This window comes from Bombus pyrosoma, linkage group LG11, assembly GCF_014825855.1.
Source record: "Bombus pyrosoma isolate SC7728 linkage group LG11, ASM1482585v1, whole genome shotgun sequence".
NCBI classification, from domain to species: Eukaryota; Metazoa; Arthropoda; class Insecta; order Hymenoptera; family Apidae; genus Bombus; species Bombus pyrosoma.
In genome coordinates this window covers 10,253,441-10,325,529 of record NC_057780.1, presented here as the reverse complement: position 1 = coordinate 10,325,529, position 72,089 = coordinate 10,253,441, and the positions used below count along the sequence as shown (strand labels likewise).

General features: G+C 40.5%; 1 protein-coding gene across 1 annotated transcript; it reads left to right on the top strand.

Annotated features, from left to right (window-relative positions):
• The first annotated feature begins 23,081 nt into the window (after positions 1-23,081).
• LOC122572278 (transcription factor Sox-19b-like) lies at positions 23,082-58,640 on the top strand. The gene is made up of 5 exons (XM_043737067.1): positions 23,082-23,525; positions 27,262-27,527; positions 42,617-42,811; positions 50,153-50,310; positions 55,109-58,640. The coding sequence occupies exons 1-5, from the start codon at positions 23,521-23,523 to the stop codon at positions 55,652-55,654; spliced, it is 1,170 nt and encodes a 389-aa protein (XP_043593002.1). The 5' UTR covers positions 23,082-23,520; the 3' UTR covers positions 55,655-58,640.
• Positions 58,641-72,089: the final 13,449 nt, after the last annotated feature.

The window sequence follows — 72,089 nt, the reverse complement described above, 5'->3', positions numbered from 1 at the left end:
AGTTTATTTTCTATGCTTAGTTTGGATTTTCGACTTGTTAGCCAGTGCATTTGTCTCCTTGTTGTCTGTATTTTGTCTGTTATTGATTTGATATGCTGTTTCCATATGAGTTGTGTATCTATGTGGAGTCCTAGGTATTTGACTTGTCTTGTTTGTGTTATGTGCGTGCCGTTCAGTAGGATGTTTGGTGGCGTCTGTTTTCGCAATGTGAATGTAATAAGGTTGCATTTGTTGGGGTTTGCTTTTCTTTGTTTAGCTTGCAGCCACTTTTCTATTTTTGTGGTGTGTTCTTGTAGTAATGTGACTGCTGTTTCAGTGAGTAAGGTCTCACATGTTTCTAAAGTTACACATCAACTTTGTAGAATTCCTGTATACTCTACACTAGAAAATATTACATATTAACGCGGTAAAAAGTATCTGATACTAATATGCTCTTAAATACCAATCTTAAACCTTCCTTTGTCGGTCCCTTCTCTTATCAAGCGTTCGTATAACGCTTGCTCGTCATTCGAGCCACGCGATAAATCTCAATCTCTGAAACCGCCCTAAACAAATTCTTGTTTCCACCATTCGTATTACCACCATAATCACGGTGTGATGATAGAAAATCGAACCCCCACTCTAATTCTCCCTATCTTTGTCGATTGTTCAAGGACAGAGGGTATCGTCGAATCGAATCTTGGAGAAGCAGCAATCTCGATCCAATCCGGTAATCGGTGTCGCGCTCGAGGACACCTCGAAGGTAAATTAAACGTCGAATTTAGGCGATTTACGTCGCGGCAGTCCTCTCGTCGCGTTAAAAAGAAGCGGAAGGAGGCGCCATCAACGAAAGAAGACGAAGAAGAAGCTCGATCCCAATCCTCTTCTTCTTTCTTCGCGCAGGGTTCAATCAATTCGCTATGCAAATTCGCGGTGGCAACGAGCACGTCGAACAATCACGGAAGATGGCGCGAGGGAAAATAAACCGGCATATCGAGGGTGGATAGGACGACGAAGTCGAGCCACGAATATCTTAATCAATGCCACGGAGTTTTCCCTTATCCGGTGATCGTTGGTCGATCCAATCCCCCGTCGAATAAAAGTGATCCAAGAGAAAGAGGGTGTAGAGAAGTGGCCGACAAACAGATCACGGGCTGGAAAAACGGATAATTATCCGAGCCGGTTTAGTCGTCTATTTACATATCAGTGGTGTCGACAATGGCGGACGCGGATCGGCCACCGAGCGGGGATTCTAAATTAAAATGTTGTTTGCGCCGATACTTAAATCGCGCGCACACTTTGTCTTTGCTCCATCGCGTTGCTTTCGTTCCATCTCGTTCGCGACGATCGGCGCCGATTCGACGGGACGCTGGAAAGAAACGCGCGGCGGGAAAGATTAAAGAGGATCGGTGGACGTTGAGCAGCCAGGAACGACGAGAGATTTCGAGGTTGGTCGATACGATCGGCTGGATGAATTGTATCGGACCGTAGTTGCGAGTGGTTGTTTCGTAACTTTTATTTCATTAAGAACGTTTGGTGATTAGGAAATGTAACAAGTTGAAACGTTTCGCAACTTCTATTTAGATTTTAATTCTTCCAGCGTATTCGTAAAGGTAGGAATTTACGCGAAAGAATGCGCAGTCTGCTTAGAACGAATATTTCTATAATGTGTTAATTTTTAATTGTACGTAGCAAAGTGTAGCTACGTACGACGTTCGTTAAAAGCCGTGATGGTCACGCGGTCGAATGTTTCGCGTTAAATTTAACAAACGAATTATAATTCCTAGTTATCGCGTACGACAAAACGAGGTTGACAAACGGGCCGAACAGCCGGGGGAATTTATGATAAAACTCGGTCGAACAGGCATGCAGGGGTGCATAAAACGGGCCGCGGCGAATCCGTCGGGCAAAAGTGCGCGCGATGCGAGCGCTAATTGAAACGTTTGTTTGCCTCGTTTGACGAGCCGCGCTTTTCAGAGAAATTTAATGGCCAGTGACAAAAACAACGTCGCACCGACGCTCGATACACGCCACAATGGCCGCGTCGTCCATGTGCAATTGCATTTTGAAAATTGGAGTTCGGTAACACGCCACAGGTTCCGCCGAGTTAAGGCAGATTGCGCGGGATCGAACAATGAAAGAACCCGGCTACGTTCTGTCCGTTGATGAAGTTAAATAATAAAAAGTATAACGAGCTGTTTTGTCCCTGTGCATAGATGGTACAGCTATATTGTTGCACCATAGAGCGGAACAAAATATGCATTTGATAATTGACGCGTGAACACGGATTTGGATAAATGCCATAAAAATATTTTGTAAAAAAGAATCTTTTTAGCTTGGGGATCAACTGAATTATAGCAAGTAAAATATCAGGAAAATTATTTATTCTTTTTTACGTATTCTGATAATAAGAAAATACATTTCGTTTCTAATGTAGATACAAGATAATACAGTCTTCTATCTTTTAAAAAAAACAGATATCTTATCTTTGACACGTTTCTACTGTCTTTTGCTAATAACATTACGTTTCGATAAAATATTTGCAATATTTATGTTGCTTAATATCAGAATTATCCATCTGTCATATACTATAATAAAGATATGCTCATTTTACCAGAAACATTTGCATATTTTTCTTCAGAACAAAGTCTCGAAACCTGTTATTTTGGCAATTTTAATAACTTCGAGGCTTAACCAAAAGTATACATATTGCAACGAAAGTATTTTCAAACAGCAGTTCACTGAAATTTAAATTCGAGAATTCGAGTCGAGCCGTGCTCGCATCTATTGACACGAAGATTTCGGGAAAATGTGGAAGAAAAATTTGCATGTCGTCGAGCCGTGCGCGTGTTAGAAACGAGGTTGGACGAAGGTGCGGTGCTTGGTCATCCTTCGAAGGGACGAAAAGCTGGTCCCTCCCATGGGGACGTGTCCTTTAATAAGCTGTCCGCCATTCATCGGCGATCTCCCTTTTTCAATTTTCATTGATGCCCGCGTGGTACGTGTCACGGACCATTAGCATCGTAAATCCATTGATAGATTTTCCGTCTTGAAGAAAGAAAAGGGTCAGTGACAATGATCGCACAGCACCTGCGCTTTTCGCATACTCTTTATTCGCTTGATCTGAAATTACAACATTTTCAAGCAGTGATAGTGATCATTATAAATTTTTAGATATAAAAAATTAATTATATGGTCTGTCATCGACGCATTGTTCTAATTAAAAAAAAAAATAGGGAGATTTAGAGATTTAGATATTTAGATCAATAGCTTTTGGACGATCGCTATCTTCACTGCAAAATAACTGTTCTATCTCGTATAGCGATTCATAACACACGCGAATTATTCTCCCTTTTTAAATATTTTCTTAACTAGATGGCTGAAATTACTATATTTTCTGTGTAACATATTCTCGCAAACGAGGAATTTTAAAAGAAACAATATGACATTCAAGACGATGCAATAGCTTTGAAGAATCTTTCGCTCTTTCACGCGTCTCAAAATTCTGAAGAAATTTCTCAGATTACTCTCATCTCCTTCAATTTCTATTAACATTATTTACAAAAAATAAAAACTCGATAACGAATTTTCGCTTCCCTGCCCTCCTATAATTCCGAAACTTTTGAACTTTATAAACTCGCTAACCTACACAATCCCTCATTCTCTCGATTCCATTTCCAACGTGAGACAACCAGTATATATCTTCGACCGATTTGCCCATTCAATTCTCGCCATTCCATAATCCGTGCGCCCTTCGCCCGAATCTCAAGTATTCATAAATTCCCAGCTAAGAGACAAACCCTCCGTAGAATCCGAGAAAGATCTCTGGCCCCTCTGTTCCTCCCTAAGAAGGCAATCTCTTCGTGGCTTCCTGACAAAAACCATATTAAGGAGCTTGCCTCGAAAGGACTAAGCAACAGTTCGAAAACGACGAACGGTGAAAAATACGAAATTATTAGCGGTGTCCTGTTCCGATTCTGCCTTTTTCCATTCACCATTTCCCGCCTGTGGCTTCATGAATGGAACAACCAGAACGATTTTGTCGCCGATGGCCTCTCGTTCTGCCCATTCTTGTCTATTTCGTTCATCTTCCTGCTCGTTCCTTTTTGTCATTCTCTCTCTCTCTCTCTCACACACACACACACACACGCATATTAGAAACGAAGTTACACAACTCTCCTTCTTTTCCCATCGTGCTCTCGTGACTGTTTAAGGTCGTCGTGGACTTTTCTTCCGGTATTGTTGCAACAAGACGCGCGACGATCTCGTCGCTTCTTCAGGCACAATGAGCTTTCGTTTTCGGGAATTCGTCTCGGCCTCCATGGTGCCGCGCAATGGTACAATGTGTTGAATGACCGACCCGGAGAAACAGCGTTTTGTCACGTGTATACCTCGTTATCCAAGCGAAAAGGGACCGTCAGGGTTTTGGTGGAACGATGGACCTTGGTCGGTTGCCGGAAAATTTCGAAAGTCAAGTGGTAGGCGAAGTTTTAGGGGTTGAGAAAATGGGAGAAAGTTGTAAGAAAGACGGGTGTATGGCCGTTAGAATGATTTGGAAACCGGATTTGGAAGAGAATACTGTTATTTACGATACTGCTGTTGAGCAAAGGACGTTTTTAAATAATTGTAGAATTTTGTCCGTGAAGTATAAACGATAATTGCAGGGTTGATATCTATTCAGATATTTCATTCTCGAATTTTATCTCATATATAACGTTAATATCGTCTCAACTGAAGACTTCTAGCCGTTTCTTCTTACTATATAATAAGTTTCCAATCACCGTAGGGCTCTAGTCTCATCTCAACCGATTCAAATTAAATTTTATTCCCTCTTAATCTAACCGTTCAAGGAAAGGAGAAAAGGAAAACGATCGTCTGTATAACGCATTCGCCTCTCTACCCAAAGTCCCAAACATCAAACTATATCACATTTTACCATTCTCTAACGCCATTCGTACAACGATACGAATTTTGCGTCACATTGCTCTTCTAACGTTACAAAGGCCAATTCACAACTGCGAAGATAACCGTTCGTTCGTAAGGAAAATTGCTTTCTATTGAGATTCAAAATTCGTTCGCCGTTTGCGCGACTTATTATTGGTGACGAGGCTCGCGCCGTTGGTAAAGGAGAAAGGAAAAAAAGAGGAATTACCATCCGAATTCAGTGGGGCAACGGTAGTAGCTTAGCTCGATGGGCGGCGATCCGACCAAGCGATTTATTAACCGGCGAACGAATGCGAAATCAATCCCCGGCGTCTCGTCGCATCGCGTGTACCACCGATATGTCGGGTTTTTGTGCTGCTTCGCGATCGAGGCGTGGCCCGTAAAACCCGCCTGAGAAACGACCGATCTCTCGAGTCGCCGACGAGGTAATAAACGATTATTTATCGGTAGGCGTGTTTCGCGGCTCGACCGAGGGAGATCGATTGAGTCGTTGCCTTTCGTATCGTTTAACGAACCCTATCCGCGCCTCGACATTCCCCGCGAACCAGATCCCGAGGTTATGAATTTTATATCGCGCTGCTTTATACCCGCGTACGCATCGTCGATCGAGAGAACAGATGTCGCCGGGACTTCTTTTTCACTGTGCGAAAGATATTACGATCGTTCGATTTATCGAGGGGTTGATTCGTTATTATATTTCGTTTGGATGGAATTAATTCATGGGGTGCGATTGGATTTGATAGGAGTGTGATGATTTGGCTGGCAGGTTTTCGTTAATTGTAAGCATCTAGTAATTTCGTTTCGTTCGATATATATGTAGATGTTCGAGGAAGGATTTTTATAAATTTTAACGTAGAAGAAATATTAATCTTCAAGTTGACAGTTTTATGTATTTCAGAACGTAAAGAAGAAACATGGGTATGTTGAGTAAAAGTTATGTTTGATAATAGAGTGCCGATCGAGTCTTTCCTAAGTCAGAAATTCTTTTGTTTCTCGATGTAAAAGTCCAGAGAGACGAATTTAAACGACGCACAATTTCAATAGTGAATATAGAAACAAAATACAGGAGTAAATATGTATGTAATTATGCCATGGAATGAAATATTATGAAATGATCTCAGTCAAATAGACAGAAATTCTTTCATCTATTTATATTTCCATCGTTATATCAATTCGAATACCAAACTTCTTAACAAGCTAACAAATGTCCAGAGATAAATACAATTTAAATTTAAATTTCAATCAAGACAATAAAATAATCGTATCATACAGTGACGCTACACGGTATGTAACGTAGTCGAACAGATCTTCAAATGCATCTTTCACAACGATTAACCATATGTCCATAACCAGAGGCGGCTAATCGCTAATCCGGGCAGGCGAAAACCAGCAAAGCTCCGCGGCGGCGAACAGTGGCGAACAATGATCCCTGGCCGGGAGTGTAAAATCAGCGCGAAATTGGCGCGGTTCGAGCGATTTGACATCGTCTATTCTAACGATTGGCGCAGCGTGTGCCATTTCGATGTGGCTTACACGGGGCCTGGTCCACTGTCATGCAAAACCGCGACACAAATCTCGAATCCCCGATTCGATTGCCATTCATCGAGAAATGGGGATGGTGACTGTGGCCTGGCGGGACGCGAAATCGAATCGAGTCGAATCGATGTTTCCAGCCGCACTCCTCCGATGCAAATGCATCGATCCAGCCTTTTCTTTCTCTTTTCTTCCTTCCCTTTTCTATTCTCCATGCCTTCTCACTCGCGCTTTACCTCTTTCTCTGTCGATCATTCGGTTTTTTCTTTTCTAACTACCTTCTCTGTCGGTGAATCCTATCCGTGTCTGTCTACCCATACGCCACTTAGCCTATCCACGGCACAGAAGGTCGTGAAAAGGAAAAAAAAAGGGAGGTCGATGTTCGAGCAGGTAACGCGCACGCTTACGACCGATGCCGTACGAGGATCCTGCTGACGGTATGAATAATTTCTAATCGGCCGTTAACGTTCTCCCCCGACGGTAATTCGACACGTATTTTCTGCGTACCGGGGCTGGATCGAACGGTTGTTCGATTCCATTCGGTGACATTTTACCTTTCTACACCACCGTTGCTCTTTTGTGGATCGACTGGTGAATTTTGATTATTCGTCGAGTTATCGAGTCTAGACGAAGTTGGAACTATGTTCGGTCGAGGTTGGAAGAGCGACGTGTTGCGGAAATAAAATCTACTGGTAGCGTTTGACATTTTATGGATGTTGTTCGATAAAATAGTTGTTACGTGTTGCGAATAATTCTATGGACCCGATAGATGTAGAATTATAAATATAGTTGATAGACAATGTAGGAGACGAAATTAAAAACGTTATTAATACAAGCATATTATATTCTTTTCTGATTTGAGAAAAGTATGTACGTGAACGTGAAATTATAGAACACAAATTAAGATTACGCGTGTAGAATTTTACTAGCAGATTTACGTATAGATTCGTTAGGCGTACGATATTATGCTTGTACTTATGTATCGTAACATGTTTATGTATTTTTTAATAATTGAATATCTTTACTAGGAATACTAGACGTTTTTACGGTTAATCGATACTCGCTAAAGTCTTTCTATTCTATTCTATTAGAAGAAATATCCCAATATTTCGCTTAGTTTCATTAAGATTGATGGTAATACTTTTATTACTTATAACTAATACTTATATAGATAATAGCCTTTTAAAATTATTACAATTACTTACAGTAGCAAAAATATAAATAGGAAACGTTCGTGTACTAAATTCAATTAAATTAATCAATTTCGGTAAAAGTACACAGAATGCATATAATATAAAAAATATGAAAAGTAAAATACCTGTCATCGAAAGGATAAAACAAATCTCTATCTAGATATTTTCGTAATTCTATTCACGAAAACTCATACACATATCCTGTAAGTATAAAGAAACTCCAACTTCTCTTTCAACAACCCCTATCCATAGACCAATGCTCGATATACGTTATGTACAATGTACGTTACACCTGCTCTACATTTATCCACAAACAGATCGAGTCCACGTTCACGCAATTAAAATCCGGTTTACCGGACAAAGAGGGTGACGAAAGGAGGAAGGTGTTCCCCATTCGGTTAACAACGAGGCAACGGGGGCGATAAAAACGGGGAACGAAGAAGGAGGACGAAGCTCCGGCAATCGCCTTGGCCGCGCACGAATGGGGCAAGGACGGAGATTTAGTTTCGTCTAACAGGGCAACAATAAATTCGTCGTGCTGTTAATAAATCCCATTGCCGGTGAGACGAGAGATCCCGAAGCCGGTGTACAAAAGCGCGGATGAACGAGAGGATACAGAGGGCGGCCCCTTTGCAGCATTTATTGTAGGAAGCCAGCTTAAGCATTGTTACCTGCTGCTACTGGCATTGTCACTCCCTCTACTGTTCCACGCTTTCCTCCTCTAGCGTCTGCACCCTCTGTGTCTCTTTCCTCTTCCTTCACCATTTTTTCGATTTCGAAAAAGTCTGCTCCATTGTCGACGAACCATGTCGAGAAATTTGCTAGGAATAAAGTCACAGGCCGGTTTCGATGGATGCGAGTGCTTGATGTCGCGTGAGAATGTTTAAGATGTTGACTGAGTCGATGTATATCGAAGGGTGCTGTCGAACGAAAAGCAGTATGGATGATTCTTTGACTTTTCAAGCGTCAGTCATTGATCGTGATTGATTGAAAGTTTTTAGGATTCTTGCAGGAGATTCTTATTTAGGAGTTTCAAGATGTTTGATGGTTTCGGTGGAAATTAATTAACCGTGAAAGATTTGATTTCTATTTCATATGATGATAATTTCAGCGAGAAATCACGATTTATGTATTCTGTTTCTATAAAGTTTTTTTTTTATTTGGAAGAATTTTACAATCAATTCTCATTGAGAATTATAAGTAAATTATTCTGTCGTGGTACTATATCGTGTATAATAGGTGATCATCGTATGCTTGATTTTAGCTGAATCTAATGTGTTTCTATAAAGTAGCATTTAAAAACACGTTTGGTACATTTCAAGCCATTATAAATATAGAAATTATGCAGAATATTTCAACGTTTGAATTTGAGTATGGAGATTGGAAATATAAAACAAAAAGAATTATACAAAAATTTACAGTTAAAACATTCGCAGCTAAGAAGTCTACCATAATTATATAAACTATTTATCCCTCGATGCGTTCAAATATACCAAGTTCTTTCGTACTAGAAGGTTCCAACGAAACCTATGACGGTGTCTAAGAATTCCATATCGAGCAAATTTTTTTTCAAAATCGAACCAGAAACACCAAGAATTAATCGTTGGAACGCGTTCGGGCGTGGTTTCCATGCGAGGGCGCCGTTTCATGGACTGACACCTGCCCTCTCGACGTGACACGAATCGCCTTTTCACTCTGTTCAATTTCTCTGAACTACCTGCGTGCGTAGTCTCACCTTCTTCTCGTCCTTTCTTTCTCGAACATCCCCGAGCCACATGTTTTCCACGCGTTTTCATTCGAGCAACAAAGAGAGCATAGAAGGCGTCAGGTTTCATTGAGAGTTGTTGGTCGAACGAAACGAGTCTACGGGTAGAAACAGCCTAATGGCCTGAAAATCCAGGTCCACGTGCATTCCGGATGCCATCGGTCAGACCGCTGGGCGCCTTTAAGCTTCCCTTACGTTTTTGGCGGGAACCAACGCCATTCAGTCGACCGAGTCGATTATTAACCTCTCGATGGAGCAGAGGTATTTCTATACTCCATAGAAACGTTAAAAGATTGTAGAAACGAGAATATTTTTCAGTTCTCTCAGGCATTGATATTTATATTAGTTACATAAAATTATATAAATTAGTTATGTATTATATTGTCCGAAAAGTGTCTTTCTTTTACAACGACGCATCTTTATACAAACATGAAACCTAATCTGTCGAACGTTGTGATTTTTATCTTGATAAAACAAAATGGATCATACGTAATTCGATGAAATAATGTAAAACGGAAAATATTGTGCATCCATTATTTCCTTGTAAAGCGAAAGAAACTTTTCGGACGACCTAATATTATATTTGTCGGGTTAGCATTAGAATTTTGGACGTTTGACGAATCTTCACTCGGATTGGCCATCGTGGATATGTATTCTAGCTCATCTTTATTGGTACAGATGTGATTATTACAAGAGTTAACAAGTAATAGCGGCGATCGGACAGACGAGATGTCAATAAATGAATTTAGGTTCGATAACAAATCTACGGCCAACGGGATGACGAATGCGATATGATACACGATCCTGGTGTGACTCAACGTACAAGTAAAACTTATCTGAATGAATTGAATCGGAGTCCAAGTGGAACTGCCCTTATATACTCCTCTCCGTACCTCTCAGGTCAATCTTTGTTTTCAAGGAGAGTTACATAATTATTCCATACCTCTGTTAGGTACACGTCCTTCCCGTGACCGTGGCTACGTTCAGTGACTCATTATGTCACTTCGAGTCCAAGCTTACTGTCATAAACCTCGAGCACCCGTACTCGGATTAGAACAATACAACTATTTCTCAGTTTTATTATTTAATTGTTGCTATAATAAAAGTCTAGACTAAACTATTGGGGACGTTGCCAAACATTCCAAAAGGGAGCCCCCGATGTCCTTTCATCTCTGACATATTTATATAAAGTTACAACAGACTGAAAAAAATTACTAAATCGTTGAATTGAATTTTCGATATTTATCGATCGAACATAATTTATATTGAAAATAATTCACCTGATATATAACGAAAGTTAGAGATACACGAAAAAAGTATGAGTCTCTGATTATTACGATAGTAGAGATAGTCAAAGTTTACAGAACTTTTTAAAATATCGAAAGAACGAAATACCGACAATCTTTTCTATATTTACCCTATCACAAGAAGAAAGGAAACTTAGATGTCTGTAACGTTAATTTACAATATCTCTATATCAATCTCGTAAAGTACACGCAACTTCAAATCGACCCATGTGACGAGTAAAATTAGCAATCCCACGAGCGAACGAGTCGACCGATCCTCCCAGCAAATAAGATTAGAAAAGCGAAAAAATAGGAGGAAGAGAAAAAAAGATCGACGCAGGGGTCGAGGCGGGGAGCCACAAAGAGCCGCTGCAAAAGAGAAGACTTTACCGGGTCGTTGCACGCTTTTCCGCAAGGATCGAAGCAGATAAGAGATCTACGAGAATATAACCTACCCTTTGTGGCGAGTCGAGCGACCGTGCTCCTGCTTATGCTCCCGTCCCACGATTTAAAGTTACACGTACGCGCGAAACGTATGTACGCGCCGGATAATCCGATCGCGAGCCCATTGTTGCGGATCGGCTCGACGCCCACCGTTCTCCGCGCAAAACTTTACCGAGCACGTCTCGCTTTCTCTCTGTCCCAACCTTCTTTTTTCTCTTCTCTTCCTCGCGGTTTAATCGGTAGCCATCCGCTCCCGGGGTTAACATTCAAAGTTTTTCGATCGTAATCCCGTTATTTCCGCGGATGTGAGCTCGGTCGATTCGCGATACGTCGTTTCGAACGTTATTCTCGAGGGTAAATTAAGCGTGAATGGTATTTCTCTGCGATGGAATCGACCGGCGAAGATTCTGTCCTTTCTTAAAGTTAAAATATCCTATCTATCATTGTAGCTATCATTGAAACTGAAGAAACTGAAATGTTACTTTATTTATGCCATCTTTGCTTTCCCTCGTTTACAATTTTACGTAAAAGATAGAAGAGTACGAGGAAGTTTAGATATTTTAACATATCTTAAAACATATGAAAAAGTACTAGACATTTTAATGCGGGCAGAGTTTATGATATAAATATAAAAAATATAGAATATAGTATAAAGTATAACTGGATAGAAAGATATAGCAATTATTACGCGATACAATAACCACCCTCTTTTACCAAGCTACTCACGTTCAAACCGAAATAGCTCTCAAAAACCAATCTCCATTTCATCCCAACTACCACAAGAACCTCTCTCAATCTACCCTCTCTTCGGAACACTTCACGAAAAACTTCTTACCAGGACTCTCCTTCAACCAGCCTCCCCATAGCTTCGAATTACTAGAAGAACCAATACATATCCCTATTCCGAAAGAATAATGGATCAGAGTATACTATGCCCGTATAGAACGTTCCTTCTCCTAAGCGATCTTCCTAATCTGGAAGATGGGCTGATAACGTCAGTCAATTGGCGATCGACTGACTCGGTTTGACTCTCACCCCGCCCTTCTTTCTCGCTCGTGCACAACCCTCCCCGCTTCCTCTTTTGTGGGAAAAAATGTAGCCAAACAATCGGATAGCAGACGGCCTGTTCATTGTGCCGGGACTAAATGACAGTAGAGAAGATCCTTCAGAGCGTAGAGCGCCGCGATGCGGATCTCTCGGTGGCTTCGACTTCCTTTCTTCGGGCGTAATGAGATGTCCCGAGATGCGTCGTGCAACACACACGTATACGTGGTGCAGTATATACGTAAATGCGTTGTACTGCACACACGTCCAAACACACGCATACAACGCACCACATATATATAGTATGGTGTATATGTAAATGCGTGTTGCACTCACGTTCAAACACACACGCGTACGACGCACCACGTATACGTAGCTGTATTTATGTGCGTGTCTACGTGTGTATAGGCGCGTACGCGCGTATAGAATACAGAGAAACGTTACATAGGTGGGATAGAAATACAGAAGCACCCTCTGAATCGGATTTTCCTCCGATGCAGGGGAAAAAATAGGAGATGTACGTGGACGGTAAACGCGGTGAAAGCGCCGCCGGGACGTTTTGTTGTCGTGCACCGGTTCGCGTTCTACGGTTTTCCGCGTTCGGCGTCGCATCGACTAGGATAGGCCGGGGAAAGCGCGGAGAAGCAGCCTTGGTCCGAAACACCATTTGCTGCCTGCCATTTGCATTTTCGTTCGCTTCGCCGTACAGGCGAAATAAGAGGAAGGGAGGGAGAGATATAGTGTACTGGGCTTGGATATTTTCGGAATCGGCATTGTGCGTGGAAAAAAAATTGGCATTTTCAATTCGGAGCGCAGCCACTCTTGTTGTATTTATTTTTAGCGTTTCCCGCTGAAACGCAACTGATTCGTTGCAGCAGATTTTCAGAGCATGTTTTAGGAAGATCGTCCTGTTCCGCCGATCGTTCAGAAATCTCGTGGGATCTGCTTGATTGCTGGAATTTTTACGAATTCGGATAGATTAATGAGAACGTGGAAGATTGGCTGGTTAAAGTATTTAGAACGTTATTTGTGCAAAGAAAACGAAGTTTTTATTTATCGAAAGTAAGAAGAGGGTAGAAAATGGTAATTTCTAATGTTTAATGGCTCGAAGTTATTATTATTTATTCCTACGAACATATATATAAATATAAATCACACAATGAAGATACAATACTTTGTCAATCTATGATCGATCGAGTGGAACAGGAAGATGCGAAATATAATTACGATATAATAAAAGACAATCATAAATGGTTATAATATAATGGACTATAATTACAATTACATTGCTGTACGTCTGTTGGATCATTTCTTAAGCAAATTATAATTTCATCCGTTTAAATCTCTACGAGATCAGCATCGCTTAAATTTACACTGATAAAACACCATCGCCGTACTGTATCTAATTTTTCTATAAAACTTACAATCTCTCAAACAAATTTCTTAAATCGTTTTAAGGAATATCGGTCGCTACATTCGAATACAAAAGAAATTCGCGCTTGAATTTTTCTGTCATTTTCATCTTGTCGCAAAATGAGCATTATCACGATTCTCGAGAGATATCCTCTTCGACTGTAGCAGCTGGACAAAGAATACGCGAACAGGAGCAAGGAGCCGCGAGAAACCAGAACGAAAAGGTGGCTAGAAATAGCCGCGACGATTCGATAATATCGTAAGCGGATCTTGTCGGATACGAGCTTAATTTCGCTCGAGAATCCGGATCGTCGAAAGTCTGTAGCCGCACAAAAAGGACGGACACACCACGACCGACGTTTTACGTATTACGTAGCCGAGTGACCGACGAAGAGAAGCCATCCCACGAGTCCCGAATTCGGCTTATCCGGGATTTCTTTCTTGGTTCGCGCGTGTTCGCCTTTCGACGATAATCTGCACACGAACAGATGTGAATTTCCCTATCTTCCAGAGCTAACGACGCATAGAGTGCTATTATTTGAGAAAGTTATATCTTTTCTCCTCGGTTGTTTGACAATCAGTTCGAAAACATGGAGAGCAACCGCAAAAAAGTATTTGCACATGCAGTGATAAGGGAAAGTTACAAATTGACACACTATGGATTTTACGAATTTTGTACTAAAAATTGTTTACTATACCTTTATTTATTTATTCTATGGTATATACGTATTATATTTGTCGGAGATGAAAGGACATCGGGGGCTGCCTTTTGGAATGTTTGGCAACGTCCCCAATACTTTAGTCTAGACTTTTATTATAGCAACAATTAAATAATAAAACTGAGAAATAGTTGTATTGTTCTAATCCGAGTACGGGTGCTCGAGGTTTATGACAGTAAGCTTGGGCTCGAAGTGACATAATGAGTCACTGAACGTAGCCACGGTCACGGGAGGGACGTGTACCTAACAGAAGTATGGAATAATTATGTAACTCTCCTTGAAAACGAAGATTGACCTGAGAGGTACGGAGAGGAGTATATAAGGGCAGTTCCACTTGGACTCCGATTCAATTCATTCAGATAAGTTTTACTTGTACGTTGAGTCACACCAGGATCGTGTATCATATCGCATTCGTCATTTCGTTGACCGTGGATTCGTTATCGAACCTAAATTCATTGTCATCGACATCTCGACTATCCGATCGCCGTTGTTACTTGACACACTCTGTAATAATTACATTTGTATCAGTAACTATCATCTCTAGTACATCACCACGATGGCCAATTCACGTGAGGATTCATTATATGCCCCCAACTCTAATGATAACTCGACATATTTATTCATTGATTTTATTAAAATAATCATCTGCTTCGTAAAACGAAGACGTCCTCTTATATTTCTTATTTTATAATCTTCCTTTCGGCCGCCGCTATATCCTTATTTTCCGGTGAAGCATTTCTTTTGTCGGATTTTACATTTCGACCTGCTCCAACTAACCATTCGATACAACGGTACAAGTGTATTTCAGCGCACACAGTGAGATTTTTCGACCGAAAATTCGATGGACTGGGAACTGGATGGATGCCGTATAACGCGGCATACACAAATGTGGAATTCTTCTCGAGTAGGCAGCACACGTCAGCGCCGTAAGGTGTCACAACTCGTGGGGGTGGGCGCGAAGGGAGTCGAAAGAAAGGAAGCTCGACGACAACATGAAAAGAGAGAGCGAGAAAGGAGGTTATAAGGAAGGGATGGTGGAAGAATCGAAGAGAAGAGAGACGAGAATTTATCCACGAACGTCGTCTCCGTGCAACCCGCGATTTATTTGCCTGGGCTAAAAGCTTGAGAGCCGTCGTGTATTCCGCGCTGGGAATACCAACCGGCGGTGTATTCTGTATTCGTGTCGTCGTATTCTCATCCATCAATTCCACGTATCACGAAAGAGTGCGGCCGACGACGAGGAAGAAGAGAGGCTACGCTGGCTGGTGCGCGGCTCCAGGGGCGGGAGAGTCGAAGATTTTTTTCCTCATTGTTGGCGTGGTTGTCGTCGTCGTCGCCGCCATTCGTCTGGTTTATTCGCCGCTGCATTGTGTTTCTCGCGGATGCAAGCACGGCCCTTTTCTTCGCGCACCGTGCCGCGAAAATAGGTGAACTTGCCTCCCTCTCTCTCTCTTCTTTCTTCGTCTTCCCACCCCTCGGCAACCTCTTCCTCGACCGCCTCCTGCTTTCACCAAGCTCGTCGAAACGCGACATCGAGGAAAATGGAACCGATAAGGGGAAAGATCCTTGCTTAGACCCAAGCTGTGCTCGTTAACCCGTTGAAAATCAGATTTTTATTTGGCTCTCTGATAAATGGAAGTGGTAATGCGTTATTGGCTTGTTGGACTGAATTAAAAAAATGCGTGAATTTTTGCGAACTTGTAGGTTCTTGAAGATTCGTATTTCGACTTCAAAATGTAATGTAGCATTGAAATAATCTGCACATCATAGATCTCCGTAGATCACAGAAACCTTTAAATAAACGTCTTTGATACATAATCCATCAGACTAAGCAAACTATAACCGTGCGTTTTCATTGGAAACGGATGAGACCACACAGTAGCAACCATTGTATCGAACACAAAGTAATCGGACAATAAACAGAAGCAAAAATATACATTGAATCCGCAATGGTCTCGGTAAACAACGATCTCGTTCACCGAAACCACGGAATATTCTCATAACCCTTCGAATTCTTTTCAATACTCCTCCAAACCGGCCAGCTAAATCTCTCTTACCAATTCAACATTCAACATTTTACCTAAACATAACAACGTACTTCTAAACTCTGAAAAGACAGGGTATCATCCCTATCATCCACCCATTTTCAATTCTGTCGCGAAAAAGAAGAGAAAAAGAACCAAAAACGAACCGATGCTCGTTCGTTGGAAAACCAGCAACCATTATGCGGAATTAATCGAACAGACTGCGAAGAATGGCGACAGCTTCTCTTCCGGTTGATCGAGTCGCTTTAACGACGCCTCTTGTCCGATATAATGGCGAAGAAAAACACGCGAACCTCCGTCCCTTGGCTACCGGAAAGCGGATAGAACCTTTTGTAGGTGCAAATTCGTATGTAAGTAGGTGACAGAACGATCCCAACGGATCTGGGGCTACCGTCGGACGCTTTTAAAGGGCTTAAGCGCAAGCATTAGCTGGTCATTAGCCCTCCTGTTCGCCTTTGTTCCAGCTTAATGCGTACATGCCACCGCTTCCGGGATTTGTCGCTTGACTGTTATTAATTATTTGAAGCGGGTCATGATCCCTGGAACACCTGTAGGCCACGAACGAACCGGGCCACACAATCGCCTTTGAAGGGACAATCGAGTGATTTTAGACGAACAATATGACGCGGATGTTCGGACTTTCGTGTTACATTGCGTCAATGTCCGAGGCCCGTGGCTGGAGACGATCCTGAATGACGTACAGTGAAACTGAGGAAGGTTCCATCATTCAGACTTTAGTCACGTTCCAGGATGAGGTTACTTGAAACTTAAGAGTGGAACTCATAATTTTCCTTAAGAATTTCATGGATTTATAGAAATATCTGTTCAGTTTTGGAAACTCAAATGATATTTTTGTAAAATGTACGGATAATGACATTATTTTTCATTCTGATCGTTTCGATACAAGCTTTACCTATGATTTATTTGTCGGTAGTTCTAATCTTGAATGACTCGAAAATCAAACTCGTTAGTCCAAGTTTTCCACTGGATCATCACTTTAACCTGTAACTAGTAAAATTTAGTATTCCTAAAAGGAAAGAAAGTGTGAGAATCTCAAGCATCACACAGTAGCCAAAGCCACAATACTTAAACATTAACCTCCAATCCTTCACTATCCTGTTAAATCAATATTTTCATCCTAATTCCCAAACGACAAGATTCCTCTAACCTCGATCATCATTCTCCTCTTCCTACTGTGCTGTCTGTAAAAGGCAGAGAAGCGACACATTTTTATTAAATCGTCAGAGGCAAGTTATTCATTGGTCGGAAAGAAACAAAAGAAGGAAACAAACCAGCCACCGGGCGAGCAATCCGGCAAAAAGGACGGCACGCTGCGCGTCGACAATCCACCCTGGCCTTTTGGACGAGCTAAGTTTTACCAGCGGCCGTCTATTGTCACCATTGTGCTTATTTCTCACGTCACCTGCTGTTCTGCCAAAGAGAAAGACAATATCGTAAAAGGCAAGGTCAACGTCACAGTACCAGCGCCGATCCTAAGATCAGCCAGCGACGAAACCAAAGCTGGAATCTCGTTCCGCGAGTAGTTACTTTCGGTTAGGCAGGCTTAGCAGTCCGTTTCATCTTCTTAACGTCGGTGTTCGAAGGTTCCCTAATGAAATTTCTCTCGTTTTCGTTAAACATTGCTTCTCTCTCCAACGATCAGTTCTGCTTAAAGAGATGACAAAAGGGATCGGTGCCGTGCCTGCTGCAAGGCCTGGTGGTCGTCTTTCGTCCTCGCAGTAGGCTATCGTTTACAATTCGACTTATCACCGCAAAACTGCAGGATTCGCTGGAGACAATGTGACAGTTGTTCCCACCTACGGACCGTTTCGACAATTGATGGAACTTTCGAGGGACGCGCTCAATGATCCTCGGCCTGGACACGACTGGTGGTTCAAAGATGTTGGAGGTATTTTGGCTGGTGGCCTATTGCTTATTTCATGTTCGGAATAAAAATGCTTGGCAGTTGTATTGTTGAATGTTCTTGTCCCCGTTCTTAATAAATGGAGTTGACATTGTAGGAAGAAGAGAAAGTTTTACTCGAGTAAACGAGATACAGATGAGCTATGGTATTCTTGGTATTTCTGGGTCTAGTTTTAAGGAAACTGACGCGTTCTAAGTGGGAATAATAGGGGATAATTGATATGTTTGCTCGGAGCAGACAGGTTGCGATTTGTAACGGGTTTGACATCGAACGTAACTTCCTGTGGCTTATACTGTGAAACGTGTATCTAACGGTTCTTCCATATTTAATAATTACGGTTCGTTTAACGTGTATTTATTGAATAATTTTTGTACTATCCTTCCTATAGGTCTAAATTTACTTTCTACAATATTCTAAATTAGATATATCCAATACCATTCATCAATCTTAAAGCGAGGAAAATACGTTCCCTTATCCAATCTTCGTCAACGATCTCTTCTCTCCACTAAGAAAAATCTATCTATTTACACATATAATAACATAGAACCTGTCTATAATTTATTAGGTCGTCCGAAAAGTTTCTTTCCTTTCATAAGGAAGTAATGGATATACAACATTTTCTGTTTTATATTATTTTATCGAATTACGTATGATCCATGTTGTTCTATCAAAATAAAGATCACAACGTTCGATAGATTAGGTTTCATGTTTGTATAAAGATGCATCGTTGTAAAGGACGTGTCTGTAAAAGAAAGACACTTTTCGCACAACCTAATAATTATAGTATATTTGTAATATACGATCGTTATGTACAATATAATATACAAATTCATCTCTCGCAAATTTCACATATATATCTATTTTTAAAGTTGTTCGTCGACCTTAAGACAACGAAATCACGTCGATTTTTATCAATTTCCATCGAACACTTTCTCACCAAGAGTCCTTATCCTGATTAAATTACGTTCTTTAACCGTACTCAACCGTACCATTAATAAGATCCATCCTCTGCAATGATCACGAACGATCATCCGTCGACAAGTCGAATTTCAGTGGAGCGCGGACAATTTGGAGAGGCTGCGGTCTGGCGCGATTTGCCCGAAAGTTATTATCGCCTCTCGTCGTATCGGCGTGTACAGCGTGAGATTTACACTTGGGGCGTTATTCAACGATGGTGGATCCCGAAGGGAAAGGTCCCTGATTCACAGCCGAGACCCCTCCGGTTTCTCGAGGGTGGTGGCCCCTCTCGAAACAAAACATATTGTCCGAATTTAATTGTGGATGGGGTGCATTAGATATTCATACGTTACATGTTCCACGACGCGTACAACAATATCGGCGCGACCCTGAACCGTGCACGGGGAGTCAGCACGTGCTACGCCGCAGAGGGGAAATAAATCTTCCTCGTGATAAACACTGGCGCGAATCACGAGTCTCTTCATCCTCGTGATTTTGCCTCGATTTAGCAAGATATTAAGATTTTTTCAATTGATTCCATCCTAAGAGCGGGTAATAGGATGCTTGTTAAAAGGTTTTAGAAGGCTGGTATGTCGTGGAAGAATCCTTAATAGCTTTCCGTTAATTTTGTAGGAAAATAGTAGGATTTTTTGGATCGGTCTGAAATTCGTGATGTGTTGGATAGTAGAGTTGGATTTGAGAAATGTTTATCGAAGTTATTTATACAAAAAGGGATGTAACGAGAATGGGATGTTCATTGCTCTCTTTCGAAATACAAAGGTAAGTATCTTTGAAACATTTTCTTGCATCTTTAAATATTAATATGTAACTTTAGTAGCATTTTGCAAATCGACGAAGAACTATCTTTAAACATAAAAGGATTCTATTTTGTGTTTTCCAACGAAAGAAACATTAGTTCGAAGCAGATACGGTTTAGAAGTTTTTCCAAGAAATTTAGTTTTTCCATAAATTTTCCAAGAAATTTATCGAACGTTTTCTATACTTGACTCGATCGTTTCTAAAGAAGGAAAAAGCAGAAATGAAATTCGCTTTGTCACCGGGCTCAATTATATTCTCGCGCGGATAAATCGATGGCTACCGCTAATGTTGTTCCTAACAACGAACCGTGCAACAATTTTCCACGGAAATTACGGGCAAATTATATTTTACACGCGAAAAGAGTCGAACGAGCACGCTGTTGCTCCTACAAAACTGTTCATTGGCTGAGTCACGCGACTCATCGCGTTTAATGCGGCGAAATCCGCGATGAACTCGTTCCCGGATCGAATATAATTTCTGTTTACGAGATCGCTCGGATCATCGAGTTGAACGAACGTCGATCGTACAGAAAATGACCAGTGTCGATGAAATTATCAGATTAGCGAGCAGAATGGGGTCTCGAAACACGTTGGTCCCCTCTTTTCGTCGCTTCTCACCCTCTCGCGCCACTTGGGAATAAACAAGAGGCGATCGATGGACGCGAGGGATGGCGGAATCGAGTGTCTATAGAGAAAACGGACGGTCTATAAATTCTTTTGTAATCGACGCCACTTCGCGCCGTCAGTTAGGAACCTTTTCACCGCTATGTGGAAACGATGAAATCGCTTGATTGTACCTGCCTGTCACGAGGACGATCTGGTCATTCGTTACTCCATTGCGGATCTCGTTTGAGATCCTTGAATTGACCAGCTTTTATTCGAAACGTTCTGTGCTTGTTAAAAATATTGTCTTAAATAGCGACCATGGAATAATTAAATGTATATCGCAAATTATTAATCGTGTCAATTAATCAATTTTCTTTCTATATCTCAACTGAATGTAAAATCTCGAAACAAACAACCATCCTACATATCATTTCGACGTGGAATCGCGCAAAATATGTGACGTAATAGCAATCTCGGCAAAATTAAACGCACAGGTTTCATTGGCAAGGATGTCGTGTCGATGTAAGTAATTTCCCATATTTCACCTAAAAGTTATACACTCTCGAAGAAACCACCCCGAATTTACCCATTTACGCGCGGAAGCACGTATCTACCCTTTATCACGCGGGCCAAATATTCCCCTGCGACAGAAATAACAGCCACGGAAGAATTAATCGCACGTCGCAGATTCTCGATTCGTAAAGATGTCATACAGGTAATTTTCTGTTGGTATTTCACTTACGAGCTACAGACTCTGAAAACAATCACCCTAAATGCTATTTCCCCTCGAAACCACGAGCTCATTCTTCCTAACACGTGCCAAATACCAGAGATTCCGCGAACTATCGCTACTCGTGGCTCACCTATCGACATCGTCCCGGTGCGCACCGGGGGTGAAGTGCGTGGAAACCCCCCGCTATCCAGCCGTTTAAAAGAGCAAAACGCCGTAAGCTACCATTTTGTAGGAGAGTGGGCCGCCTCGTAGATCGAAGTATAATGTCCTCCCCTTTAGTCGAAGCGAGAGAAACACAGCTAAGAGAGGAAAGAGCCACTTATATACAGGGCTGCCGCCAGAACGAGGTCTACAGGGCCAACCAAGGGGGTGGTGGGGCTGGTGTTGCTAAGAGAGGGAGAGGAACACGGTGAGTGGTATCGAAGAGAGAAGTCACCTTCTTATTTCTATTCTCAGCAGCGTTCTTTCGAATTCGACTTGGCAATACCAACGGCCACCATCTCGAAATCGTCCCACCTTCTTCCACGATGTCCCCACCACGCATGGGCTGGATCGGTTGGTACCCGTGGTCGGTGCTCGTGGAGGTGGTGGCGGTAGCTACTTTACCTGACTCCACGTTCTAACTCGCCCCTCGATTTCTCCTCCCTCTCACTCTTTCTCTCTCTCCCTCTCTTTTCCAACGTGTCTCGATCTTCCTACGAGTTTCTTTCTCTGTTTTTTGCAAAGGTTTGACCCACCCATCCCTTAAGACGCTACACGGAGCATTACGCGGTCGTAAACAGGTCCGACTCCATTATTACGTAGATCAAAAATTATTGTCGAAACGTTTAGTGCGTGATACTTACAGGTGAGATTTGGTCGAATATGGAGAAAGATTTTATGCGTTAGATAGTTTAAACCTCCTTGATACGCGAGTGGCTCCACATCTTGATGTTTACGTCTATTTTCTTTGATTTGCTTCATTTTTACGAGGAAAGTTAGATAAGTGCGTAACATTATTTCCTGGGCTGTGGCGAAATCGAATACAAAGTACATATCGGCCTACTCCGAATGTCGTTGTATTCTCTAATAACCCATTAATACAAATGGAACAAATCTCTGTTTCCTTCTCCTCGTTCCTATGGCTCTAATCGCGAAAGCTAATTCCTTGAACTCCGCTCGTAGAAAAATATGAACTCTCTTAAACATTCGTGCTCTCCTAACAACCCTATCACCTCTAAGCGCCGCAGAAAAGCATCAACTTCCCAAACCCCAATTCCCCGGCCTTACCACAAACTTCACCCCTACAAAAAAACATTTACTCCATAGTAGCCAAAATTTTTGTAGAAAAAGACGGGTGACCAGCGGTTTGCGAAAGAAATTTCGCGTGGCTGTTGCGAGGTCCTGGAAAGAAAGGCGAGAAACAAGGAGAAGGCGACAGGGTGAGTCGCCGAGGTAAACGAGGAGAGAAAATTGAAGTCACGGAAGAGGAGCGCGAAGTGGCTAATGGAGGGGACGATGGATGAACGCAGGACGGTTCGTTATCGACGACCTCGAAGGTTTCGACCAATCGAAGGGCTCAGCGATACGACGATCATCCTTTTTGGACCGCCCATAGTCTCGTGCCATTGGTGACTGCACTGTTTCCCGTTTGAATCTGGATGGTGGGGAAAGACTGGCGCGCGGAGTTCGTGGATCGTCGGCAAGAGTCGAGACGTGCCTGCACATTCCCAAAACTATCGTCCGCGGAGGCAGATTGAGCGTCGTGCACGTCGTGATCGTCCTCGTGCGTCGCTACCGAACGCGACTAGCCGCCTCGAACACGTTTCCCGTGTATTTTACGCGACCGACGCTTGCTCACGGTTGTTTTGTTCGCGAATGATGTCGTTGGACCGTGTCCAGTGTCGCGACGCGGATATCTGATCGGTAAACGGGAAGGAAAAGTGTTGAACCGTGTAGCATAGTGATATTGAGACTCGAGTGGATGGCCTGACATGACAGTGTAGTGACTTACTTTTGCTTGTTTGTTGTTGATTTCCGTTGCTGATATATTTCCTTTGGAAACTAGACGAGACGAGAGTCTCAACCACGGCAGCAAAATTGAGCTGGACTTGCACCAACGGGCCGCCGGCCACTTTATGAGGTGAGTTTCTTCTTACCAAGTGATTATATCGTACGCTTGGCGAGAGTGTAAAAATGATCGAAGTTTTTAAGTTCGTTTGAATTTGAATATTGTGACATATCGACAGTGATATCGGTTTCAGTCGGAATTACGATTGAAGTGCAGATTGAAAACTTCGTTAGCTGTCTGCGAATAGAAGGAATTTATTAATTACGAGGATTAATGTATAGATGGTTTCTTCTATCGTAACGAATTAATTAGTTTTCAATAGGTACTTATTACCAACTGAAATCCGTCTTCTAAACTCTTATCAAAGATTATTATCAAATCAGATTACAGAGCTATTTTAATATCGCAATTACAAAACGAATCTTCCATAATCTTCGTTTAAATATAATTTCCATTGCGTTGACTCGGAACGTTTACTCAAAGTAACATACAAAGCAAACAACATTGATGATCAATATTCGAACACGTAAATACGAGCTGTATCTTTTAACACGCGTGACGAGCTTGAAAAATATCTCCAGCCAAGTGAACGATAAGAACGAACCGAACAAACTGCGCCATGTAAACAATCTGTTTGTCAATAGAATAACCTTTGCTTGCCACATATTCAAATATCCGACGGCTGTCGTGGCTCTCGATACGTTCGAAACCACTTTACCCTTCATTAGAATTTAAATCGACTTTTCCACGATAATTTTCACCCGTTTCTATTCCGAGTATCCGCGAGAGGCCACTTCATAAACGCACTTCCGTTTTTACGCGATGAAGACGGAGCCGGCTCGAGGCAATAAATCGCCGCGTGCACACTATCGTTGTCCGTTGCCTAAACATTCAATTAGCACTTCCTAATCCCCCGTCGCAGCTTGTCAACAGCCATTACTTCCAGCATCTTCTCTCTCTTCGTTGAACCACCCCGGAGTACCCTTGGGGCCTCTCTACAGCAGCCACGCTGCTTCGTTTCACCCCCGTTTCTCGCCACACCCCCCTACCGCTGAACGTCTCTCTAACCAACGTATCTATTAATCCGGCCTGAATGACACTCGAGGGTGGCCCCGGACCCGAGGGTGATTCTAACCCTACAAAATCGTAACTACCGCCCCCGGGGTTAACTCCCTCAACCACTACAAGTTTTTTTTTTTTTTCTTAATGAATGCTCAAGGAGATCCGCGTAATTGTGTTAGTTCGAGAGGAGAGAACACGTTAAGGGAAAATGAGAGAGAGAAAGAGAGATTTTGATGCCGACTGTAAGAGGGTTTTGGTAAGGAAAGAGAGAAAAGGATAAGAGGGAGAACACACACCCTGAACGAAGGGTGACATTTAGGGTAAAAAGACGGCAGGAGAGGCAACAACGCGGCGAGATTGGTTAATGGCTTTGATACGAGAAAAGGATAAGATTAATTTGCTTATGAATCAAAGAGCAAACGAATAAGCAATTACCGGGACCGTGAGGAGTGGCTGCACGAGTGCCCTCGCTTGCTTCTTCTGCGTGTCGCTGGCGCACAATTAAAATCCACGAATACCGTTGGAATCCGTGTACGTAGGGCTTCATGTGCGCATGTGTTTGTCTTTGGTGCGGTTGGTTTTACTTCCTCAAGTTGTTATACCTGTAACGAGTGCAAATTCTATTGTCTTTAGGTAATTGTATTAGCTAGCAGTTTTTCGGTTTGACCGATCGTACACTCGTACAATGTAATAGGAAGAATATAGAAAATTACGAATAGAAGCGTATATCCAGTGGAATGATTGATGATACCAGTGAATACTTTTAATAACCTTGATTTGATATGGACGTAATTATTATTGAGATGTTCATTAACTAAGATGCTTCCTGCATGGAAACCTATTGGTCTGTGGTATATTTTCTAGTCGAATAAATAGTTGAATCATTATGAAATTTGTTTTGTAAATATAAGATGTACAGAATTCTTTTAGAGCAACTATATTTATCAGATCGATTGTAACTAATATTAAAATGTAGTACTAAAACTTCCGTCGCTATTCATTCAGTTCGTCGTAACTTTGTCTTACAGGTCCTTCTTCCAAGAAGCTCCTCGGTATACATATAATATCTATTGTTTCTTAAACCTTTTATGCGAAGGAACATTGTTTTTCTTTTGCATACTGTTCGTTTTTGGAATTTTTGTTTTGCGACCGGTTGTGAAAGGTGGATGTTTGTGAGTTTGGTCAAGTAACTTGTTGCGTCGGAATGAATGAAACGATGATTGATGTAACGAGTCTGTCAATTTGGAAGGTTATTCAGCACTTTCTTAATGAGTTTAATCTCCTTCTGACAGGCTGCGACGTTAGGATTCGCGGCTCCTTAGTGTCGGTAAAAAGAAAATTGTCAGTGAGTCATTTGAAAGATTGTTTGCTACTCTCGTGGCGATACTAATTTCGCTGATAGCTCGTACAATTCGAAATTTATGTCCAACGACGCAAAAAAAAAAAAAGAGAAAAAAGGAAGAAGGAGTACAGGGCAGTAAATTGCATCAGAGAAGACTGATATGTTCATCATTCAAAATTACATTACACACCGTGTGTTATTCAAATAATTTTACAAACTTCGTAACGTTAGAAAGTTGCACTCAGATTTAATTTAACGCGCAAAAAGGCAGTATTTATGCTTTCTTCGTTACCGTTTTAAAACTACCTCGCGTTTTTAATCATTTCTTCAAAACGAGTTTTAAGTAATCTCTCGTCACAAACTACATGAAACGTATTCAAAAGAAATCCTCAAATTTATCCGAACAGCAAAAAGGACAACTTCTCGGTCCTTTTAAACCACGTCCCACTTCAAACCCTTTTATTCGTTTCAAAAATACCACCAATTTATTTCAAATTTCAACCGAGTTTATCGCAAACTTTCTAACATTCAAAAGAAACACTCAAATTACTGTTATTCTATAACATCAAATGTTTTAAAGAAGCACTTGCTCCCATCAACTCTCAAACCTCCCTAATTTATACATTCTATTCTATTCTAATCTGTTTATACGTTAATAAACATCGTTAATTTCTAACCACTTCCACCAACACATCAGCAATTTGCTACTCAAACCAAATTTCATCTGACTTTGTAAATAACTCATAAACGTCACAACATTCAAATCACTGATGTTTACTAACGTTAAACGCTCACACATCCAGGACAACAGCTTCTCCCATTAACCCTTTTCAAAATCTCATCGACTTCAAACTTCAACTAACCTGCAATTTTATCGTAATTCCATTACGCCTAACAAATTTCCTAAACTCATTCGAACGTCCAGAGAAACAACTTCACCAGACAAATCTTCCAAACTGCCCCTAATCACTCATCACTTGAAACCTTCCTGTAACGCTACAAATTTACTCTTGAATCCAAATTCCTAGAAACTCTATTGCCCTTCATAAACCATTCTCATCCAACGAACCATCTGTAGGAACCGTCTTTTCACCAAAGATGTGTCCTAAACAACTCAGTGAGAGACTCTAAATGACCGAAATAACGTCGGGCAGATCGTAAATCACCGAGAGTGGTCAAGGTTCGTCTCCGACGGTGCACGTCCGGGTCCTTTCAAAACAATAGACAGGCAGTGTCAGTTGTATGTTATCTGTGTGTGTGCATGGAGACAGAAACGTGGAGGAGTTCCTGGAGGTCTGGTCGGTCAGTCGGACTGTTGGTCGTCCTGACTGTTTTCGCGTGGGCGTGTCCCCCCTATTAACGTGGTCGCTGGGCTTACTAATTGGTGGCTGCGTTTAATTACAGAGCCGGCGGCAACATGTGCGACGGCTCGTTCACCGAGACCCTGCGCGGTATGCAGGGCATGTCGGGTACGTCGCCACCCGGTGGAGCGGGGGTCGGCCCCATGGGGGTTGGCCTCGGCAGCCCTCTTGGGCCGACCGCGAAGAAGGCGCAGGTGGAACACATTAAGAGGCCGATGAACGCATTCATGGTATGGTCACGATTACAACGACGGAAGATCGCGCAGGAGAACCCGAAAATGCACAACTCCGAGATATCCAAGAGGCTCGGTGAGTGCAGAAATTTTGTATACTAATTTTTTCTAGGAGTTGTTACGTTGTATGACTTCCGTTCGTGACTATTAGGAAAGCTGCTAATTTTATAAGAAATTTAGTATTTTTGATTTGAATTTTGTAAGCAATGGTTAATTGATTGGAATTACGCATTCATTTCCAGTTGAAGAAAATTTACTTTGAAAGATTTCGGAGAAGAAATGGATAATTTACGAATTAGAAAATTCACTGAAGTCTGTGAAAGTTTTTGTCTGATTTGTGGAATCGTTTATAGAACACACGACGGGATCAAACGAAGCTCTATTAAACTATAGTTTTAAATCTATAAATATAGTTTTCTTATCAAATGTACGATTTCGTGGATAATCGTGTCTCTTTCCGAGGAAAATAATCCTGCAATCTGGAATAATTCGAGCAAATTCCTGTTGACGTAAGCATATATCATGATTCTCATTATACGAAAACCAACTGTTATACGTATACAAACCCCTTACCTCTGTCTCGCGAATGCAATTAGTGAAACTGAAGGTGCCGCTGTGTAAAAAGACATTCAAAAACTACCACCTCTTTTACTCTAAAAAAAAAGAGAAGAAAAACTTTGAACAACAACTTGAGTAAAAATCGGACAACCAAACAATTGTCTATTACTACAACATACTCGCATTCTAAAGACTAAACGATCAAACTATATTGTAATTTCTCCAGGAAATATGCACACACATATACATATTTACAGTTTTCATCAAACACAAGGCCGCGAGGACGACATCTTCTTCAGCATTCGTTCCTTTGAAAATCAGTTGATCGCGGTCGGTTCGGCGGAGTCTCGACACACGCTCGAATTATTCGTTGCTGACGGTACAGAGAGAAAACGCGAGAGAGGGACGGAGAAGGATAAGCGGAGGATGGGGGGCGGCGAAGCCGTGAGGGAAAAGAAAAGGAGATAAAGACGAACGGGGACGAAGGTATTCCGGTTGGTATTTCCGTTAAATACCCGGGAATCGACAAAGCCTGTTCCCGCAGCTACCCCTCGAAGCTTCTTTATCCGTCATTTTCTTCCTCGCCTTGGATCTTCTACCCCCGGTTTCTCTCCGGCGTTCCCCCGGCGACGACGAATAAGGGAAGTGCCTGCTCCTCGGCAAAAATGATGCGCGCACGCTCGAACCACCTCCCTCTGCCGCGGGATTCCACCCTCTCCGTTTTCTCTACCTCTCTCTTTATCCTCTTCCTCGACCATTTCGAGTCTCCTCTCTCTTTTTCTCCTTCCATCCCTCACTCCCACCCCCCTCTTTTCTCTTCTCCAGCTTACACCCTTTCTCGAAGCGACACTTTTTCGTCGCTCTTTTACCGCCATATCCCTGGCACCGCGCGCATTTCTACTTGATATACAACTCTCTGCTACCCCGTACTCACCGCCCCTCCACCCGCAAGTTCCTCGTAGCTGGCTTGTCGGAGCATTTGCAAATTTCATCCTACAACCACCCTCTTGTACCCTTCCACCTCCGTTTCCACGACCCTGCGTCTCCTTCTTCGGCTCGGCTTGTCCTCTTTCCACTGTACCATTCACTTTTCCTCCTTCTTCTCTTCGTATGCCGTACTAGAAGTCGACAAAAGATTCGAGGAACCGATGTACTCCGTGGAGGGAAAGGCTGTGGTTCTGTCGCTGGAATCTCGCGTGGAATGTTGCCGTGATCCACTTTCCTCCTCCAGCTTTCTCGCGGTTTCCAGGGAAAACGTTAACTCGCGAGCTGACTTGCTGACGCCTCAGGGGTGCAGCAATTTCGACGGTTCATGACGCGAATATATGTCGCGGATGAGTGGGATTTCGATCGTGATGCGAAGGAGATTGTTGCCCAGCTAAATTTTTTACTACCTTTGGGAAGACTCGGTTGTTTTTAAATTTATCTACCGTCGAGGTTAAACCCAGTTCTTGCTGTTCGATGGTCAGAAATTTGGAACCAGTTTTTTCCAATTTTATCTGGGTATACTTTTAATTCTGTAGACAGATTTGAGAAACGGAGAAGACATTAATTCTTTCCGCTCGTAAATTTCATAGTGTGTTCTTTGATATTCTCTTAAGGTTCTCTATATGCAGGTAGGTTTAATCGAATCATTTACTAATTAATAATGTAGCGTTTGTCCAAGTTTCGAATTTATTAAATTATCAAAATTCTCTACTATAATAAAAATAGTGTAATTTGTACTTAAATTGTTTATTTAGTGCGTGACAAGCAAATTTTCCATTTACAGGGCACTCTATTCTCCGTCGCAATTGAGTAAATCGATTGGTGTAATACAAAGCGAAAAATAAGGGATGCAACGAGGAGACGCGCGAAGTGGTCAGTTATTTACTCGTTGCCATAAGCGCGTTCGAACGCGAAAGCTGTGCCGCAGTTGACCAACCGTTTAGGTGGCTGCGGCTTGCAACGGAGTGCAAACTTTTTAGTTGCCCAACTAACTAGTTGAATGCACACGCGGTTTCACACACGCTCTCTCTCTCTCTCTCTTTCCCTCTATTCTCGAACCAACTGAACAGTTAACCAACTAAAAGTTGATGGTGTTTGCCAAGCCTGAGCAAACGCGCGTGCTCGTCCAACGCCTGGAAATAGCTTCTAAATGGAAATTTCGATTCGAGATAAAAATCAACTTTCTTGCTCAGCAGCAAGATTCGATATGGGATTTTATCGTTGCGTTAGATTATCGTCGATTTTCTTGTGGATTATAAAATAAGAGTCTTATTACTTGCAACCATTGCTACAAATGTAAGTTGGGAAAGATTAAATGTGTTTGAAAGACGTTTTTGAAAGTTTGTGGATACCGATAGAGACAGCTTTTTGTAGAAAACTATAGCACGGCGATATGTAAATGTTGAAACTCGGAATGATGAAACTTATGAATACAAATATGATTTTTTGTACAAAGATGCAGAACGCCTATGTGTTAGAACAGCAATGATATCATTTAATAGTATACGATACACTTTCCTCTAGATCGTTGTTAGTAAATATCTTTTGAATCTAATAATATTTAATAACTATAATGATTCGTAAATGGTAAACCAAGTAGGAATTCAACACTAGAACTACCGATAGTTAATACGAAGCTATTTCTACCAAAATTAATCAAAATGACTGGTCTTTAAAAAATACGCAATAATAGAATATTTTTATATTTATTGATTTATTACTTTCTTACAGAAGCAATTCCATGTTATGTAGTACATTTTTGGGATTATTATTTCATCTGGGACCGTGATTCCTAAGGGTTGACACATTTATAAAATTGTAGAACCAGTGATTTTGACTGGTGTGATATTTCTAGTGTTAGCATCTAGCGATCTAGCGATCGATCCGGAATTTTCCTGATAACTGATATCGAATGATACGCAGTAGAAATTTAAAAAATGAGTGGGAAGTTGTACAAAACGAGGAAACTGGTTAATTGGGGTTCGATAAGCAGATTGCAGGATCCGTTGACAAGTACCAGTCATTTTGACTGGTATTGGATAAGTAGCCTTGATACAAAATTATTTTGAGTTTTAATACATAAAAACAAAATAAAATTCATTATATTATTCTTTCAGTTATCCTTGCGACAGTCGTTACATCATTGGAGAAAAAAATATAGCATGAAGTAGGAATTTTAAAATAAAATTGTAAAACCAGTCAATTTGACTGGTGTGATAGTTTTAGTGTTAAAAATGCAAACATGTAGAAAATTTATAACGTCGAAACATCGATCTATTCAATTTAATATCTTATCATATTGCAATATGCTTCAGCAAACAAAAAACTAGAAAATGACAATTTATCATAATAATGTCGTCACAGTTATTATTCGATTTCAATGAGAAGAGGTCAAAAGCAAACCAAGATTTAAAACACCAAATAATCATTCCATAAACGCAGCTTCAAACTATCAACATTCCCTAAGCGGACGGATTTAATCAAATCCTAGAACTCGCGACGAAACGGCATCCGCATCTCCGCGAAGAACCAATGAAACACGACGTTCGTGATTAACGCTGTCGCGTTTTCTCATGCTCGCGCGAAACGTTTCGCGCGATGTACACGCAATTACGATCACATCTGCGCGGCGTGTAGACGTTCGATGAAACGTCATCGACAGACAACGTCGGTTTTACGACGTCGATTAGCGGATGAACGTCCGCGTTTATCTTCCAGCCGTTCAACCGGACACGTATTCGCGATTCTCCAGCGAAAACTATGGCGGAAGTGAGATTGAGCTCTGTATCGAACACGTGAATCCAACTGGGAGAAGCTAATCTGGTTATTGAACGTTCCTGTAACCCGCTGTTCCTCCACCAAAACTTTTCCATCCTTTCTCTGTCTGTTTGGACCATGTCCTTTTTCTATTCGATGGAAGATTCTACTTTGGTTCGAGTAAGTTAGAAAGGGATAGCGTGGAAGGGGTTGGTTCTTCGATCGTATTTGCTGAGAGGCGAGTTAGGGTGGATGTTAATTGAATGAGAATCGATTAGACCCACTGGGGATGGCGATGGAAAGTTTCTTAAGGGTTTCGTACTCTGATTAGGGAGGGAGTGTGTGGTGTCAAGGAAATTGAAATGGATATTTTGTATCGATTAAATCAACTAAAAAATTTTTTTAAAGTTGTTTCTTTAAATTTAAACCATCAAGAAGCAATGGCGATGAAATGTTTCTCAAAGACTTGGTATTCTAATATGGCATTAAGACGATTAAAATGAATATTTTATCTTAGGATATTAAATTTGAAGATCTTTTTATTGTCACGTAAATTATATCGACAGGGGGTGTTTCGAGTTTTATTTAATGACAGAATATTAAGAAAATTAAAGTGGATATTGGTTATTCGATTTTAAGATCTTTCAATTCTTACGTAAACTCTTCAGAAAGGAAAGTACAAAACAATCATCATGTAAATTCTATTACACAAATTCCACGAAACTGTCTACAGTATCGTATCCTGAACGAGTAAAGTAATTCACAGGACGCGATCGTCCCATTCGTAGCAGACTCAATTACTCAGAGGTGATCACCGAGCGAGTCTCCACTCGTGCCTACATCGATCGTCGTAATTTCCCTTCTCGTCTCCCCCGGTTGTTCCTCTTCTCTTCCTTTCTAAAATACCCCGGTTCGTATTGTCGTTGCATAAAAACGTGACGAGAACGCGCCACGCAACTCGCACAATACGCGAAACGCATTTTCACGTGCTGGTGCACGTCGAAAACGAAGACGAAGAACTTGGAGGAACGAGATGGTGGGCGAGAGGAAGGTTGGACACAAGGGGAGGGGGTGAGAAGGAAAGTTGACAAAGAGGTGGTGGATATAGGTACGTGCAAACACGAAAACAGGGAGATTGTGAAACACATGGTCGGTGAAGATAGAGAGGGCGAGGAAAGGGGTTGGGAAGAGGAGACTTGAGAAGGCAGGAGCAAAGCTTTCATCGTAATGAAGTATTTCTGCCGGTTCCCGTAGCCTCTATTTTTCTCTTTTGCTATCTACCTAGCTCTCTTATTCTTTTCTCTCTCTCTCTCTCTCTCTCTGTTTCTCGTTTCTCTTCGTCCTTCGAGTTCTTTGACGTGCGTTAAAGAAACGACTTGGTTTTGCGCACTCATCGACGTTGAAGCGAGCCAAGCAGAAGAGAGGGACAGTCAGAGAGGAGGAATATTCATCCTCTCCCGCGCTTGGCGAAGGACAACCCTATTTAACCCTTGAAGGCCGTGGAACGAGCGTTTTCTACGCTTCCCTCCGGCGAGCGCCGATCCCTTACCCTTCGCCGCCGAGGAATCCGCTGACGAGCTCAAATTGCTTCGGCATTTTGCGGCTTATCTGGTTAAACGGGGAAAATGGGGGCTTCTTTACTTTGTTTCATATTTTTTTTTTTTTTTTTTTTGTCGTTTTGTCTTCGCAATGTGGATGGTAATTGGAGAAAAATTGAAGTTTGGTTTGGGGGATGAAATCAACGCGCGATAATGAACAGAGTTTGAAAAGAAATGGAGAATCTTTTGATGTTTCTGCCACGAAGTTCTCATAAATAGCTCTATATTAGCTCTATTCGTGTATCTTTGAATCTATTCTAATTTCCTTTTGGAGATGTTCGATATTATTTCGATAATGCTCACTTAACACCGTATTAACGTTTACTTCAGCTGCTGAAAGAAATCATGAAACAAGGGGTTAAATTCTACTCTGCGTCAACTATTCTGTTACATAATTCCTACTCGTTTTGGCTATGAACAATACAACAGACATACAATACGAACTTCCTGTACCTACCTACAATTCTCTCTTACACGAAAATTTACAAGACCTTCGAGAGAGATACGCGTGTATAACGAAAGGGCCACGAAAACTCTATTTCTCAAAGGCGAGGCACCGTAATCCCCAGGAAAGTGGACGTAATCGTGTCTAGGACATACACAGAGATAGAGAGAAAGCTTGTACAGGATTCGCGAAGAAAACAATTCGCGGAGGACCCCGACACTGCGATCCTATAGAATCGTGAGAACAATGCCGCCCTTGCGACAAAGGAGGGAGCACAAAACGCCTGCACACAGGTACACGCGCCGCTACTCTCCCGTTCTTTCCTCCCTCTATCTAGCCCTCCGTCTCCGCGTGATTAAAAATGATCGTCCCCAAGCAAGCTTAAAGCTCTCGAGGCTGAAAGCTCGACTTCTACTCTCTGTCTGTCGCTACTCGAACCGAATATACGCATCTCCGCGAATGATTTCGCGTGGATCTTCAGCATCCGACAAGAATCTTCCTTTTAGCAGTGAGAAATTTTGTGGACAAGTTGTACGTTGGTGTGAAATAGAGGTAGTGGCAGATTTGATAGGTAATTTGTAGACTCGGAAATTTGTTTGATTTTACGAAGACTAGGAATCTACTTGCGGTAAAAGAAAGAATAACTACAGATAAATAAAAATATTAAAGGAAAAGAGAAAGTTCAGAATCCCAAATGAGGAATTCGAACGTTAACATTTCTAGCGATACCAGGGGAAAGAATTGCACTGATAAAGGAAAGAAGCGTGTAAACGGACCAGATCAGAAGCTACAACGATCAAAATGCAACACAAGAATATGAAAGAAGGAATAGAAACGCTATAAACGGGGCTAATGCAGTGAAACTTAAGAAAGTTGTATGCATGATCAAGAGGAGTAATGAAAAGAGACACGCTATAAAAGAAAAACCAACGGAAGAGTGAAATTTCCACAAGGTGAAGAATGTTCTAAGAACATATGCTATTACTAAGTCGATCTTTGAAAATTTCCAATGTGAAACCATATCAAGATATATGCTATAATATACGTACATGAATTATACACGAGTATTAGTCAAGTAAGTTCTACAGTAAAAAAAGAATATCGTAATTCACCTAATAAAAGGGTTTTTCATAAAGTTGCACCGTCGAAGAAAATAATGTGATTACGCTACTCGCACCATGAAAAACCCAGTGATCAATTAAATCTCGTTACACCTGGAATTTCCCTTTCAAATAAGAAATCACACCACCTGGCACAGTTATCTGAATTTTTCCCTCGTAAAATACGCAACGTTTGCTTCGCACAATACCGTTCGCGCGTCACACATCCAGAGTCGCATATTTGCCAACGGAAGACGAGCAATTTGTTGGAATTAGATTCTTTGTATGACGAAAAAGAAGCGCCTTGTTACACGGATAATAACGCGGCCTATTAATCTACAATGTGTACGGCTCATTAATACGTCCAGCAGTCTTCCACGTCGAATAATAGATCGTTAAGGTCGATAAACAGACCATTGTTTCTCGTCGACGACCACGTGGACCTATCATCGAGATAACGTTGCTCCAGGCGTTAATTTATACGGTGCAACATTTCTGACGTGGATCACGCATAAATTACTTTGACTTCGAAACAGGGAGAGCAGAAGATGATCGTTGAAATAAAGAACAAGGTTGCAAAATACAAATAACGTTTTCTATATTTGTTTTGTTTTTTTTTTCTTTTTTATTTCTATAATTGATCGATTTTACAGCTGTATTGTTGGATATCATTAACACGTTAATTGTCAACAGACGTCAATGGAGGCCAATATTGCCGGAATTAATTAAGGTGTTTAAATTAGAGAAAGAACCGTTATTCGTCAAATTTATGTTTACATACTTTTATTGCAGTAATGATGTAAAGTATTGAATTAACTATAAAGCGTTTAAACAACGTTAACAAGACATTATATTCGCAGTCATCCACAAAAGTATTTGTACACTGCGTGAAAAGCTTATTTTTCTTTAAGTAAGACGTTGCAAGATTTCACTGAAGATATACAAATTTTTCGAAATATCGTTTCGATTGTAAGAAACGTTCGGTTCCAGAAAATTACCGCACGTTCGTGTCTCGATATTTTTTATCGTGAAATAAGTTTGTTTCTCCTAGGCGGGACGTCGCGTCTCCGCGCAGACAGGAAATGCAGGAAACGTTTTCCAATTTCCACGTTTCATCGTCGGGAACAGGCTCCTACGTAGAATGGGTCTGTGGATCGATCGACAATGCAGCAACTGCTCTGCCAACGAGCCTTGCACCCCCTGTTTTTTCACTCGTTGGAGGAACTACTCGTGAGAAATATTCTTTTAAGAGGTCACTGTCTTTTGCGAAAAGATTCGCGACATTTAGATCGAGAACGAAAGAACCGTGTTCCTCTGTGCAGAATTTTCTCTTTCGAAACGTTTTTTCTTCCTTGGCACGTGTGTTCCTTGAAATACGCGTATGAATAAAATTCTCTTGTAGAAATTTTACTAAAGAAATTAGTCTTTCAAACGTGGAATTTCTCCGTTTGGTACCCTCTAAGAAATTACGCCTCCCTTGAAGCCTTTTCACATAAAAATTCACGTTTCGTGCAAAAGTTTCTTCAATTACTTACGTTTGTCAAATTGGAACAAAATGTAAATTACTATCTACATTTTGCCCTGGTACACGGAACTAACGGAGCGACGTCACGACACGAAATCTCTGTAAGAAACTTCCAAATAATCACACAATACGTTATTTCAAACGTTGAAACATTCACAGTGCCTATTCTACATTTTCCATTTACAATTCACAAGAAATGCAAACATTCGCCAGAATAAAACACGATAATAAAACAATTTTAACAATACCGCTGTCATTACAACGGACAAGTTCTAGAATATCGTAACCCAGCCAAGAAACGAGCAAGAAGAACGAAGCTGCCTTTTAACGGAGTAATTAATTAACTAAAAAACCGCTGTTCTCCGGCCGATTCACCAACGAACACGGAAAGGCTAAACAGTATTCGCGCTCGCGCACACAGCACCCTCTGTTCATTGCACAACGAAGACTCACGAGAGAACAAGGGGAGAGGAACAAAAAGAAGAAAGGAGAGAGAGAAAAAGGATCACAGAAAAGGGAGAAACAGGAAAAGAATCGGTAAAAAGAAGACACTGAACGAAAGTGGAGGAGAGAGAAAGCGTGGTAGTAGCAGCGGTAGTAGCCTAGTTTTGCCCGTGACAATGAAGATGAGCAAAAGAAGAATGAAAGAAGGGTGAGGGAGTGAAAAAAGGAAGAAAAGAGAGAGAAAGAAAGAAGAAGAGAAGGAAGCGGAGAAGCTGTGCCTTGGTAGCTCTCGCTGGACTAATAGCAGCTGCCTTCAGAAATAGCAATGCCGAGGCAATAGCGCGACGTTGGTGTGGTAAAAGCCGCTCTAGCAATGGCTCCCCGTCGCCATGGATGTCCTCCCCTCACCCTCCTACGTTCGAGTTCCTCTTCCCTTGGCTTCCACGTCTCTCTTCTTCGACCCCGTCCATTAATTAACAGGCTTTGTACTTTTAAACGATGTTAAATAAACGGTATTGTTCACCAGCGAAAGGACTGAAAAGCAGGCGCCATTGTGCTTTAAACCCGGTCTTCATCGTCGTCGGCGTCGTCGTCGTCGACGACGAGAAGGACGAGAACCAGTAGTCGGTGTTCTCTGGTTCGCCGTGGCCCTCTCCGAAAGCACGGAAAGAGGTGGAAGGAGTGGTGGCCGAGAATACCTACCTACTAATACCAACGGGTGCCGGGAACCCTTTGTTCTAAACAAATACGCCGGCCCACCCCCAAGCACAGTCCGTTCGCCACCCCTGTCCTACCCTTCCACCTTGTTCGTCCGTGCCACCTGCCTTTCAGACCGGGCAAACGTGTATCGATTGGTATGAGCTATAATGTAAATAGCGTCGCTGGAAGAAACCATTCTTTTCTGATCGTGCACTTGTCATTGGACGTATTTAAACATCGGTCGGATATCATCGGAAGATTCTTCTTTTTCCTTTAAGATTTCGAGAAATATTAGGGGTCGTGGTTGACTTTTTGTTTCTAGTATCGTTAGTGGCTGCTAATTTTTACTGCGTAACGAAATATATGCTATTTATTTCTAAATTACGTCACATTGGCATCTTCCAGGTTTGGCGTAATTTAAAAAAAAAAAGAACGCACAGAAAAATCCACAAGGATCGATTAAAATATCTATAGATAGGTGGCTTAAGGTTAGACGATTCAAATGTTCGAAAGAAAGTATTCAACAATCCTGAAAGAGGTACATCGAAATCGTGTAGCATCCTTACGAGCAATATTTCAATAAGCTGGAAACAGAGAGCCAAACAGCGGTCCATTGAACTATTATTTCGAAACACTATATTTCCTTTCCCGTTCCCCGAACGCATTCTGGGAACGGGCTATGGAACAAGGATTAAGAATGGCTCGACACCAGTCGAGCTCGGCTCGAATGCGTTATCAGCACTGCACATTGTGCCGGAAGACAAAAATCTCGTATTCCCCGTTCCGTTTCTCTCTTTCTCGCAACTGTTCCTCGAAGGTTCATTGTGAACCACCACGTGTCTGTATTGTTTAGCCTGCTCTCACTCTCTTTCGCTCTGTCTATCTTTCTTCCATCGTGTGCTCCGCTATACAACAAGCAACTCTTTCCATTGTCGTTGCCTGCTGTCAGCAACAATAACGAGGAGAGTAAAAGATCCATCGGGCAACGTGAATCCCATCCTCTCTTCGCTACCGTATCTGCTCCGGTGCGCCTCGAATTTCCGCCAGTGTATCTCGTCTCTGTATCGAGAACTTTCATCCCCCTTCAGCGATTCGTTGTATGCCCGGCCGGAACGTGCTCGTTCTTGATATTGCTGTCGGAACTCACCGAGCCCCTTGCAGTCTCTCCTTGGCCCCGTTTCTTCTCTGCCTTCTTCTTCTACTTTCAGATTTACGTTTTTCATATCGTTGTCTTTCGTCGATTACATGTAGTTTGAATGCTCTGAGAAAGGAGCACGTGAGTTGGAAGATTTCGTTCTTTCTTTGGATCATGTACGCTAGGAACGGTTTAGGACAGGAGTATCTAGGTTGTGATAAAATTTACTACATATCGCGGACTTCTGGAAGTTTGCTATTTAGAAATAACCCTAATCTTCAGAATCTTTTACCTAATTTCATAACAGAGACTCGATATGGGATTAATTGGAGTACAATAATCTTATTGAATTAGCATTTCATTTTCATTGCAGCAGCTTATTATAGAAAGTTGGAGTTTGAATCTAAGAAGCGCGACTTAAATCGAGTATTCTTTATTCGTTTATCCATCGCTCATTACGTAAAATAAATCCCAAATACCTATGTTAATGATTATCAGATTAGGCCAAATACTTTTATTTGCACATCTGTCATCTTATCCTATATCCTACGATTTCAACGTTACAAACCATCAATTTCCACTATGATTGCGTTATAGTCGTAATAATGATTACCTAATCGCGTTAAAATCTAAGCCAATCCTAGAAATCAAATCACTTCAAACGAAATGAAACATCGCTCGATCTTCGTGCAACCTAACAACATCGTAGAAGATCGACGTGGAAAGACGGCGACCGTCTCAACATCAGCGGCCATTATCGTCACGATACTGGCAGCCTTTGTTTCGCGGGTGGAACCACGGAGTGCAAACCTCGCGCGACGCCGTGCGTCGTTTTCTCGTTTGAGCATTTTACCTTCGTTTGCCAGAACGTCGCGCCGCGCCACGCCGGGGCTTCGCGCTTTGTCTACACAGCAGCAACCAGCACCCCGACAACAAGTGGTAATTAATTCTCGGCGAAACAATCGGCTCGCTACCGCCGAAGGAACAACCAAAGCGCCAAACAGAGGGCGACAGGACGGAGATGGCGGCTGCTGGAATCGTTTCACCGCGAAAACATCGGTTGTTTCGGGCAAACGACTGCCTGTTCTTTGCCATCGTTCTCCCCGCGAGCACGTAAAACAGTCCAAACGCGAAAATCACCCATTTCAAACGCGCCAACGCCGTTGTTTCACGCCCCCGACAGTGTCGGGTACTTTTGATCGAAACGACAAGCGAATGGGAACAGGAAATGGCGCGGAGTCGAGTTTTTACGGAACGAAAGTGAATTTTGCCGTTTACTATATATTTTAATTGTTTATGTCAAGTAAATCAGGGTTTAATAATATGACGAGAGATTTGGCACGAACGACTTGCAAAATAATTATTTCTTGATCGTGGATTTATGATCTTTGGTATTTCCAACGTTGGATACGAAAAATACGTACTTTTCGTGCTCTTTAAAATTGTGCTTTTTATAACAGAACAGAAAAATTTGAAATTTCTACAGTATTATATTTGAAGATTTGTTTATTATGCTCCGCTCTGACAAGGTAAATGCGCTAGATATATGAAAAGTGAATAGAAAGATAAATATAACGAACAAGGTTTATAAGAAACGAGTTTCTCGAATTTCTCCTGATGTCGTTCGAAAATGTCTCACGGAGCGACATTTCGTGTCGAAGTCCAGTTAATTAAATGATATTTACAGACCGACCGTGTACTGACTTAAGAAACACATGATATTTCAATGTTGGAAACATGCAAATTCATGCTTCAATGAATCTGTTCGTAGTTTCGCAAAAGGCTATGATAAATTAAGAGTTTCTTTATTTCTAATCTTTCATTCAAAGCTACTATCGCTACCATTGCGTGACTTCGACGTTTGAAAAAATTCGCAATAAAAAAAAGACACGATCTATGTCCATTATTTAACACGTTGACTGCCAGACGAATTTTCCATGGTTTGCCCAAGGCGCCGACGTGAACTTTTCATTATGCGATGCATATTATGTTGAAATATTATTTGCAGCAAATAAAATGAGTTATAAAATCATGCTTGAAGCATTTTTCGTGGCGAGCGCCACCGATGACCCTCACCGCGTTGTAGACAATTATTACGATTGTCCTTTTTTCAAACAATCGTGCTATGTACTTTTAATATTTGCTGCTTCGCCGGTCACCGGTGGCCCCCACAGCGCTATAGCCAAATCGAGAGCCGGTCACCGGTGACCCCCATGGCAGTCAACGTGCTAATCACGAATAGGCTTGTCCTTTCGTCCGTCATGTTTGTTCCTAACTACAACGCGAAATATCACGAAATTGTTTGTCAAACGGGCCATTTTGAAACTAATTTCTGAATAATAATTTTTAACTATATCAGTACGCTCTCCTTCTATTATCGTTTGAAAAGGAAACAGATCATGAAAAAATATACCACAATAAACAGAAGGAGGAAAAAGAGAAAGAGAGAAAAATAGAAAAATTTTATTGGAAAAAATGAACACGCAATTTTCCACACAAACAATCGCGAACGAGATGAATTTAAATGAGACGCGATTACGAGCTCGTCGATAATTCAGCCATAACGGTTGGTTCTGCCGCTGGTGGCACACAACACGACCGTTTCATCGGGTAAACACAGCGTCCAAATACCTTTTATACTCATTGATCGGACGCGTTATCCAAGTGCCTATCGTTCGTTTACAAACTGCTTTATACGAACCGCAAACAAGCATTGGCGAGAGAGAACCAGCCACGATACAGACTCCCTTCTTTCGAATTATTCCTGACAGATTTATTACTTAAATTTGTACTTTATTTTCCACAGAAAACGTTTAAAGTTAATATTCCACTGCGGAATATATCATATCATAATTGGGACGTCTAGAGCTAATTTACGAATTGTAAGGAATTGATTTACCTCCACAATGGTAACTACCTAACACGAAGTACGAAAACGTTAAGTATAAATTCATAAATATAACGCACCTTTTTATTTAATAAGAAATGTCACGCTTCGTATCAGTTTACAATTAAATACATTTTCGTTGGTTCTAGCGTACGTGATTGTAGAAAAATTGAGTGGCGTAGAATTTATTACTTGTAAATATTTACTTACTACTTTTCACATAATTAATTATGAGTACATATATTATTCTGGAAATCTTAAAATGCAAAAGTATGTTATCCGCAATCTAAAGTATGTTGGTAAAAGTATGTCATTTGCAAGAATGAAAAACATCTTCGTGTTTATCTTGTAGATTTTTGTTTAAACTCTTTATTAGTGAAAGTGTAAATATGTACCCAGTTTTACCGTATCGAACATCGATTAGACACGATTCAATTTGCAAGTGAAATGTTCGCTGAATTATACATTCGTTTTCATTTATTTTGTAATCCAGTTTTTTTCTTTTTTTTTTTAGAATTTTTGTACAAAACTGTCGATGATGTGACTTCTAAGGTAGCAGAGAGAGGAATTTTGCTATGAATCATTGTTTGGTTTTCCTATGGACGAGATATGGAAAAATTAATGTTTACTGACATTTACGAGCGGACGAAAGATAGGTCTTCTTGGAACAATATTTTCCAATGACGAAGGCGATAATTATTAGTTTTTTCTCGATTGTTTGACGCGCGAGAAATATCGCTTAAAAAAAAATCGCAAAACTCTTTAAATTTATTTCGCGATGTTCGTACTTCAATAAGTTTTTAAAAAATGTAAAAAATATTTGAACTTGAAAATTGATTAGTGTTATTAGGGAACTTTCGCAAAGGTTTCATTTCAACAAGCGTATTTCGATCGTTTAAACTTTTTTCCCTATGCTCTAGTTATTTTTCCATCGTATTCGATAGAACTTCTTCAAGTATGAGCACTTGAAACAGACGTTGAGACTCGTTAATTCACCGATTCTAATAATCGAAATGTTACATTGTTTCAGGTGCCGAATGGAAACTCTTAACTGAGGACGAGAAACGACCCTTCATCGATCAGGCGAAAAGGTTACGAGCACAGCACATGAAGGAACACCCCGATTACAAGTACAGACCTAGAAGAAAGCCGAAAACCTTACGAAAGGAAGGTTATCCTTACAGTATTCCGTATCCTAGTGTGCCCATGGATGCGCTCCGAGCTGGTAAGATAATATTTTTGACAAATATATAAAATCTGAACGTAGAAAATATGAATATAAAAATCTCAAAAAATTGAAATACGAAAAGAATTACAATTCGTAAGAGAGGAAGAGGGATTCACTGGGTTCTGAATGAAAATCTTCTCTCATAGTTAGTAGGTAATTGGTCACATTACTCTAAAACTATAATAGATTCATAGTTTGAATTTTTCTCAAGGTATATGACTATAAAAACATAAACTTGTGAAACATAGAATTCCTACCGATTTCTCGCGAATCTATCGCTTCGTCAAACATCAAAGTCCTTCTTGATTTAACTTAAAAAAAGAAAAATGAAATAGAAAGCATCTTAGAGTAGAAACAATCTCTTCTTAATTTACACGAGAAAATAGATGAAATACAACACGGAGCAATAAAAAGAAGCTTCACAATCGCACGCAATTATCCGACTGAAAACGCTTGAGCCTGATAGCGAGGAAACAATGCAATTACGATGGCCAAAAGACAAGAACGGAATCGATTCTCGAAGTAAAAATCTCGCAATTCTCTGGTGTGTTGTGGCGGGCTACAATAGAAAAAAGAACAGTTTCGTCTGTTGGGGCTTTGATATTCTTATCTTTTCGGCTCGCGTTTCAGCCGTATTGTTGCCGGCGATGCCCCCGGGTTCCGTAGTCGGAAGTCTTATAATGGCGATTTTTTAGAGGTTCGACCGACCCTCGTTTCCTTCATGCCATTTTCTCCAGCGTCTCGCTAATGGTTCACACGTTGCCCGCTTTTAGAGCCAGTGAAGTTCATCCCTTCATGGTCATCGGTGTCTGTTATCAACGAATACCAAAGATACAATTCTAGAAATAACTACAACGTGCTTGACATCCTAGTCCGAGCCATTGGTACCATATCTAGTCACTTTCCTCGTGGAAGTATTATTTTGTGATACTTCTATTATTTTCTTTGTCTTCGATGTGAATAACGAGGTAAGCGATCGGATGAAATCGCATGGATCGCATAATTGTATCTGGTGAAATGGAAGGAGACATGGAAACACGGCTGGGTAGACTGGCAGATAAGTTGGAGATAAAAGTAAATTAGCGTAATTAGTAAATTAAGTGGGATAAATTGTGACGATACTGGTGATTAATTCTTTCCTGCGATTATTATATTTTATATGTAACGAGTGTAAAAATTGATTAATCATGTAAAATACTATATTAAGAGTTAGAACCAGCGAGTCCTTGAACATTTCCTCTTCATCGCATTTATACTATTACTAACCACAAACCTATCAACCCTTAACAATTTTTATAGCGTATCCTGTTTCTTAACTTCTATATTTCAAAATTTAAAAACTGCCCTAAATCAAATACAAAACTCGCATCCCTTCTCATTATCTAAATTCAACAAACTATGTATAATCAACATATAATTCTTATTACTCAACCGTTACCCGCTTCGCAATAATTTTCAAGCATATTCCACCATCACAATCATACTTCAAACTCTAAACAAACTGCAAAAGAACAGAATTTGAAAGAATCATTCTAAGAATCTCGATAAATTCGTCCAACTTAAAATATTCATCGATCCTCGGGTAAACCGTTCATTGTCCAGCCCGACAGTCGAATGAAAATTTAGTGCACCGAATAACTCGTTCACCCTCGTCGGCATTCACGATCATAATTTCACGGTCGATTGTGTCCCGAGGCCGAATCCCGTTTTTTCTTTGACTCGCCGTGGAAAAATGCAAAATTACGTAATCTGCTATGAAGTGGGAAACAATGGGTACAATGGAGACGGTCGGGATGTCAAACAAATCTGTGTAAACCTCGAAGCGAACCGGGGGAAGGCCGGCGTGTGTACGCGAGTCCGATTCATCGAACATCTGTTCCCCGGCGATTTCGCGGGGATGCTTCGTAGTCGGAGATAAGGCAGGAACCGATCGAAATCGACAGATGCCGATCTCGTAATTGAACGCAACCTTCTACCATTGTCGTGGCAACGAAACGAGTGAAAGCACAGCCGAGTTGGATTGTTGCGTTTCGAGGAGCGACGGCAGACATTCTTGTGAATGAAACGGGGTAGTGTCTGATAGGGGTTGGAAGTAAGAGTTGATGAACTTGGAGTTAATTATGATTGGTTTAAACTACGTAAATTGATGTTTTCCTCTCTCTACCTACTGTTTTGTGTTTTTTAAACGAAAGTCTTCCTGGATGCAGGTGAAAAGAACATTCACGTTCAACAAATAATTGTATGGTCTTAGTAATCCAATGCTTCTAACATAGTCCGATATAGTTAAATGAAAACGTGTTAAAGGGTAAGAATAATGCTATTAATGACACGTTTCAACTTTCTATTTTGAATTTTATCATATTTTATTAACAGCAAAAGGACTGCTGCCTGTTTATCTTATTCACAAAAGATAAATTATTGAAAATTGGCCCTTATAAATATAATCAATGTAAAGAAAATGATGTGTGCATACATATTGAATTAAAAGTAATATAGAAACGTACGAAATATATACAAAATATGACTCGTACGTACTGTGCGATTTTTTGTCGACAGGAATGAATGTAGCAAACGGGTTACTTCTCGTAAAAAGCCAATGTTCGGAAAAAAGAAGAAGCAAATAAATAAGTTAAGTAGTCACGCGATGTCTCCCGCGTTTATTTTCCAAAACATGGGTCAAAAGTTAGCACTGGTATCTTGGGGATCTGTGGCTCAAAGGGCATGAAATAAATCGTCGAATAATTCCCTTCGGCGCGGAAGGGCCGCGGTCCGCCCGAGCGATTCATTGGCTTTATGCACGCGAGAGCATAAACATGTCGCTGGCTCATTATTTATCGAATTGTTTTAACCCCTGTGCGTACGATTGCGCCTCCAGACGTTTGGCGGAAGCACGTGACTTAGCCAACCGAATTATAAATTCGTTAAGGGATTTCAAAGAAGAAAAAAAAAAACACGTGGGGTGATGTGTATAGAGATTTGAGGAATTTACGTGCTTCACCCCATCGCGTTTCTTTAATATTGCCACTTTAAAAAATAGACATTTTTCAATAAATACAAAATGGTTGCCTCTTCTTTGGTTCTTGATCCATTCTCTTTCTGGTATTTTCTATTTTCGCAATTAAATAATATTTTAGATATAACTCGCAGTTTACCTTGTCAGACGTTCGTCAAAGTAAAATGTTTTAGATCGGCCGATGAGAATGTCGAGTAGAGAATTGCTGAATAATCGAAGGATACGAGTTATACGCAAGATTTATAGCGTGTAAAAATCATTTTATTGAATCGAATTGAATACCAATTGTTAGTTACTGAAGTAGTAGTTCAAGTAGCTTCGTAAAAATTTTAGTAGCTTGATTAGTCGAGCGATAATGGTTGAATTATTCGAATACCTTTAGTTCGATTTAATGCAGATCGAACGAAAATAGCTCGAGTTACAGGGAAGAATTTTTACATAATGGTTATGATTTCCTTTATTCTATGATTTAACCGTTATTTTTTAAAATTATATTTCACATTTAAAGAACACCTTCTTACACAGTACAACTTACAAACCCTCTCATTTACCGTAAAGAATATATTACATTGTCAATGATTGTAAAAACATTGTAAAATATCTGCAAAATATGAAATGTGTAATATTATACCTTACAACTAAAAATCTGCATAAAGTGATAAATCGTATGAACGTTTTTGTTTGGAGGTACATGAAATAATTTTCTAATTTATCATTTCCAGTAGTAGCTTATAATAAGCGTAATAGCGAGATTTTAAATATTTCGTGACCTCGATAGATACTTTTATTTTCTTCGATATCGTTGGTCTGTTAAAAAAATGTAGCGCAAATTTCCGGCTAGAGAGGCCCCCCTTAACTTACGGTCTTAAGTCGTTGCTCGCTATCTGCGAACGGAAACCCTGGCCAGAAATTCCAGCCTAAGCCGATAATTTATCCCAGCCACCCACGCACTTGTCTTATACGCGTGCCACCGTACAGGGACGTGTTCGCCAACAGCCGACGGAGGTTAAAAAGAGAAACGAAAAAAAGTAGTTGTGCTATACTAGTGGAAGAAAATGACAGAAAAAAGGGAGCAGGATCGGTAGCTTTTGCCGATATCCTTTACGATCGTGTTTTCTAAGTAGAATCATTTATTTACATAAACTGCACAGCATTTACATACTACCATTTCGATTTCAGACTTTATTCGAAAGGAATCACAGACTGCCAAAAATCGTATAATGTAATCTTGGTAATTTCAATAATTTCGTAGAAGAAGAAACGAGAAAAGGGGCTATATAAGCAGACGGGAAATTTTTATTGATTATTTTTACAATTTTGCTCTTCACGTAGAATTTAGCAAAATTTGAGAATATTCATTGATATTTCAAATTAAAAATCTAAAGAAAATCACAAAGTTTACGAATATTTAAATATAATCTTTGCGATTCAAGCAACGTTGAATCGAAGCAATTAAATCGATTGAATGCGGATAGACAGCTTTTACCGATTGATTCACTTTACAATCGTTCTTTCCAAATAGAATTTTGTATCTTGAAAAACTCGGAAGTATTTATGATCATTTAATATTATATCAAATACCATTTAATTCTCACGATTTAAGTAATTTAACATCTTATGGAACTTTGATATATCGTTATACAAACTGCAAAAGGAATTTACAAGCACTTCAATTGCTAAAAATGTCTTCGATCACTAAAAACACTTGAATCACCAATAATCTCGAAGATAGGATACTAAACATGCCGTTTGAAAACCTTTTTCTATTGCAAGAAAATATTAGAAAATATCTGTATATCTCAGGATATCTACTAGTTTCATGTACCTTTCCTCCATTTCTAGAAAATTGATGTGGCAAAGCACCCTGTAACTTAAGGGGAAAAGGTTGGTTCACGAAAGAGGGAGGATGGAAATAAAGGAGGTAAAAAGATAAGAAAAGAGAAGCATGGTGTACGACCGATAAATCGGGGATTACCGATCGCGTTTCGAAGTCGCGTGGGCGGTGGGATAAATTCCGGCCTTAATCGGTCCGTTGCCATTGCTGGAATTAATAATTTTGTTCGGTTATACCGTAAGATCACGGGAACGTGAATGAAGCGGGGGAATCCCGTTCCTTTGGGTACTGTGGACGCGTTCACAAAAACTTGGGACAAGTTACGACTGTTACGAGTTACCTGGGGCTAGCGATTCCAGAAGAGGTTGTGCAGAATCGCGATAAAATCACGACAATTCTGAGTGTTTATTTTAAAACGATCGACGCGGATCATGATCAGCCGATTGATTAAATCGAATGTTTTAAATGAGCGCAACTACGTAACTTCTTTTGATAAAAGGAATTTGTATAACTTGAAAGTTATAGCGTATAGTACTAGCAAATTAAAATAAAATCATTGGATTTTGTAGAAATTCATTTATAGAAAAGTTAATATAGTAGAGACATAATAAGTGGTTAAATTTTTGAAACGATTTGCAAGATGTACGATTATTTTACATTTACCGCAACTTATCAGATTGATAAAAGGGATAGCTGACGGTTAAAGAACTAGAGTGTATACCTACGTGTTAATAAGAAGCCAATACCTATTAGCAAATCGTCGTAACTATATTCGCAAATTAAACTCTTGTTTATCACAATATTCTTCAACAATTAACCTCACGTTTTCTCTCACCTTTCACATTTTTATCCAATGATTAATGTCACTGTTCATTCCTCATGTACGTACACGCGTAACTACTCATTCTTCTTAAAAAGTCATAAATCATTATTCAATCAAGATTGTACTTTATTTGCATTGAACTAAATAAACTGCACTTAAGATTAGAGTACAGTTCTATGCTGTAAGTTTCATTCGTTTATAAAGTGACAAACAAATAAATGAGATGTCAACACTGTAAACATCAAGTCATAACGACTCATTATCTCATGAAAATACATCTTCCGCAATCTTATCGGTCTTTCACTAAGTATATTGTGTGTCGTTCTTCTATTCCATTGATCAATCAACGATCATCCGACAAATACAGCAACAAAAGATCCACAAAAGTCAAAGTTCATACCATCCCAAAGTAACGAAAATGAATTCCCCATTATCACGATTATTGTGCACACTTTTTTCAGAAAGGCGTTGCAAAAAACCTTCGACGACAAGGTACAGCGTGTTCCAAAGGAAAGAGAGTCTCCGATATTTTTCAACTACCGGTGTCCCGTATTCTTCGACGAAATATTCTATCGGCATCGACGAAGGTCGGCCGGTTACAAAATCGCGATTAATAATCGACTGGCCCGTGAATTCTTCGTTGTCGGCCATAAATCTCGCCGCCAATCATCCCTGCTTCTATCCCGGCTTCTTTCGAGACGTTTCTTCGTCGTCGTGGAGGTTCACGGCACGTCGACAATGAGCCTTCGTTGGCATAGCCATTCTTTCGCCGCGTTTCCGTCGTTCGGCGACGATGATCGATAAGCCCTGAAGCGGGAACGCGAACGGCCTCCCCCCGATATTAATCTCGACGAAAAACTTGCGGGCCCGTTCGGTTAATCATTGGCATTGTCGATCGACGAAAGGCGAGGATCGAAGCCGATCGTCGAGTTCGATTGCCGTATTGTGAATCGTGTACTGCGTTTTGGGAAAAAAGTTTTGTCTCGCGCTAGCTGTACGATGAAGATTCTTTTCGGACGATCGAAACTTAAAAATGAAAATCTGTTCGTATTGATACTTCTTAGGTGTTTTATTTTGTTTTTGTAATCGTATAAAGGCGAGGATATGTAGGAGGTGTTGGAAATATATTTTATAGATTTTTATAGACATTTTATAGATATGGAAATATAATTTTATGTTCTTTTTTCGTTATATTACTTTAGTTGGAATTATATGTGTGGAGTATATTAGAGTAAGATAGTTACAGCGTTAATGAGTATAATTGTGTAATTAATGTGCGCGAGGGATCGATGAGAGAGAGTTAAGATTTTTAAAGAAAGGATTAATCTGTAACTGGTAATATGGTTGTCTCTTTGTCGCGTAAATGTCGCGTAGCATTCACAGGACGCAGAGAAATATTAAAAAAATAGATAATTAGAAAAGAGAGTAATATGGTAGATTACACTGCTAATTTATTTAGATGTTAATTAAGTTCCATGCTTCAGTCATATATAGTTCTCATGTTGGTAACGCAATGTTGTACGACTCTGCTATTAATTCCTTCAGAACCGAATGTAACGCTCTACTTGCAACAAATTCCATCTAACATTTATATCGTGGAAAAAGCGCCCGACTTTCGAATTGCTGGATTATCAAGATTTTTCACACGCTATAAACTATTTGTTGCAGGAATGGCTGGTGGAATGGGACAGGCAGGAATGGGATCGTATTATGGTCCAGCGGCCGCTTATGGTTCACTCTCTGCAGCCAGCATGGCCGCAGCCGCTGCTGCAGCAGCACAGCAATCCGCAGCGGCGATGTCTGCGGGTCTAACAGCACCTGCTCAGGTGAGTCGATGCATCTTGTAAACAAACTATCGTTTCCTGTCTCAAAACCCGTTTATCGTGTTCCCGATGTTGTTTCCGTGTCAAGCCACTTATCTTCCTCGTTCGGAACTAATCTATGTCGTTCGCGAATCGCAACGTGCGATCCTGAAACAATTCCAACGCTATTTCCGGGTTAATTTTCAGTCTTTGATATAACGATGGTGTGTAATGCTCGGTACAAACGAGCAAATTTATCGTGGTCACACCCAGGTGCGGAACAGCGATGTGACGTCTTTGAAACTTTGTACGCATAACACTGCGCGATTTGACAGATTTATGTTTCTAATGATATAAGGCACGCGAGTGTGCGATTGTATTATTAGAAATATAATACATATCAAGCTACCGAATTACGGACTAGGTCGGAACAAGATCGTAATGACGTCGCATGAATTTTCCCTTTCGTTTAGATGCGAGTGATTTAGAGCGATAAGAAATAGTGTTGTAAAAAATTGCCACAGTATAGTTGAGTGGAATCATAATTGCGTATTAGTAGGCAGAGGAGACATTGGTCTGAGTTTTGACCGGATTCCATGCACGTTGCTCTTGCTTTCGTGAAAGAAGGTGCGCCTTGTTGTACAATCGTATGGTACCGTTATATTGCGGAAAATGGAATTGCTTCAATATTTGTTGTATTATGAGATAGTAGTAGGCGATGGATTTTATTCGATATCTAAGAATCTAAAATTTTTTTTAACGTCGTATCATTTTTTGATATATAAATAATAGAATAGATCAAAAGATCTTGCCGATACTGATGTTTTATTTATAAATTGAAAAATATTAAATCGAATGCTACAAGTTAGGAGGAAGGGGTTTGATTCAGCCGAGAAGGGGAGCATCGGCGATTACGATTTGTCAGGGACGAAAAATGCGTAAGACACGGTCGCAGGGACCGAGCGTTATCGTGATGCCGGCGGAAAAGAGCCACCCACGCGGTTATTTCTTGCGCGTCCCTATTCAATGGAATTTGACGTGGAGAGACTCGATCGGGGAATCTCGAGATTTATCGCTGCATTCACGCGTCCCTTTCCTCGGCAAACAAGCAAAATTCTATTAATCGTTGCAAAACGTATATCTTACCTTTTGCTTCGAACAAATCTCCGAATATTCTTCGAGATTGTACCAAATAAACTTAAAATACGAACAATCTAATTTCAAATACGAGCAATTTTCAACTATAACGTGGTAATCAGTCGTCATATTATAAACTATACCGTAACGATTAAACCGTTCCTTCGACTGAAAGTTTTGTTGACGAAAAACTTTTAACGAGAAACTGACTTACACTCATACATCGATTATAAACAAAATTATTCTCAAAAGATCATTTCATCCCCCGCCTACAACTAGCTCAACCGAGCCACTCGAGACTCGTTCAAATCTCTATGAACCCTCGATCGAACCTCGACTCCCTTAACTGAAAAAGTGAAACAATCGCCGAAGAAGATCGTCGATCAGCGATCCACACGTAACAGAAGGAAACGTCGCGGAAAGGGAAAGATAGATCGCTGATGAGAGAAGGCAGCAGGAGCAACGCGAACATCGTCGAGCGAGAGAGGCCGCAGGAAGAGAAGAAAGAAGAGGAGAGGTACGAGGCGGAGGACGAGCGTAGTAGGTACGTTTCATTCGTTGTCGCAACAAAGGGGCCCCCGGGTGGCTTCGCAAACAGAAACCGGAGACCGTGGTCTGTGTATGAATTTCCGCAGCTGGGTACGGGAGACAAACAGATAGCTAGTTATTTCTGCATTCAACGGCTGAATGGCCGACGCGTCTGGAACGACGCAGCGGTGCGATACAGACCGACTATTATTGGCGAACCAACGAGCACGAGCGAAGAATTCCAACGCGCGGTCGCGCCGCCGTGTGTTATCGTGCTCGCGGACGAAACGGCACCGTCATCGCCGTCACCGTGCCCGTCATTGCTGGCTTTACCATTTAGGAAGATCTCGCCAGGCCTACGATGCGTCCAATGAACATTTTTTTCAAGTCAGACTTCTTCGCCGCTTCTTCGTCAAAGAAGAAACCTTGGGTTAAGAAAAAATAAGAGTCGAAAGAAGCACGGTGACGATCATCGGAGGATAATGCGAGGGTTTCTGGTTTGTGGAGAATTAAGGGGGTGGCTTAGTAAATTATGCGAGAAATTCTTAGTCAGAGATGGTTGGTGGAGTAAGATTAGGGGTTGGTAAGGAGAAGACTGTTTATGTGGTATTGTATGGTGGATGATGACTCGAGTGGAGATTTTTAAATTGAAGACTACGCGGTGTTTTGATTTTCTATGGATAAATGAAAATGGAAATACACTGTTTCATAAGCTAGTATAGGCACGAGTAAATATGTTCGTATAGAATGTTATTTTTTCGAAGTAGTATTATTATTATTCTTTCTTTACAATCTATTCAAAAACGTGTTACTATTGCCAGTAATTAATAAAAAAAAAAACATTTTTCTAGTTAAAAAAAATTTGACCTTGAAAGAGGTAATAGAGTATTCGTTATAACATTCAGAGAGCTGATATGACAATGCTGATCAGAAATTTACTTCACAAACTTTCGAACTAGCTCTCAGCAAGATTACACCCCAAGTTTCTTCTAACTATCCTTGATAGTCTACTTCACGTAGAATGTACATAAATCTAAAGAACAGAATCGAGCTTCCGATTGAAAGTCCATTCTCGACGTTGCTCCGAGGTCTCGAATCCACGAGGGCACGATGTGGGTGAAATATCGACGAACCGGCAGCAACAATGCTTCTCGGTTGACTTTCTCGCTTTGGCCAACCTTTCTGACCCGGGAATGGAGAAGAGCCATTTGGAAAATAAAGTGCTCTGCTAGCAAAAGACATTCCACTCTCTTCCTCTGTCTTTATTCTATTCACACACCGTGTTTGCGTTTCTTTCTCTGTCACTTCTGCGCTCTTCCCTTCGTCGCTTTCCATCCTTGACGACACATGGCAGTGCGGCGAATAAGCGCCTTTGTGAATGAAAACAGAAGAATAACGGTACGACATTGTGTTATACGCTCGAACGGCGACACCATGCTGCTGCACAATAATTAAGTCTTGTCAGAACGACAACTACTGCGACGAAGGTGGCGTCGAGCCCAAGTGGAATTTTATTTGGTCGACGCCTGAGGAGGCGTGCAGTTTTAAATTTTTCACTGTTAACGTTGAAAATTAAACACACTGTATCTCATGAGTATATAATCATCAAAAGCTTTTCGATTATTACGTATACAAAGATAAGAAGAAGGAAGAAACACACGATGTGTAAATGATATAATAATAGATGTTTGTTGATTTTGATATCACGTTATGATAAAACAGGGGATTTTTAATATGAAACAAAAACATGTTAGGCACGAAGATTTTCCTCAGATCCCTTAGTCGTTTCATCCTTTTCCACTTTCATCTTTATTAGAATAATTTAATGTTATAAAATAAATAAAATGTATCGAACGTTGCATCATATTAGTGTCTATTGGAATATGGTTAAGTTCCGCAACATTTGCAGTCCAGTTATAACAAACACTTTACTTTCACTTCATTCTGTACATCGTTGCACACTGAAACTTCCGATAAATGCATAAACAACCGTAGTCTACAGGTAGGAAAAGTCATTGCGACTCATCCACGATTCTAACTCGTTATTCGTTGCGAATGGGTTAATTTCCGGAGTCGACGTCGTTTTAACCGATGGAGAACTTCAGCATTCGCAAGGACCATTCGCGAAGGATTTTGAGTCGAGCAAAGAAGAGGAACCGAGCGGTAATCAATTGGACGTAGCTGGGAGAGGAGAGACGAGCGAAGCGGCTAAGACTGGATGTAAATCATCCGGACAAAGCCGCTTAACGATCCGACAAAGGGTCCGGCGTGGTCCTCGTCCACGAATTATAGAATCGGGAATAATCGCGCGCTTCTCCTGGTTCCATCTATTTTTTTTTCCTTTTTAAGGATCCCGTCGCAGTTTCACGCGGTGGACCCATCCACCGCCTCGTGCGGCCGATCTTTTAACCCTTGGAACGGTTATGAAATTTATAGCCATTGGTAGCTTTGTCCTGCGAATAGAACAAATCTCTTTCGAGTCTGTCCGACGTGTCTTCGTCGCGGATCCGGCGATTTCGCGATTTGCACTTGGACCGAGTCGAATGCTGCACCTTGAAACCGTTTCTTTCTTCGTTCCAGGTTTCGGTTAGGAGGGTGGTAGGATATTCTTATGGAATGTTCATTTATTTTTTCTTTAGGAGCTTCCAATGCGATTTTGATCCTTTTGTTATGTGGATTTATTGGAATTGATTAGGTTGGGAGGAATACATAATGTCGTTGGTAGCTTTAGTTCAGGTTAAGTTTGGAATTCAAGGTGCGGAGATACGATGATCATTTTGATTTTTAATTATTTTATGATGTATTTACTTGTACAAGTTGAAGTAATATAAATCAATTATCTTTTTACTTCATTTCTGAACTGTAGTAAAACTATAAACTTCGTACTGCAAACAATACAATTCAAATCATAGAGCCTCCTTTCCTCATGGATGTATCATAGTTTTATGACATTTGTTCTTTCCCCTTGTTCATCAGTCTTCCTTTCGATAACTACCAATCTTCTTAGCAGAATCAATTCCTCAAATATAATCCATTTAAGAAGCCATAATCTCAGCAATACCCGGTTAACTTCAAATTTGCCAATTCGTTCATTCAACCCAGACTAGAAGTTACCACAATAATTAACCAATGTCCAATCTTCTCTTCTGTGCTACAGGTGGTGAGCTCGATGGACGCCATGAAGTACTCGATGGAGGCCGACAAGTACCGAGCAGCATACATGCCGCCGAGCACTCTGGCGATGAGCATGTACTCCGACCCCAAGTACCTGGACTCGAGTCCAAAGTCGTACCTAGACCGGAGCTACTTAGACTCCGCGAAGGCGTATTTCGAACAATCGAAGCTCTACATGGACCAGAAGCCTGCGATCACCGACTACAATCGGCCCAGTTACGAGCACAACAAGCTTTACGAAGAGTCCAGCCCCGGTAGTATCGTCGGTGGTGGTCCAACAAGGTCACCAGCCGCAGAGTCTCCGGACATGAGCAAACAGCACGAGAGGACCGAGCAAGGTTCCTCTAGCGCGAGTTCTACGTCTACCTCGTCGGCTGCGAGTCCTGGTGCCAGTCTGCCAGCCTATTATCCAGGCTCGGTACAAACCAGCGGCCTATTAGGACCCCAAATGAGCCAATACGGCGGCTATCAAACAGCTCCAGCGCCTGGAAACGAATCGTTCAGACGACCCCTCACTGTCATCTTCTGACCCGATAGAACGTAGCTCTGATCCATCTTCGAGGAGCAGTTGCCCTGAGTTCGGTCCACCGTTTCCAGAGGTTTATACATGTGACGTAGGTAATGAATAGACTGTGGGTGTTTGTGTACATGGTATACAAATTATAGGAAATATGCAGAGTAAAATTTACAAAATGTCCAAGTTAAAGTTAATATTTGTTGTAGTGCTTGGTAGATGAAACAAGTCTCTATTTAGGTTCATTTCTTTTGATTTTCATTATCGAAGTACGTCCGAATTTTCATAAACATCTACAGTCTAGTAATGGATATTGATCTGGCTTCAGAGTGATTTCTTGCTTTTTGAAGCTGGTTCTTCAAGTTTTTAAGAAAGGAGGAATTATGAAATCACGAAGTCTTGATGACTGGGATTGTTCCTGTTTTCAATGAGAAAGAGCAAAGTAGTGGTTTAACTTTTTGCGCTACTAGCGTATTTTTGGCATCCTAATATATTTTCCTTTTGTTTTCGAAATGGTTAACAAAAGAGTTTTATTGAAATTGTTATATGTAATTAATTAAATGAGTGTGTCAGTAATGATCTGAAGCATATAACGATATTTTATTTGAGAATTGAATTGAATTTTTTTGTAACATATGACATACGTCGTTATCTTTATTCTGCTTTAATTTACATATCCGTTATCCTTTATTAATTATACTTTATTAATATGCCATTCTACTTATCTCTCTATACGGATTTCGGAGAAAGAACAGGTACTTTCTATACAATTATTTTTCTCAGCTATCATTTTTAAATGGAAGGATTGAAATGAAAATTTATAGAATTCCTGTTTATCGCCAATAATTATATTCAATTTTCCGAAATTTGTTAGAAAGTAGCTAATTTTAGAAACATTAATTATTGCTTCATCCTCATTCTTATTTTTAATATATACAATATAAGTTGACACACTGAATTCAGAATAATCGAAATGCAAAACATCTACAACATCTACATCTGGTATGAAGAACAATGATTAAATAATGCAAGTAACATATAGAGAATCGTCTTTTGACACAAAAATTCAGAGACCTGTACAGTAATTTCAATCATCAAAGCAATTGTTGAATCTCAAGCGGAAATATCAAATGAACCTCCTAGAATCATCTTAATTCTCAAGAATGATCTCTGAAGCTGTAACAAGAGAAAACTCGTCCAAAGAAATATCTAACGTCTTGGACCAACGAATATATTCACGAAGAATATCATAGTGAAATCAGGGCTATCAACGATGCAGATCGTTGAAAGCAACAACGAAATCGATACTCTCCGTGTTCTAGCCATCCCCAAGCGTCAGGTTCGACGCGTGACGATTATTTATCGTAAAAATAGGGTTTCCATCCTCGAAATGGAATTATAAAGAGATTGTATATAGTCCCCGTGTAAATAGTGTAGCGAGGAATATTATCGCGCACGACGCTCGAAAACGGTTTTCCTTCACCCCCTGTTCCCAGTGTTTCCTTTTTAATCGACAGAAGCACCTGCATTTTCGTTCAGGTTAATTCGAAAGTTTCGCAGTATAAAACTATCAATTAATATTCTTTCGAGTCTGTCACTTTGTCGTTGTCAAGTTACTTGATTTAAAACAGTTTGAAACATTTTATTGATACGAGCCCGTTATATTATTAGACTCGAGATATAATTTTAACTTCTAAACGAATTAACTTTTCAATCGTACTTTGATTTTCTCTAATATCACTTTCTGATTCTTTTCAGTTGTTCTTTCATTGTTTTTGATATTATTTCCCATCGAATATCTACTTGAACCGAAACGATTTGAATCCAAACACATAAACTGGACTAATCTGAACGAAGTTTATTTAGCACACATATAAGTATACATGTACGCAGAATCCCAAGGATCTTTCCTTTTCCTTTACATCCTGCTTCGACTATCGAACATCGAACTCCAAAACGGAATCGACATATCCCTTCTAATTACCAGTAGCATTAGATAATTACCAATCCCACGGTATTTCGTTTCGAACGAACTTACACAGAAACAGAGAGCAGGATGAGCAGAAAGTTTCGTGCAGCGGAACCGTTAAAAGGAGAACGTGATTTTCGTGCGGTCGTTTGATTCGTAATCGCTGTACATATAGACTCTTTCGATTTGTTAGAAAAAAGTGCGTCGTCACGTCCTCTTCCCTCATTTTCTTGCTTTTTCCCCATTTTTCAATCGAGAAAAGGCCAAGAAAATTTCCTCCGCCTTTCGTTCGTCGTTTAGTATTAAAAAGATTCACAGATGATGATGCGGTAAAAATTTGTTGTTCGTTTCCGAATGAGAACTGATATAACTATCCTTTCGTTTCAATTTTTAGCTATTTATTAATCATCAGAATTCTATTATAATAATAATTATTTTTTTACTTAATATGTTGACCATTGAATGAATATAAATCAATTTGTACGTCCAGCGTGCATAATGTTCGATAACCGGTGAAGCAGATAATTGAAAATCGCCAGAGAATCTGTTAAATATTATCGCTTCTTTCTTGGTTGTTCTCTTTTCTTTTAGTTTTGTGTTTGTTTAATTCTCCAACGAAAATAACTATCTAGTACTTTCTTTAGCTCATTTTTCCTTGTTTTCTTTCAAACATCCCAGTTGTTTTTAATGTAACCGTTCGGTTGAACGATTTCACGGGAGAAAGAGTGAGAGTGAAAAAGGGAGAGAGAAAGAGAAAGAGAGAGAGAGAGCTTTTATAGACGTTTCGCGAGCGGAAGAGAATAGAAATGTTAGAGATTCGTTAGAGAACGAAGAAGAAGAATGATAGAATGAGATACGCTTTCGTGAAACGTCCATGACCCGCTGTAATCTTTGTACTTGTATCGTTACGATAAACCTCTTAAACTATACCGATTATTCGAGTATTACGACTTTAAAGCGGCAGAAGTAATCTATAAATATTGTATTGTAAGTGAGAAAAGCAGAAATAAACGTTAAGTATTATCCTTCGAATACGGTCTCGGACTACGTCTTACAATCGTTTGTCCCATCATCTCGTTTTCGGCCTAATCCGTCCAATAGAATCCATTTTTTCTCCGATTTATTCCGTTCTTATTTTGTTCCCTGGCTTAGACCATTTTTCTGGACTTTCTCCCTTTTCTTTGTCGTTTTTAATATATATCACTCCCTGTTTAATATTTTTTATTCCCTTGCTACCTTTATTTACAATAGACAGTTCATTCCTTATGTATTCTCTGAATGGTTACTTTACTTTTAACGACTTAATATCTTCAAGGACAAGAAAAAGGTATTTCATAAAGGGAACTCATAATTGGAAATTGAAATTCCATACGCTGGAAACCTGAAAAACAAGAAACTGTTCTATAAAACGAGTTCATAAAAAATAGTATGAAAGATTGAAAAATTAATAGTCTAAGACAAAACTCGGGGAAACAAGAAGCCAAGCTTCTTTCTGTAAGCAAGAGCGTCAAATTAATTCGAAAAATCTCATTATCTCGCAACAAAGTTTCTGATGGTATCTTCATCAACAAAACGTGGAAATTTTCGCGTAGCAGAATGGGAATCGATTGAATGGATTCAAGAGACCCGGAAGACTCGTCTGGTGTCCGATTCACCGGGGCCCGAACAATGGTATTCGGTCGCGAAATCCAAGGACCGTGTGTCTGAAAAGAGTCCGGGTCTCGAAAATCCCCGAAAACAAAGAACACGTTTCACCGTTCGACCAAGTAGCTCTGCCATCTATCGAAATCCGACACGCTGCTGGTCGAGGTGCGATGAAAAACGCTGGAAGAAGCTTTCGACCGGTGGTTTATTGTCGAAGTTCGACAGCTGCGATCGCCATTCGAAGATCCGTGCCATTCATTCGGTTCGCACCTATGCGTCACCCCTGAAATCGTGAAAACACTTCGCTCAACTGTGAACGAGCCAACCTTGCGAGCGTGATTTTATGGCCGATAAAAGGAACTTCCAGTTCCTGAGAAAGTTTTCCACGAAAAATCGCCTGCACTGGTTGGAACACCGGTCAAGCGAGTTACATGGAATATGGAACAAAAATGAGAAATTTGATGGTAACACTGTCGTTTTAAATGCTGGTTGAAGTTTGATGATGTTTTAACACTCGGAATTTTCGAATAGTTTGTTACAGCTTGATATGGAATAAGGGATACATTAGATAATTCGGTTTCTTTGGATGTATAACGCAGAATGTATTTATTATAAGTTTCAAAGGAACAATGATATTGGTAGATCAATGAATATAAGATACCGTAATTTAAAATCTTTGACTTGTTTAGAAAAATTGGAATTGTACGAAGGAATCTCTGTACTAGTAACGTATACTTCTTAGTATAATAAACGATTCTTCAAAACAGTTATAAGATAAGAAATATATCAAATTTAAGATACAGCAGTTGAATCTCATTATTGATCTTCGTCAAACACCGAAAGAAGCAATATATTCTTCCAATGATCTTCCGAAACATTCCCTCATATACAAAAAGCGAAGTAAAAATAATAGCAAATTAACCTAAAGATATACCTGTCGAACCTCATCATTATTCTCCATCAGTCTCAAACTCCATCGAACCCCAAAAGAAACAAGATCTCCTAAACAACCCACCAATTGCTCAAGAAAACGTTCTCCCAGCAATCAAGTAATCACGGTCACCCATCATTATAACACCTCATTCTTCTCTCATCACACAGGCAGGTGTCGAAACTGCAGCTCCCGGTGTTTCAGAGATGCCATGATTAAAACAAACTCCAAATATAAAACCAGATAACGAACACTGAAAAGACGGGCTGACCGTATATTTACACGATGAGTGCATCACGACGAAAAAGTGTCGTGACCAGTAGCTCTTTCTCGTCCAAGCAAGACGATAGCTCAACTAGTCGTGAGAACGGTGATTACCAACTCGCGTATATCTTTTTGCCATGACAAACTGACAATTTTCACCGTCATTATCCTCTCGAATGACCACCGCCATTGTTTCTGTCTCTCAGGGAGCCATCGCGCACTCGCGCGCGTAAAGGACACGCGGAGGAGGAACGACAGTTCAGCAAGAGGTGGCTACCTCCTCATTAAATCCATTATAGCGAGTGAACAGCGACGAACTCGAGGCGGGCTGACGGGCCTCTCCTCGGTTAGACAGATCGTTTAGGTGGAATCTAAATCATCCGCAGGGGCCCTGGCTCTTCCAGCGGACGTTCAACCGTTTGGACGCGCACGCTGCACCGTTCCTGGCAACCTCTCACGACTTCATTAGTACCTGCTGACTTTGGAATGCTTAGAGGACCCGTTTTGGTCTTACAAGCGGCCTGATCAAGCGTTGCCCGGTTACGCTCGGTTTCACGCGATGTTTTTTGTAGCTTTCCTGATTCCTCATCTTGGGATCGGTGGCGGAGGATCACCGTGCACCTGATAGGGATTTCATCGAACCCGTTCCGCCGTCTTTTGTTCGCCATGCCTTTTTAAACGGACCGTGTAAGGTGTAGTTAAGAGGGAAGAGAATGCACGAGGTTTTATTTTCATATTTGGTTTTGATAGGTGGCTAGCGTTGGGTTCGAGAGGTGCGAGATGGTTTCAGGGTTTGACCAGAGTGTGGATCGTTGATAGAGGTCTTCATTTAGTGTAGGGCGTCGTGTGGTTTAGTTTGAGCAAAATGTTAGAAGATTTTTATGGAGAGAGGATATACGGAATTTGGATTTGAGAATTTGGTGAACGTATAATTCGTTATCTAGGAGCCTGATAATTCTTTAGATGTTATTTTGTTCACGTTAGAAATAAATGATACTTGTGTATTTATATTTGTTAGAGCTCAAATGTAACTGAAATTAAATTGTCTTTGCAAGGCTTTAACTCTGCTATTACGGAAGTTTCTGCACGTTCTGTTTGTTATATTTAAAAGACAAGTTTCATTATATGTTAAATAAATAATCTGTTCCTTAAACGATGTTTCACGTTAACGTGTAATTTATTCTCAAACCTGACGTTTAATGCTTGGAAATATAACCCATTCTCTCTTCGAGTTAAAAACCATAAAACACGACATACAATAAAGTACCCGTGTCAAGATTTTTCTAAAAGTCATCAATGATAAAATAAGTCGTTTGATGTCCGATCAACGTCCGTTTGATTATCTAAAATTCGGCTACCAGATCCGTGGTTCGACAGATAGATAATTTAATTATTAATTATACGTCCTGTCAGTCGTTGGATCGAAACGAAGCGATAGGAGGTCGCGTTTCCTGCGTCGTTTCAAAAGACGCCTACAGACATTTTCTCATTAAATTTATTATAGAGCGACGAGCAATCTACAGGCTGAACGAGTGGCTTTCGTTGCCTTAAATCACTTAACCGGAATGTAAATCGTTCGCTGGAGCTGCTCGTCCACCACCTCGCGGCTTCATTAGCGTGGCTTCGACGTTGGAATTTCGAGCCTTGATGCCGGAGCTCTCTTCGTATTCCCTTCAACGTAGCCAAGTCGACGCACGATCTACTTCCGGTCGATGATTTTCCTCGACGCTCGATGTGTCTCAAAAAAAACCGACATGCTCGCCGAACATTTTACTTTTCTAAAGGATTAATTACTTTCGAGATCGCGTTCCACTTAAAGGAGAGACGTTTCGTTGGTTACCAAGGTTCGAGTAGTATCAAGGTTCACGGAAATCCGTAATCGCAATCGCGTCAGATTGAATTACCTTACCTTCCTATTCTTCCACGTGGAAAATGTAAGAAATATACGAGCGAAGGTAATTAGAGAAATATTTAAATGTATTAAATATTTAATGGTATTTTATCTTTTCTTTATTATTATTATGCACTATTTTCAGTAAGATGTTTGATAACGATTTAAATTGTACAATCGCTTTACACACTTACACTAATCTCAATTATAATATTATGACGAAATTGAATATTTACACTTGATAATGTAATGGATAATTTATTGTTTAAATACTTTCCTGGTCTCTAAAATGCTATATACTTTCACTATATGTCATATAGCTTCTACAAACATTTCCAGATCCGTTCGAAACTTCACCGATACAATTTCGATAGTATGACGTACATAACATATCCATAAAGGATATTTGCAAATGTCGGAATACCTTCATAAGTAACTATACATACATAAACCCATACAAACGGATCTTTTAACCACCCCCTTTTCATCACGCCATCAGACCAAATCAATCTCCTTGGTAGGAGATCCGAAGGAACCTGACCTACGTCGACGCAGCGTTTCTCGTTGGAGAACAGAGGCTGGCAGCCCATTGGCAAAGTATTTTCAATCACGCTTCAGGAGCAAGGCAGCCCGCGATTAACAAAGCGGCGGGCAAACCGGGCGTCCCCTTTTGCTCGCGTAATTCCTTGATTGGCGCTTCGCGGTGGCTCGAGTGCGCGCGTTTTACACGACCGATCACGATCCCGTGCCGCTATAATTAATCGTTGATCATTGTTCGCGGAAAGACCTGGCGGCAGGCTCGTCGCTCGATTCCGAACCCGACACTCGAGGATCGGCTCGATACCTCGTCTTCCTTCTCCCTCCTCTTTTACCCCCTTCTTTTTCCTCTTTTTTTCTTCGTCGTCTGTTGTGCGCTTGCTCGACTTCTTTCATCGTTCAACGCGACACGCACCGACAGAAATTACATCGACGATATTACAGGTTGAGGAGGCGACGTAAATAAGGTGGAGTAGGTCGGGTTTTTGCATACGTTTTTCCCTTTGCCTCTCTCTCTCTCTCTCTCTCTCTCTCTCTCTTTCTTCTTTTCTCTAGTTTTTTGATCGATCGATGTGGTAGGGGAGAGTGTAAGTAGGTGAAATCCTTAATTGGGTGGAGGATTTCTTGTAAGAGAAGTCTTGAAAGATTTGCTGGTAATTAAGCGATGTTTCTTAGTATCTGTTAAGAGTTGGAAATGGTGTACCAGTGTATGAGAAAGTTTGAACTGTTCGAGGATAGAAGCTGATCTTGGAAAATGCAGGTTGGGACTTTCTATAGGTTCTTAGCGTTTGGAGATACGTAGAAAGGATGGAAGAGTTAAAAATATTTATCTTAGAAGAGGTCGTTTTTTATATCACAGGCTGAAGCTTCTTCTTCGTTGTTGGAAGATATCCACCTTTCATGTATTTAAATTTACGCTCGGGGGAAACTTGCTCGTGTTACCCATTCAGCCTAGTCAAATATCTCTGCCCTTTTACAAACTATATCCCGCGAAATGATATAGCAAACTCTGTATGTATAGCGAAACATTTAAATTTGTACGTCTTTCACACGGGGGAAAATTTTTGTTAGAAGAAGAGCATTTATCCTGAACTGTTCTATAGCTATTACTATTAGACAGAAACAAAACTTTTGAATTAAAATATAACAATTTGTCTGAGTAGGGACCTACGTTTTTGCTTCTTGCAGATTTACAAATTCACGATTCTTTTCACTGATCACTGATTCAAAAAGTCATTTCCTTGAATTATTGAACACGCGTGTTCTACTATGTTATTCATTTTCTTCAATTCTACACATCTTGCCAGCCTTCTTTATTTTTACTTACTCGTGTATTTCTTAGCCCGATACATTCGTAATTAACTCCCCCTTGAACATCCATAATATTACACCGTATTTTACACGAACGAATAAACCTACGTAATGCACGGGAACACAATTAACCTACTTCAAACTAGTACTGTTCGTTTCATTTGCTTGTCGGTGCATCTAACCAGTACACCGCGCGTCACCATTTAATTCTGCCAAACAACCAGACGGCAAACAACGTCATACGGTGTCGCAATAATTCCCTAGGCATACTCAACGAATTATCGCCTAATCTCGGCCAAAGCAAGCCGGCCGGCCGGTTGTTTGCGGTGCAATTATTTCGAGCAGCCAGCACACGATGCTAGCAATCCTTCTCTGCGGTTGTTTATGCGAGTCAATCGTTGCTGTTGCCAGCAACGCCACTGCTACTCGTCGCTGCGCAAACATTTGCTATAAGCGCGGTTCGCTGTCCATATCTGAGGCTAATGCAAAGTATGGAATCCGTAGTTAAAGGTGTTTGTTGGTCTATGGCAGATATTTGTAGGGAAAATTGCTTCTTTAAACGGAATGAGAAAGATCTGCGAGAAATCTTAAATAGTCAAATCAAATACTTGAGTATTGGTATCTCGAATTTCTCAAGTTTTTAAATACAAGAATTTTTAGCTGTCTGAGTTTTCGAGTCTTTTGACATAAATCTCTGAATTGTTTTACTTCCGAACATTTCACACCTGCAATTTCTCAATCATCCAATTTTTTAACTTCTCAATTGTTACATTCTCCGCGCTCTTATCGAAGATAAATAAACGATTCTTAGGCCCGTGCGTGACGGTTGAAATTCAGCAAGAGGCGTGAATAATCCACGTAAAAGAAAATGTCAATGGCCGCGAGTTTTAACGTTCACCTGATCCAGAAAAAAAACTAGCATTCATCGCTTCAAGGGAACTCTATCCAGTCGAAACTCGTTGTCTCATTTACCGTACAATACTTGCATTTAACAAGGCGCACGTTCTACCTTTTCACAGCTGCGCAAAATCCTCACTTTTATCTCAGTACAAAAAACTATGTCTTCTTTCTTGAATATAACATAAACGACACTCCATTAAAATCCTTTCATTAATTCAACCTAACAATAGAATCAAAAAATCTAAATTAACGAATACCTTCATTTCACGGAAGATTTCATTGATAAGATTAATTTTCACGCACGTATCATCACATTCATACGTTTCTTAAGTATAATTTGCTGAAAATAAGAATTTGATACAAGGAGAAGATGTTTTCCGCGGTGCATTCTCATCCAAGCTAACAGGTAGTGAATTTCTCCTTTTCGAAACGGTGAAGATACACCCGCCGGATAAAATGGAGGACCTTTGTTGCCGGGAATTCCAGGTCATCGAGAAGGATGCACGTCGGTTTAGGTGTATGTAAATTAGCCGGTGGTCTATTCACACCCGTACACCTGGTCGCGGCCTCCTGCCATACGAATGTTCATACGTGAACGCCTTCCACATCGAGGCCGAGCCTTCCTTCGTTCTCTCGCTTTTCTTTATTACGCGCTATGATTTTCCAACTCGCGAATATGTCTTGCCTTTCTCTTCAAGAACTTCAGAAGACTTTCAACATTTTGTAAATACATAAGACTTTTAGTGCAAAACTCAGTTACGTATAACTTGAAAAAGATCCTTCAAGCGATGATTTTATGTATTAACATTCGTTTGAATGTCTAAAATCGATACTCCAAAAATACAAAACATGTCCCATATGTTTCTTAACGTCCTAAACGTAATTCCAGGATCTTAGCAGGTACATTGAGAAATATTCAATTCCAATTATTAACTGGAAATTATTAAGTGGAATTTATGGTAGATTTACCACGAGGTTTGAAGATTGTATCTGAGATAACTGTAGATGTTAACCGTAGATGATAACTGTACCTGGTTTTGAGGTAGCTGTGTCACAAAACATCCAATTAGAGTGAAATTCGATAATAGACATTAGAAAGCGGTATTTTAGACTGACAATAAAATGCTATTGAAGATCCAATAAATTATTGTCAAGAGATTTCGAAGGAATTGTGAACTTTTAATAACTGAAAAGATTGCATGGAAATCAAAAGACAGTTAACAACTGATATTATAGAGAACAAGAATTTAATGAAATGAAATTATACGAGAAATTCTGATCATAGAGAATCGACGAGCATCGTTCTCGAGCAACGAGAATTAATTCTATCGATGGTATCAAACGAAATCTATCGCCGACTAGGTGGGCCCCACACATGGATCACATTGATACAAATCCAAGATTGTATGCACGCGTCGGTGTAAGAGCTGTTGCATTGTGGCAGCTGCATTCCATACGAACGAAGGTCTCTTCGCGTTAGTCTCTATTCTCCTGTTTCCTTTGGTACTATCGGCCCCCGTGCCACCTCCGTATCTTAATTCGGTGTCCATTTAGATGGAAATTAATGCTTGGAAAAAAAAATTCGGTCGCTGGATTTACGAGCCGATTAGATCCCTTTTCATCGTCGTAGAAGCTGAATCTTGTGTTATTTTAACGGGCGGGTTAACACGTGGAAAATAGGATTAATAAAATAACCAGCAGTGGATCTTCCCCTAATAATTTAACGAGAAAACTTCGAATAGTCGAAAGGTCATTCCGTGATCAAAATTTTCTTTTTACTTTCCATATATTTGGATTAAGTTAGAAATTAATTAATCTTAAATATACGGATTGGAAAGTCTTTAAAATTTCGTTTCAAATTTATTCGCTCGAAATAGCGTCTTTTATGTTGTCCCCTGATTGTCTATTATTTTACAGATAATATGTTAGTGGAACAAATTTTGTTTCACTTTTATTCAAACCGTGTATGCCAATATCAATTTTCCACACTTGATCGCGATAACTGTAAAGTTCGCCCTTTTGTATTTTCTCGTCGAACTTTTTAAAACGTCAAGTCGATTATTGATCGTCGTTCGGTTGTATAAACGATCGATTGTCGAGTCGATTACCGGCGGCAACGGTGAATCGACATCGCGACGCAGTGACTCATCTTCGAAGGATCGGCCACCGGGGGATGAAGGATTGGAAAGAGGGATCGAGATGGCTTGCACGTTGCACCGACCAATGAACTGACTCGATTAATTCAGAGTAATTCGTGACACTGAGATTCCTTTGTAAATTATTTTCCTAAATAAATCTAATGTACAAATTAGCAAGCCAGTAATTGGAAAGTTTCACAAAAGTAATGAAAAATACATAATCCATTGCGAGGATATTTTTCAAGAATATTTTACAAGCTTCTTTTCTTTCGATTAAGCAGTTCCTCTTACGTAAAGAACATCATATATATTCTCGTTTTGTTCCGTTATATCCGACCACACGTATCGAGCATATCAACAGACTGAGTGCGCAATCTGCGGGATCCAGATAACAGTTATGAATCGCCATTCATTGAATTGCGAGCAAACCTTTTCCTTTATACTTTGAGTCTTATCATCCCTTAACACACGAAAGCTACTATTTTACCGATACAATACCCGATGATCAGTATTTTCCAACGTATCGATAAGTTACACCTTATCAGTTACGAGTGTAATTAAAATAAGACAAATTAATCGTTCTTGATTATTTTACCGAATGTTAATTTCTTGCGGTGATACGTCGTTACTACACGCGTGATACGCTATTGGCCGTACAGGTGGTCCAGCAGGCCAATTTCGAGACCGGAATCCTCGACAATCGAGTATCGTTAAACGCTGTATTCGATCGTCATCCTACGAGTTTCGTTTCTTTAGCGCGGCCTCGTTTTGTGCTCTCCCTTCGCCTATAATGACAGCCACCCCCTGTCTTTCTCCGTTCATCTTACTCTTTCTCTCTCGTTCTTTTCTCTACTTCCATCAAGCGTTCCTTCTCTACGTCCGTTCATTTTCTCCGCGCCTTTCCACCAGCCACTTCGAGACGATCGTGACTCTGCGCTACGATTGTTCGATGTTCGATCGCTCCCAGGTGGCCGACGACTACAAAACGATACGCGTTTACGCGATTACATCGGCCGAAAGAAAGAGACACCGAAACGGAGAAAGTTTCCATTCGTGTTCATTCTGTGCTCCTTCTGTTCTTCACGAGAACCTTTTCCCAGCCGCTAATGGAACGAGGCTACCGAGAAAATGGTGGATGGTGGAACTCTTCAAGGTGAGAAACATTTTCTTCGAAGAAACTAATTTGCTGGGTCCTTGGATTTCTTGGATTCTTGTTCTTTTTTTTTTTTTTGTTTCTTGCTGTTTGATTTCATGGCCTTTTGATTTCTTGATTACCTGTTTTTTTTTTTTTAATTCCTTGGTACCTTGGTATCTTGATCCCTCGGTATCTTAGTTACTTAGTTTCTTAGTCATACGATTCCATGGTTCCCCGGTTTTTGGCATAGCTACACATTGATTTTCGATCATTGGTTCTACCAAATAAAAATCGGTAACAAAGCTACCTGCAGAAGCATTTCCAATAAAAAGAATTTACAGTCCCTGAAGACAGAAAATGAAATTTTAGTCGCAACGAAGGTGGAAGTTAAACGAGATTCGACAAAAGCTAACGTATCTCAACTGCCTCGATAAAAATTTTCACCAATAACCAAATATGTAGATACTATAAATGCACAAGAGCGTGTTATCGGTTTAATCTTTCGATTTGAACATGTCGATCATCTCTTTTGAAAACGATCACGGGTTAAACAATCGTGGATCGTGCTTCCAGCGGCGATCGCTCGTCCGTTCATTTAGCAAATGTTATTCCACAGTTGATCGGCTATCGACGGCAGCGAGCCGATTACGTTTGCCCGTGGACCCGAAACAGAAGCTCATTTTCGCGGGCCGACAAAAGGCCACAGGCAACGTGACCAGCGAGACTTGGTAGAACGATTCGTCTGTGTTTCATCGATCGCCGCCGTCGAATTATCAGGCCCGACGAATTTGATTACGGCTTCTGAAGGTGCCGTGGAGATGGGTGACGCGGCAACAAGCATTGTAGATCGTTTAATAACTCCCAGTGGGTGTCTAGCGAAGGCCACCGGTGTTATTCGGCCAGCCAGGGCTTTCATTTCGCCCGTGGAATCCGAAAATCGACGGCACCGCATCAAAGGATCGACTTTACCGATTGATCAATCGATCGGTCGTTGATTCTATGCTGGTTCGATTTGAGTGGAATTGATGTGCTTGCTTGGTGCGAGGAAGTGTAGCGCCGCTTTCAATCGTAATTAATATTCGTTCTCTTTTTGGTGATTGTTTCGTGAAGTCGAGAAGGAGGTTTGAGCAATGAAAGAGTTCGAAGGAATACGAGCGAAGTGCTGAACGATTCCATGGTTACAGAGAAATTCGCTGACAGATACTTTAAATTTGTTAATATATCTTTGTAGTGGGAACAAATATCTTAACATTTTTGGAGTATTTAAAGTGGTATACTTAATGGTTTGTTCAGAGGCAAACGTTATTCCAGTACATCATTTGCAGTTCTATAGTCAATTTTTATTATTATATTTTGATTCTTTAACATGCAATTGCGTAAGGGAATTTCAAAAATTTGTTTAAAATCATCGCCATTTTTCACTATTTCCCACCTACATTCCACAGTTTTGTGAAGTTTGGATAAATCGAAGTACTTTATGATATAACATAGTAAGAGGCTGATTTCACTGCTTGGTTTCTTCAATAAATTAAATCGTCGAGGATTTCCTGATAATGAAGATTTTAAGACAGTTTCGAAACATCGAAATTTCTAAACGCCTTAATTAAATCCATTGACCGCTATATAATCAAAAACTACAATCATCTATTCCGAAACCGTAATTCGAACAACCATAAGCGTCGCTTAACCATTTGAACTCGAAGAACCACGTCGTCGGACGTCGGACACAAACGCCGCTAATTACAATTAATTCGAGGCCGAGACACACGAGAAAAAAGAGCAAAACGTGTAAAAAAAGAAAAAGATAGGAGAGTGGCCGGGCCTCGGCGAAGGACGAAGGATCCAGGACGAAGTCGCATATTATATCAGGTCGATGGGGTACGGCGTGGCGTCGTTTGTCATCCGGCTCGGTGTTGCGGGCCATTCGTGTTTTCTAAGCGCGAGAAAAAGAGAGGAAAAGGAGAGAGCCCCGTCTCGCATTGTCGTGGCTCACAAAGCCCACAAAGGAGGACGTGTGAATCAGCAGTAATGGGGATAATGCAAAACTACGGACACGGAGGCAAGGAGAGGGGACATCCAGCCGATTCGCGGAGAACCGTCCAGAGAAGATTGTCCTGCCACTTCTGCGATCGATGAGCGCCCGTTTTCGATCAAGCACACTGCCAGGCCTTGTAACCCTTTTCACCAAGAATAGCATTTTTCTGAAGGATTTTCATCGCGTTCCTGCCTCTTGTTCCAGGCTTTCGTTGGAAAAGCTCGAGTCGAGTTGTTTAATTCTTGTTAAAAGTGAAAAATAGAAGGAGATTTCAGATCAAAGTGAGGAGGGTATAGGATAAAAATAAAGGAATATAGAAGAAGAATGAGTAAGAAGAAACGCAAGAAAATAGCATTTCACATTCAATTCTTTTAGTTGTCCAAGGTATTTCACATAGAAAAGTACTATAAAATCAGTGGATCTTGGAGTATTTATTTCTCTCTTACTTCGAATGGTCATTGTCATTTACACACACGGTATTGTGACACCTGAGTATTACACCTAAGTACACCAGCGGTACGTTAATTTTCATCGTCGATTTTACCTGTTAAAAAATTGTCAAGTCTACAAAAGTCTATAAAAGTCTTCTAAAAAACATAAACGTTAATTTCTACCTTGAAAATGACAGAGAGATCTAGAAAAAACTATAATAAAAGAAAGTCTGTAACTTGAAAAATTCGATGTCTCTGTATTCACCGACGGTACGCAGTTAATTTTCATCGTCGATCCCTTCGGCCAGTGCAATCGGCGAGTTTTACGCGTCGACGTGGCGCGCGGATTCCTGCACGACCTGACGAGTGTTAATGACGTTTATTGGAAATCCGGCGCACAGTCGACGAGCTCGAGGTGCTTCTAGGCGGACTAAGTAGCTGTATAGAGCCCGTTGAACCGAGGCAATCGATATCTCTATGGCACTGGCGGATGCAAAAGGGGCTTTCCTGATTAATGAACGCAGCCAGCAAACCTATTCGCACGCGCTACATCCATCTTCGATTCGTTCGTTCTTCGCGTTCCGCTAAACAATCTTTCGATCGGTTCACTCTGTCCTGCCCCGATCTGAGATCCTCCTCCTCCCTCCTCTACCTCCAACATTCCATTCTTTTTTTTTCTGTTTGTTCTTTCCTAATTGTTTCGTGTAACAATGCTCATACCTCGTTCAAACGCTTACAACATTTCTGAATGAGTTTTGAAAATGTTTATTCCGAAACTTAACTCTTAAGAACTTTGAATTGTTAACATTTTTGAAGTATTTTGAAGTTTGGTGGTCGTTGCACTCGAAGAAAGACATTATTCAAGGGAACATTTTTCAAAGAACAATGGTTCAGAGTTTCATCGTTCGAGATTCTGATAGAAAGTTAATCAGGAAAGATCGTAGAGATTGAAGTTTATTAGCAAAAGATTAGTAAAAGAATTTTGTTGTTCGTGCTTTTATTTATAGAGATTGATAACGTTAACAGTTATACAAGTGATATTGCATTTTAATACTTCCTTTATATTTTAGTAGTCGTTTAACGCTTCAAACGCCTGTTGAACGATTCAGTAGAAGTGGACGTTCCTGGTCAGCCTGCCGAGAAGAATATTTTCCACCGTTTATTCCTAGCTTAGACGGATTAAATTCTTCCCTTCCTTGGAAAATATTCATTTTTATATGACGATGTTCGTATCGTCCCCTTTCATCATGAAATAATTAGGTAT

What these genes read in the sequence shown, in the direction of transcription:
- LOC122572278 (XM_043737067.1), top strand. An exon ending in CATGGATGCGCTCCGAGCTG is followed by an intron (nt 42,812 to 50,152) that starts GTAAGATAATAT and finishes TATTTGTTGCAG; the next exon opens with GAATGGCTGGTGGAATGGGA. An exon ending in GTCTAACAGCACCTGCTCAG is followed by an intron (nt 50,311 to 55,108) that starts GTGAGTCGATGC and finishes TCTGTGCTACAG; the next exon opens with GTGGTGAGCTCGATGGACGC.